General features: G+C 41.0%; 1 protein-coding gene across 2 annotated transcripts; it reads right to left on the bottom strand.

The window, feature by feature from the left end:
* Nucleotides 1–2,500: 2,500 nt before the first annotated feature.
* Nucleotides 2,501–31,598, bottom strand: LOC140200885 (uncharacterized). Of its 2 annotated transcripts, none has more exons than XM_072264524.1 (10): nucleotides 31,344–31,598; nucleotides 30,675–31,013; nucleotides 25,400–25,669; nucleotides 24,133–24,462; nucleotides 21,338–21,610; nucleotides 16,796–16,903; nucleotides 12,047–12,133; nucleotides 3,279–3,383; nucleotides 3,151–3,194; nucleotides 2,501–3,038 (listed from the first exon to the last, which is right to left on the bottom strand). In XM_072264524.1, the coding sequence occupies exons 1-10, from the start codon at nucleotides 31,390–31,392 to the stop codon at nucleotides 3,003–3,005; spliced, it is 1,641 nt and encodes a 546-aa protein (XP_072120625.1). In that variant the 5' UTR covers nucleotides 31,393–31,598; the 3' UTR covers nucleotides 2,501–3,002. The 2 variants fall into 2 exon arrangements, with proteins under 2 accessions (XP_072120625.1, XP_072120626.1); XM_072264525.1 differs by having other exon boundaries at nucleotides 24,391–24,462.
* Between the last annotated feature and the right edge of the window lie 24,577 nt (nucleotides 31,599–56,175).

The following is a 56,175-nucleotide window of genomic DNA, read 5'->3' as shown; positions in this document are numbered from 1 at the left end:
TTGAATGGTGACTGCAAAGATCCTTCTATTCCCCACTCACAAAATGGAGGCAAGAGTCATCACAATGAAACAAAGTATCTCCACGGATTCCAGATGCTCTGGCAGTGGCATCCAAAACCAGGGACATAACTTTACTAATGGATCTAATAAAAGACGGATTAGTCACACAATATTAGTGAAATTGAAATGCCCTCTGCCTTTTTCTCTGAGGATTGTCACCTTGTCGTGGCGAAGAGTTCCTGAGATCTCCAGAATGCTGCTCCCTGAAGTTTAGCCTTCTGGCACTTAGCTCCTGGTAGGGTCACCCATGGCTCTAAAGTGAAGGGGGAGGTTCCATACAAAGCACGATCCAACCAAAACTGCAATGGTGGAGCTAACGGAAAATGAAGATACATCTTCTTATGGAGTATAAGAAATGGAAGACAACGCTTAAGAAAGAAATCAGGAGGGCTAACTGAAGGCATGAATTTGCCTTAACAGACAAGGTGAATGAAAATCCTAAGGGATTCTAAAGATATGTGAAGAGCAAAAGGATTGCGAGGGACAAAGTTGGTCCACTGTAAGATCGGAATGGTGATCTATGCCTGGAGCCAAAAGAGATTTGGGGAGATCTTAAATAGAATTTTTGCAGCTGTATTTACTCAAGAGACAGACATGGAGTCTACAGATGTGAGGCAAAGCAGCAATGAGGTCATGGACCTTACACAGATTACAGGGGAGGAGATGTTTACTGTCTTGAGGCAAATTAAGGTGTATAAATCCCCAGAATCTGACAAGGAGTTCCCTTGGGTCCTGTGGGAGGCAAGTGCAGGGCCCTAAATCATCATTAGCAGCAGGTGAGGTACTGGAAAATTGGCAGAGAGCTAATGTTGTTCCACTGTGTAAGAAAGGCAGTAAACATAAGCCAGGAAATCATAGACTGGTGAGCCTGACATCAGCAGTAGGAAAATTATTGGATGGTATTCTAAGGGACCAGATAAATGAGTATTTGGATAGACATGGACTAATTAGGGATAGTCAGCATGGCTTCATGCATGGTAGGTTGTGGATAAGCAATGTTATAGAGTTTTTTATGGAAGTTACCAGGAGAGTTGATAAAGGCAAGGTAGTGGATGTTGTCTACATTAACTTTAGTAAAGCATTTGATAAGCTGCAGCATGGAAGGTTGGCGAAGAAGGTTCAGTTGCTTGACATTTAAGATGACGTAGTAAACTGGATAAGGCATTGGCTTTGTGGGAGAAGCCAGTGAGTGGTAGTAGATGGCTGCCTCTCTGAATGGAGGCCTGTGAATAGTGAAGTGCCACAGGGACTGCTGCTGGGTCTGTTGTTTGTCAACGATGATTTGAATAATGTGGTTAACTGGATCAGTAAATTTGCAGATGACACCATGATTTGGGTTGTGCTGAAGGAAGACTGTTAGAGCTTGTGGCAGGATCAGGACAGCTAGAAAAAAAGGACTGAAAATGGCAGATAAAATTTGCTGTGAGGAGTTGCACTTTGGTGGGACCACAGGAAGGTAGAGTCTTAAAGAAAGCTTTTGACTCTTTGGCCTTCATAAATAAAATCATTGAGTACAGGAGATGGGATGATTTGTTAAAGTTGTATAAGATGTTAGTGAGGCCTAATTTGGAGTAATGTGTGCAATTTTGGTTTCCTACCTACAGAAAAGATGTAAACAAGGTTGAAAGAGTACAGACAAGATTTACAAGGATGCTACTGGGACTGGAAGATGAGATATAAGGAAAAAATTAATAGGTTAGTACTTTATTCCTTGGAACGTAGAAGAATGAGCAGAGATTTGATAGAGCTATACAAAATTTTGAGGGGTATAGATAAGGTAAATGCAAATAGGCTTTTTTTCATAGAGGTTGGGTGGGACAACTAGAATTCATGGGCTAAAGGGTGAAATGTGAAAATTTTAAGGAGAACATGAGGGAAAACTTCTGAGTGCCATGAGAGTGTGGAATGAGCTGCCAGCACAATTAGTGTATGCAAACTTGATTACAATGTTTAAAAGTAGTTTGGGTAGTTACATGGATGGTAGAGGTATGGAAGGCTATGGCCCAGATGCAGGTATATGGGAGTAGGCAGTTTAAATGGTTCAGCAGAAACTGGATTGGCCGAAGGGGCTTTTTCTGTTCTGTTCTTGTCTATGACTCTCACAACAGCAGTGGAAGTGGAGGAAGGCTGCAGCAATGAAGTCACCTTGCATTCCATGCCACTGTACCCTGATCTGCCATGGACCGAGTCTTGTCTGCTCGTGCACTAGTCTCCCCACCTTAAACAAAGTCAAGCTTCGGCTTCTCCAATAAGGGAATCCACCCTAAAATCACAGATTATGTGTATCCTTGAGTGGCTTTTACAGCCACTTGATGATCCTTCAATAGACAACCTCCTTCCTGTTGGGAGAACACCGTACTCAACTTGAGTGATTGCACACTACTACTCTCTGCCTCATGGAGTTATTGCTGAGAAGGGTGAAGTAATGGTCATATCTGGGACTAATGTAATGTCATGTTAATGATCACTATACCAAGAAGAGCTCATGAAGGTAACATTCAAATGGGGCCATTTATTTGAATAGATATTCAGGCTTGAATGACAGAACAGACCTCCTCGATTCTTATATTCCTTTGCCATTTGTGATATAGATGAAATTTGCCATAACACTTTGATCCTTATTACCTGAAGAATTCATCTTGATTTGGGAGTTATGTTCCCTTGATTGGCTTAGATATTCCATTACTTTCTGAAATGTAACACAAACTCAATTGATAGTAACCGGATTATGTAATAATCCATTCTATAGCAAAAAAAAGTCCTTGTTTCTTCCAACTATATTTTTCCTCAGATTATTCAAACCATAGTGCAATTTTTTTCCCACAGATATGGTCTAGCTTGCCGTGTCTCTCCCACATTTTTTGCTTTTATTTCACATTTTCATCAGCTGCAGGTTTTGCTTTTCCAAACTCAGATGTTCTTTTGAGTTATGGTGCCAAAGATTACAGATGACCCATCTCCATCTGAACATGTTGACTCTGAGGAAGTATGAAGACAAAGTGTTAGATTTTACAGTGATCTCTATTTCCATACCATATAAAGCTAGTTAGGATGTTTAGCCAAGTTTATAAGTAGATCATTTTTACTTACTGTGTTTGGAGATTCCAGTTTGGATTGCTCATTGAGGATAAGATCTTTGAGGGTATTGAAAATTGGAGTTAATGTATTTGAATAAAAGAAGATTATATTTTTCTTATACAATATAACTTGTAAATTACCTGATCTCTCTTGAAACTTGATAGCAGCATAACGAATTTCATTTTGGTATGGTTCTGAGTCTGAGATTGTCTGATGATCTTCAGGTTGCCTTTGATTTTCATTGACTGTGAAGAGGAATAGAAGCATAGAATCATAGAGCACTATAGGGCCTTGACCATTTAGTCAGTGCCAAACTATTATTCTGCCTAGTCCCATTGACCTGCACCTGGAGCAAAGCCCTCCATGTCGTTTCTTCCTTCTGAGGTTAGAGATGGAATCGGATTCACATCAGCTATGGCAAGATTTGCAACCTAACATCATGAATGACTGTGATGCTGCACCTCCAGATGAGCTCAATGCCTTTAATGGACTCTTTGAAATGGAGAATTAAATCATATCTATGTGAATCCCCGCAGCATCTGCTGATCCTGGGTTCTCTGGCTCAGAGAGCAATGCCAGAATATCTTTCAAGAGGATGAAGGCCTTTGGCCCTGACAGTGTACCTAATAGGGCTCTGAAAACCTGTGACAACCAACTGGCAGAAGTGTTCAAGGACTTCTTCAATCTCTCACTGCTGCAGTCGGAGTTTCCCACCTGCTTTAAAAAGGTGACAAACATACCATAGAACCATAGAACACTACAGCACAGAAAATAGTCCATTCAGCCCTTCTAGTCTGTACCAAAGCATTATTCCACTAGTCCCATTGACCTGCATCCAGTCCATAACCCTCCAGACCTCTCCCATCCATGTATCTATCCAATTTATTCTTAAAACTTAAGTGAGCCCGCATTTACCACGTCAGATGGCAGCTCGTTCCACACTCCCACCACTCTCTGAGTGAAGAAGTTCCCCCTAATGTTCCCCCTAAACCTTTCCCCTTTCACCCTAAAGCCATGTCCTCTCGTATTTATCTCTCCTAATCTAAGCGGAAAGAGCCTATTCATATTTACTCTGTCTATACCCCTCATAATTTTGTAAACCTCTATCAAATCTCCCCTCATTCTTCTACGGTCCAAGGAATAAAGTCCTAACCTGTTCAATCTTTCCCTGTAGCTCAACTCCTGAAGACCCGGCAACATCCTAGTAAATCTTCTCTGCACTCTTTCAATATCACTAATATCCTTCCTATAGTTAGGTGACCAGAACTGTACACAATACTCCAAATTTGGCCTCATCAATGTCTTATACAACCTCCCCATAACATCCCAACTCCTATACTCAATACTTTGATTTATGAATGCCAGGATATCAAAAGCCTTCTTTATAACCCTGTCTACCTGTGATGCCACTTTAGGGAATTATGTATCTGAACTCCCAGATCTCTTTGTTCCTCCGCACTCCTCAGTACTCTACCATTTACTGTGTATGTCCTACCTTGATTTGTCCTTCCAAAATGCAACACTTCACACTTGTCTGCATTAAATTCCATCTGCCATTTTCTGGTCCATTTTTCCAGTTGGTCCAGATCCCTCTGCAAGCTTTGAAAGCCTTCCTCATTGTCCACAACACCTCCAATCTTAGTGTCATCAGTAAACTTGATGATCCAATTACCACATTATTATCTAGATCATTGATATAGACAACAAACAACAATGGTCCCAGCACAGATCCTTGAGGCACACCACTAGTCACGGGCCTCCAGTCTGATAAGCAATCATCCACTACCACTCTCTGTCTTCTCCCACACAGCCAATTTTGAATCTAGTTTACAACGTCTCCATGGATACTTAGTGTTTGAACTTTCTGAACTAACCTCCCACGTGAAACCTTGTCAAAGGCCTTACTAAAGTCCATGTAGACAACATCCACAGCCTTTCCAGTGCCCAAGTAGAGCAGGATGAGCTGCCTCAATGCCTATCATCCAGTGGTACTCACATCTACTACAATCAAGCGCTCCATGAAGTTGGTCATGGTTAGATTAAATTCCTGCCTCAGCAGATACACTACCTGGACCTGCGGCAATCTGCCTGTCACAATAGGTCTACGGCAGAAGCAATCTCACTGGCCCTCCACTTGTCCTTGAATCACCTGGACAGTAATAATATTTACCTCTCTCTGCATTTGGATCCTTGACTTCCTCACCAGGAGACCACAGTCTGCGTGGATCAGAAATAACCAGCAGACAATCAACATCAGTGCTCCTCAAGGATGTGTGCTTAGCCTATTGCTCTACTCTCTCTGCACCCATGATTGTGTGGATAGGCACAGCCAAACACCATCTAGTAATTTGCTGATGCCATAACGATTGTTGGCAGGATTTCAGATGGTGATGAAGCAGCGTACATGAGCAAGTTAGATCAGCTGGTTGAGTGGCGTTGCAGCAACAACATTGCACTCAGCATAAGTAAGACTAAAGAATTGATTGTGGACTTCAGGAAAGTTAAGGTGAAGGAACACACACCAGTCCTCATCGAGGGATCAGAAGTGGAAAGGGTGAGCTGCTTCAAGTTCCTGGATGTCAACATCTCTGAGGATCTATCCTGGATCCAACATAACGATGCAATTATAAAGAAGGTAAGACAGGGCTATATTTCATTCGGAGCTTGAGGAGAATTTGTATGTCACCAAAGACACTTGCACATGTCTACAACTGTACTGTGGAGAGCATTCTAACTGGTTGCATCATTGTCTGTATGGGGTCCACTGCACAAGGTCAGAAAAAGCTGCAGAAAGTTGTAAACTCAGTCAACTCCATCATGGGCATTAGCCTCCCCAGCATCTGGGACACCTTCAAAATGTGATGCCTCAAAAAGGCAGCATCCATCAATAAGGATATCCTTCACCCATGACATGCCCTCTTCTCATTGCTTCAATCAAGAAGAAGGTACAAGAACCTGAAGATACACACTCAATGTTCAGGAACAGCTTTTTCTCCTCTGCCATTAGACTTCTGAATGGACTTTGAACCCATGAACACTTCCTTAGTATTTTTCCCCTCTGTTTTTGCATGACTGATTTAATTTATTTTTTATATATACTTACTGTAATTTCTAATATTTATTACTATGTATTGCAATATACTGTTGCTGCAAAGCAACAAATTTCATGACATATGTACGATACATATGCTGGTGATATTAAACCTGATTCCAATTCCAAATTTCCAAATTTGTACTTATCCAAATTTCTCTTCAATGTTGAAACCAAACATGCATCCACCACTTCGGCTAGCACACTCCCACTATCCTCTGAATGAAGACATTCCCCCTCATAGTTCCTTTAAATATTTCAGCTTTCACACTTCACCTGTGAGCTCTAGTTCTAATCTCACTCAACCTCCCTTCGAATAAAGCCTACTTTCATTTACCCTATCTATACCCCTCAGAGTTTTGTATACCTCTGGCATATCTCCCCTCATTTTCCTTTGCTCTAGGGAATAAAATCCTAACCTATTCAAATCTTCCCTATAATAGTTCCTCAAGTCCCAGAAATATCAATGTAAATACTCTCTGAACTCTTTCAATCTTAGTGATATCTTCCTTATAGATTTTTTTCTCTCACCCACTATTGCACATTATGAGTGTTAGGAAGCACGACTTCTGCTTCTGCATTTCCCCTTTGACAAATTTATCTCACCTACACACAGAAGCAATGGCTGAGTGGGGAGTTTAGCCAAGAGTGTGCAGTAGCTTCAGTAGATGAGCAAGAAAACTGGATGAATTGATAAGCATAGGTGCACTCCTGGCAAATTACAGTTATTGAAAAGTTAGATCGATAGAACAAGCAAACCAAAGTACTGCAGACACTGGAAATGTGAAATAGTACTGAAAATTCTCAACTTCCTCATCAGGCAGGTAATAATTGTTAGCACCATATTTCGGATCAATCCCTCTCATCAGAAATGCTGGTGCAGGTTAAACTGGGACGGCAATGTTTTGTCTGATCCATTGTGATAGATGAGAGGAAGAGACAAAGAAACACCCACAAAATGCTGGAGGAACTCAGCAGGTCAGGGAACATCAATGGAAATGAATAAACACTTGATGTCTCAGACCAAAATCCTTCTTCAGGAATGGAAAGAAGGGGTGAAGATGCCAGAATAAAAAGTTGGGAGGAGGAAAAGGAGGACATCTAGAAGATAATAGGTGAAGCCAGGTGGGTGGGAAAGGTAAAGAGCTCGAAGGAATCTGATAGGAGCGAGGAATAGACCATAGGAGAAAGAGAAGGAGAAGGGACCCAGGGGAAGGTGATAGGCAGGTGAGAAGAGTTAAGGGGCCAGAGTGGGGAATAGAAGAAGGTGGGGGGAGGGAAAAAACATTTTTACAGGAAAGAAAAATTAATATTCATGCTATCAGGTTGGAGGCTACCCAGATGGAATATAAGGTGTTACTCCTCCACCCTGAAGGTGGCCTTATCTTGGTATAAGAGGAGGCAATAGATTGGAACGGAAATGGGAATCAGAATTGAAATGTTCGGCCACCAGGAAGTTCTGCTGTTCAAGTCAAGTCAGGTCAAGTCACTTTTTATTGTCATTTCAACCATAACTGCTGGTACAGTCCACAGTAAAAATGAGACAACGTTTTTCAGGACCATGGTGCTACATGAACAATACAAAAACTACACTGAACTACATAAAACAACACAAAACTACACTAGACTACAGACCTACCCAGGACTGCATAAAGTGCACAAAACAGTGCAGGCATTACAATAAATAATAAACAAGACAATAGGCACAGTAGAGGGCAGTAGGTTGGTATCAGTCCAGGCTCTGGGTATTGAGGAGTCTGATGGCTTGGGGGAAGAAACTGTTACATAGTCTGGTCGTGAGAGCCCGAATACTTTGGTGCCTTTTGCCAGATGGCAGGAGGGAGAAGAGTTTGTATGAGGGGTGCGTGGGGTCCTTCGTAATGCTGTTTGCTTTATGGATGCAGCGTGTGGTGTAAATGTCTGTAATAGTGGGAAGAGAGACCCCGATGATCTTCTCAGCTGACCTCACCATCCACTGCAGGGTCTTGCAATCCGAAATGGTGCAATTTCTGAACCAGGCAGTGATGCAGCTGCTCAGGATGCTCTCAATACAACCTATGTAGAATGTGGATGGAGTAAAGGTTCTTGATGAAGCGATCCCCAAACTTATAACCGGTCTCACCAGTGTAGAGGAGGCCCCATCAGGAGCACTGGACACAGGAGTCAACCCCAGCAGATTTGCAGGTGATGTGTTGGTTCACCTGGAAGGACTGTTCAACTGGGAAGAGGTGAAAGGGCAGGTGTAGAACTTTGGGTGCTTGCAGGAATAAGTGCTGAGAGGGAGATTAATGAGATTGAATGGACAAGGGAATCAAAGAGGAGTGATCCATAAAGAAAGAGGAATGGTGGCAGAGGGAGGTAAAGATATGTTTGGTCATAGGACCCCTTTGGAGATGTTGGAAAGCAAAGGAAGAGACATTGCATAGGTTGAGACTGGAGGTTACTAAAGAATGAACACATATTGGACAGCAACCAGTTTGAGAACGCAATACAGACAGGCAATTTTACAAGGTTAGAAATACAGTATGTAAACAAGGAGAGGTTGTTCAGCTTTGGAGGCAACATATACCAATAAATGTGTTGTCCACTTTCCCTGAGAAAAAAAGAGGTTTGTTATCTCCATTGTGAGAGATTGCAGAAGTTCTCAGCTGTAGGGGGATCTGGATGCAGAACTATAAAAGCCAAAATTCATGTATTTCATGGAATTATCTAAGCTAAAAGTTTATTATTTATTGTGAGAGCAATTGTATACCAGTGTAGAGAGGTTGTGCTTCAGTAATGTAGGCTATCAGTTAGACAATATCTGGAGTACTGTGAACAGCACTGGCTCAATAAACTCAAGAGATTCTACAGATGCTAACAATCTGGAGTAACACACACAAAATACTGGAGGAAATCAGCAGGTCTGGCAGCCTCTGTGGAGAGAAACAAAGAGCTAACATTGTGAGCTGAGACCCTTTGACAGATCTCAATAACTATAGACAAGAGAAAATCTGCAGTTACTGGAGGTCCAAAGCAGCACTCACAAAGTGCTGGAAGAACTCAGCAAGCCAGGCAGCATCTATGGAAAAGAGTAAACAGTTGGCTTTTTAGGCCGAGACCTGTCATCGGGACTGGAAAGAAAGAGTTAGGGTGAGGAGAGGAAGAACTACAAGGTGGGAGAGAGGGAGGGGTGAAATAGAGCTGGGAAGTTGAGAGGTGGAAGAGATCAAGGATTGGAGAAGGGGGAATCGGATTGGAGAGGGTAGAAGACCATGGATGAAGGGCCTTGGCCCAAAACTTCGACTGTTTACTCTTTTCCATAGATGCTGCCTGGTCTGCTGAGTTCCTCTGGCATTTTGTGTGTGTTGCCTCAATACCAACAAAAGGACTTTACAGAATGAGTAGCGATTCAGCGAAATGCACCAGAGTAATAGCTGGAATGGGCAAGTTGGCAAATGGATGAAAAATACATAAGCTACATTTATATCTGCAAGGTAATAAAAGATTAAAAGGGGGCAAAATTAAAACATGCAATATCCAGTGAGTTCTTGACTGACTGTATAATTCACCTAGTGCGGTAATCTAGAACTAGGGATTTTTAAATAAGCAGTTACCCATTTAAGACAGAAATAAAGTGGATCTCTTTTTCAGAAGTTCTCAAGTCTTTTACTGTCTCTTTCCTGAAAGGTTAGAGGAAGCAGAGCCTGAGGCGATTTCCAAAGCTGATGTGGATAGATGAATGATAAGCGGAGGTATAATGTTACCTTGTGTAGTCAGGGGTGTGGGATTGCAATTACATTCAGAACAGACACAATTTTATTAAACTACAGAGCAGGTTTAAAATCTGAGTGACAAATTTTTGCACCTTATTCATATGTTCCTGGATGCACAAAAGTCCACATATTCATACAAAGAAGGAGATGTTATCCTGTATGGCTTCACTTAATGTATAAATTACTCAGCAGTGATAGTAGAGATAGAGGGGCATGGTAGTGTCATGGTTAGCACTACGCTTTACAATTTCAGCTGTAAGATCTGGGTTCAATTCCACCCGCTGTCTGTAAGAAGTTTGTACATTCTCCGCGTGACCACATGAGCTTCCTCCGGGTTCTCCAGTTTCCCTCCAGGGTCCAAGGTTGTACGGTCTGTGTTAGTGAGTTGTGGGTATGCTACGTTGGCACTGGAAAAGTGACAGCACTGGAGGACTGCTCAGCGCAATCATTGCTAATTTGATTTGACACAAACACATTTCACTGCATGCTTTGGTCAACGTGTGACAAATAATGCTAATCTTTACATTTAGTTAATGCTAAATGCATTATTAAGTAAACTGACTAATGGTGCATATACAAAAACTTTACCTGCATTTTAGAAGACATATGAGAGCAGACAGGGGTGATAAATCTGTTTGCACTCTTTGAGGAAGTGATGAGTGCAATACATCTGCATTGGCCTTTCAAAATGTTCTTAATAAAGTGCCATTTATTAACCCACGAGACAAAAGAGGGAAGTGATACCAGACATGTGAAATTAAGATATTCATAGCAGAAAAACTGCGTTTTGCATCATTTCCTGAACTGAATGATAATTACAGTGACTATTCTCTTTCTCTGCTCTCAAAATGGTGGGAAGCAATGATTGGACAAAAATCACAACATAAAATAAAGTATCTCTACAAATTCCAGCTGCTCTAGGGATAATAAACTTGATTCTAATTTTGATTATTTTCTTAAACGTAACCCAAAATTAGGCTCAGGAATATCTATTTATCCATCTGATTCTACAATAATACATTCTCTAGCCAAAGATTTCTTTGCTTTTTCTCTACCTTCTTTTCAATAGATCAGGAGTGTTAGTTTTCAGTCTGATTTCCATTTCTTTAAACAGGTGATGTACTGAAGACTATTCACTGAGTTCTTCAATTATTCAGATTCCTTTATTTATTGTAACATATGGTGAGATATGCTATTTTCATAAACAACTAACACAACCTAAGGACACGCTGAAGCAGTCTGAAAATGTTGCCACACATTCCGACATCAACATAGCATGTCCAAAATGTTCAACAGAGAAAACACAAGCAACAGCAGAACAACACCTAAACAAGTCTTGTTCCTTCCTCCCACCCACCCACTCAGACACAAAGGCAGTCCTCCTGCCCCAGGGTAGGGCACCTCCGGGCTTCCAGCCTCCAGTGAACTTACGGATTTACATTATTTTATACATATATTGCTACTCACTGAGTCTGAAGGCTGTTGGTTGGATCTCTCATCAAGGATAATTTGCTGCAATTTAAACCTATTGAGACCGATCCTTCACTATAGGGGACATGCATCTGATTTCTATCAGCATTGTGTTCTGTTTTGTGTGTTCATTATGTGTATTATGGTAACTGGTCCCGTCAGTGGGCGGGCGTGGTAAAAGTGAAGGGAATAAGTTATGTATTCATGCTTTGTTCTGGCCATTTTGGGGCAGGGGAAAGATGGATGTCATATCTTTTGTTGATCACTTTGTTACAGCTTAATTTATGCCTAGTACAGTTAATTGCATCACTTCAGGATTGTACGTTTTGCTTGCTGCTGATAAAGGATTCAATACAATTCTTTGACTTCTAGAACATCGTTATTGGAGTGATTTGAGGCCATGGCATACAAATTTAACAATCTGTGGGGCCGCCAGCAGTGGCACTGGGTTGCTAGAATAGCCACTACATTCACATGTCTAGTCCCACCTTCTCTCTTGTCCCCTTTAACTTTGAGCAAATTGATGTAATTGAATGTTGGGGTTACTGAAGGAAACTGATCAAAACACTATTCAATAGAACTAGCAAATTACCTGGTCGGTTTTGAAAAGTGACAGCAGCATATTCAATTTCTGTAGCGCATGGATTCCTTTGAATCGGTTCCCTTTGAACATCCTCAACTGTGAAGGTGAATTAAAGCAGTTTAGTACTTGAGTAAGTATTGGAGAAATCCATCATGCTTTTCCCTCAGCTATTTCACATTAAGAGCATTAGGAAGCATGAATTTTTGGCACATTCTTTTGCTAAGGTGTGTATCCTGTGAGTTTTCTCAAGTAGCTGAGCAGGGAGTGTAGGTAAGAGTGTGCTGTAGCTTCAGCAGACGAGCTGGAAGTTGAGGTGAGTGCAAAAGGGAGGGTGCTAACTCTGCACACTTGAAGAACAATACTGCACATGCTACAGGTTAGGCAAAAGTTAAACATTGCAAATGCGAAATACTGAAAATATTAGACTTCCTCATTAAGGGGGGTAATAGCTGTGTTGGTTCCAAATTTCACATTGAAGGCTTTGACTGAAAAATGCAGAGGTGTTTGGTAAGGGGAATGATTCATAGTAGATTAACACTGCAGAACTTTGGCTGACTCAGCTTACAGCATGAGACAAGTTGAGTCTGCAGTGCTCAAAAACATGACCACATTTTTAACAGCAGTGAGACTGTGATAGAGGTAGTGGCAAGCTATCTTACAGAGGTGGAATATGTAAATGAGAAGTAGTTGTTCAGCCTTGGAGGTAACATATACCAATACAGGTGAAGTCGTCCATTTTGGCAGAAAATAAATAATAAAAAAGGAGTATGTTATTTCCATGGTGAGAGAACACAGAGGTTTTCAGCTAAAGAAGGATCTGAGTGTTATGGTGCATAATTTGTAAATGCTAATATGCAGATATGCAGAGTCTTAGAGTCATCCATGCCCTTTTGGCCCAACTTGTCCATGTTGACCAAGTTGCCTACCTGAGCTAGTCCCATTGGCCCATATCCCCCCAAATCTTTTATGTATCTACCTCAGTGTCTTTTGAACATTGTATCTGTATCGGCCTCTACCACTTCCTCTAGCAGCTCGTTCGACATATCCACCACCCTTTGCGTGAAAAACTTCTCCCCCAGATCACCTTTGAATTTTTCCCATCTCACCTTGAGTTTATGCCCTCTAGTTTAAAACTCTCCTACCCTAGGACCTTATCTGTGTCCATCCTGATTTTATATTCCTCTGTAAGGTCAGATATAGCATTAATTAAGAAAACTAAAATTTGTTATCAATTATTTTGAAGGGAATCGATATAAACATAGGAGCACTGTGATTAAGTACATTTTTATAGAACATTTTTAGTATTATGTAAAGTATTGCCCCCATTATTTATCAAAAGATATAGTATTACTATGTGGAAAGCAGTTCCAAATGGCTGGAATATCTTACACATAAAGACTGGAAAGGTGAGGCTTATATCTGCAAGAGAGTGAAAAAATAAAAGGGGCATCATTAAAACATACAACACCCAGTCAGGTCTCAACACCTTGGGATAGTGGTTCACCTTGTGGGGTAACCAAGAAATATAGGTCACTGTTAAAGCATACGGGTCAGTCATTTAAGATGAGATAAGATGAAATTCATTTGATTCACATTGTTTTGAGTGTTTGGTTGCAGGTTTGAAGCTGCAATCAGAGCACACACAATTTTATTAAACTGCAGAGCAGGCTTCAGGGGCTGAATTGTCAACTCTTGCTCCTAGTTGTTATGTTTCCAAATTCATAAGTCAATAAACATATATTGATGAAGACGTAGAGATGCGGAAGTAGTGCGTTCAGGTTTGATTCCAACATTTAGGAGAAATTTGTATAAGTACATGGATGGGATGGATATAGACTATTTGACCCGATTCCAACATTTAGGAGAAATTTGGATAAGTACGTGGATGGGATGGATATAGAGTATTTGGCTGATCTGGTCTGTTCAGCGCAGACTAGATAAGGTGGAAGGCTTGTTTCCGTGCTGTAGTGCTCTTTGACTCTATGTGGCTTTGTAAGGTTTAACTTAAAGAACTGGATGCTGTAACTATGCTTAGTGATAATTGATCATTGATAGATAATATGTACACAAAATGACTAATGGAAACCCCACAAGAAATTCCTTTCTCACATAATAGCAGAAACAGGTATATACAGCTGATTAATGTACAAAAAAAAAGAGATCAACACACGGTTTGAGTACCCCTTCTCTGAAATGCTTGGGGCTGGAGGTATATCGGATTTCAGATTTTTCATATTTTGGGATATATAACAAGATAGCTTGGGATCGCCATCACTTCCGACTCTGAATTTATGTGCTAGCAGTATGCAGTCCTTTGTCATGTACTGATGAAGCAGTTCAACATTTTAGATCTTAGCAAACTCACTGTATTTCCCTACTACTTTTGATCAGCAGAGGCTTTTCACCACCCATCTTTAAAAATTGAATGCCGTGCCTTGTCTTAAATTCTGCAACCAGCCTGCTGAATATTCACAATTACCTTCACTTTTCAGAGGGTTGTGATAGACCTTTGTTTCATAATCAGCATACTGCTGAGCAGCATACTGTATGTCCATTCCAACGCTGGCAAATCCACTCTTTCAACACACAATTGAGATACTCATTTTTCAGTTTATGTAGTGGTTTTCTGTTTTTTGTTAACTCTGTTTATTACAAACGTGAAGTCACTTCTCAGAATTGTTTGTGGTGTGCAGGGGCCTGTGTGACACCAGGGAACCTTCCCAGAATTTTGTGGAATTTTCCATTTGTGACAATTTGTCAGTGCTCTAAAAAATTTCAGATTTAGAATATTTTCAGATTTTGGAATTTTGAATAAGGGGCCCTCAATCTGTATTGCTTGTACAATAGAACTTGCAAATTGCCTGGTTGCTTTTGAAACCTGACAGCAGTATAATGAATTTATTCAGAGAACTGTGCAGGCGAATTGATAATGATAAAGTATTTGAGATATTCATCAAGTTTTTTCTCTCAGTAACTGTTTCTCATTGTCAGCATTAGCATCCTTCATTGATATTGAGAAAAGAGATAAGAAACAAATTTAAATGGTTTCCCATTTGTCTGAAGCAAATTCCACTCTGAAGGGTAATAGAACCTCAGAGAGATAGATGCTAGTCCCTTCAATTCCTGCAAATAACACTTCTTGCAGGGTAGACCAAAAACAAAATATTTTAGCTACTGTAAATGCAAAATAGACAATGGTAGAATTGCCTGCTTGTTCTGGAAAGAACTGTGGAAAGAGAAACAGAGCTAGTACTTCAAATTGACAATTTTTTATCAGAAACTATTCCAAAAAAATGGTCCTTGGCCTGAAAAGTTAACTGTTTGTTTTCCATTGACGCTATCTTGATGTCAGAAATGATGAACAATTCTAGCCTTTTCTGTCTTATTCATCAGGATAAGCTTCAGACTCATGCCAAGTAAAGCCTTCAAAGGATCTTAGAAACATAGGACATCTACCGTGCATGAGCAGAGCTGGCCAGTCATGTCTATGCTGTTGAAGAACAAGCTATCCAACCTTTATTACCACCTCCTGGCAACAGACTCATAGCTCTGAAAGTCAGACCTCTTCCATCCACATAGAAATAGGGTTTCTACCTCTGTCATCACCTCAGGCAATGATGTTCCAATCCATCACAAGAAAATAAATAAATTTCCTTGTGTCCCTTCTAACCTGCCTATCAACTATTTTATGCCTCAGCCCCCTTGGTTTTGCTAAGAGAAATAGATCAGTTCTATTTACTCTCTATAACCTTTCAAAATTATACCTTAATTTAAATCCCTCTTTTGTCTTCACTGTTACAAGCAACTGATGTTTTCCAATTTCTTCTCATTATTAAAGTTTTCCAGCCTTTCATAAATCCTTTCAATTTTTTCTGTAATGTAGAGACCAGAACTCACTGTGGTATTCACTGGCAATCTATAGAGTCATTGAGTCGTAGAGCACTACAGAATAGAAAAAGGCCTTTTGGCCCATCTAGTCCATGCCAGCCTGGTTTCCTACCTAGTCCCATCCCCCTGCACCCAAACCATAGCCCTCCATAGACTCCTATCCATATACCAACCCAAACTTCCCTTAAGTGTTATAATTGAACTTGCGTCCACCATTCTGCTGGCTACTTGTACCACACTCACAGCATCACCTCAGTGAAGTAATTCCCCCTGACATTCCCCTTAAATATTTCCACTTTCATCCTAAACATATGTCCGCTAGTTCTCATCTTACCCAACCTCAGGGGTAAAAAAAATCCCTGCATCTATTCACCCCATCCGTACCCCTTAACTCAGTATCCATCTTTAAGATTCCCCAGCTCATTGTACTGTACTCCAGGAAATAAAGTCCCAACCTATTCAACCTATCCCTGTAAGTCAGAGCCTCAAGAAATAGCAACATCCTTGTAAATTTTCTCTTCACTCTTTCAATCTTATTGATGTTTTTTCCTGGAGGTGTGTATTTTTTATCGATGTATTATTTTCAGGATCTGGTTATTGGTACCATGGCCAGCATTTATTGCCTCTCCAAAATTGCTTGGAGAAGGCTGTGGTGAGCTCTACACCTTTTTCCTCTTCAGACTGGCCTTTAGCTCACTATTCCCTGTGCATCATTTGTACTTAACTTTTAATTCCTGCTCATTGTGTTTCCCAGCATAAAACTCTCCAGTGAGCTCTGAGCTTTGTGCATAAGGGGGCAATAAATGTTGTCTTATCCTCAGTTTTGTCTGGGACTTAATGAATTGTCTGGCAGACAGTGTTTTCTCTTACCTGGTTTATGCACCCTCGTGTGGTAGGTTATCATTACTGCAATGAAGCACAGTAGTGCCAGGACTACAGGTATGAGAATCAGCTTCAAATAAGCAACTTCAGTTTTCTCTAGAGAAAAAAAAAATGATGAAAATAAGAGTTGTATAAAATGGGACAGACTTAGGAATAGTGTCAATAGGTGATTGATAAACTTGGTAGTTAGTCTTTCTGTGCTGTATGTCTTTCTGGCATCATTGAATATTTGAGTGACAAGGTGGACATAGGTCTCTACCAAAGGAGGTATAAGGTGCTCCTTTCCTCTGCTAGACTTCAGGAGGCACTTAGCACCCGCTTAACTGCCCCCCATGCCATGGGAGCAAGTGGTGGATGGTCACTGAGCAGCTCATGCATATCACAAGTCCTGGTTATGCAACCACTGACACCAGGAGGTTAATCTCTGAAGAGTTTTTGATAATGGCTAGAGTCACCCATCACGTAAGGACACTGCCCAGAAGGCGGCTATTGCAAACCAATTTTGCAGAAAAAATTGCCGAGAACAATCATGGTCATAGAAAGGTCATGATTGTTCACGTCATAGACACAGCACATAATGGACAAACAAATATTTAGATTGGAAATATTAACAACTTGGCAAGAATAAGTGTTATGATTAACAATGCATGTGGACATTAGCAGTCTCTTTACACTCTGTCCAGAACAGCTTAGAGGAAAAGGCCCAAAACTTGCTCCATAGCATTGATACAACTGATGTCAGAACACTTTGGCCATCCTAACCCTGCCAATTTAGCCTTCAAACAATAATTTTCAATCATGAGCATCACTGCCTTTAGCTGTCAGATATTACTAAAAGATACTGCACAGAAACTCACATGCTTCATAGTCACAGACACAAAATGCTGGAGAAACTCAGCAAGTCAGGGAGCATTATGGAGGGGAATAAACAGTCAACATTGTGGGCCAAGAACTTTCATCAGAACTATATCCCCCTCCATAGATGTTTACAGACTTGCTGAGTTCCTCTGGCATTTTCGAAGGCTCAAAATGTTCAAAGGTTCATTTATTATCAAAGTATGTATGCAGTAGACAACTCTGAAATTATTCTTCTCCAGAAACAAAGATCTGGAGATGCAACAATCCATCAATTATACAGTAAACATTTAGCTTACATGAAATGTGCATTTCTGAGAATGATTACAATTGTTCAGGTTCAATAAAGGACCATAGTTCCCAACACAACTCAGTAACCAGATGCATGCATCTGGGCTTCAAGAAAGGCATAGCTGGACTCAGTTTTAGTGTCTGGTGTTTGTCTCTGCATATGAGCAGAGGCCACGTGACCTGACATTAGAAGCTCTCAACAAGCAGTCAAGCATTTTCAAAAGAAAATCAGTCGAGGGAAAACTGTTGTTATAGTACTGATATAGAATCATAGAAAAGTACAGCACAGAAACAGGCCATTTGGCCCATCTAGTCCATGCCAAACCATTTAAACTACCTAGCCCCATCCATATCCCTACTATCAATGTAGCTATTCAAACTTCTATTAAACATTGAAATCGAGCTTGCATGCACCACTTGCACTGGCAGCTCATCCACATTCTACCACCCTCTGAGTGAAGAAGCTCCCCCTCATGTTCCCCTTAATCATTTCATCTTTCACCCTTAACCCATGACCCCAAGTTGCGGTCTCACTCAACCTCAGTGGAAAAAACCTGCTTGCATTTACCCTATCTATACCCCTCATAATTTTGTGTTCCTCTATCAAATCTCCCCTCAATCTTCTAAATTCGAAGGAATAACAGTTAAGAGCAATTGGCTAAGTACATGGATAGGATGGATTTAGTGGAAATGGACCAAATGGGACTTGTTTGGTGGGCATAATGGTTACCATGAAGACGTCGGGCCTGTTTCCTTGCTGCAGTACTCTCTGACTTGACAACAGGTTCACTCTTATCCATTCTCATAATAATGTTGATATAAAAGTAAATGTTTTACACGGGGGGAGGTAATTATAATTTTAATGGCAGAAATGTGGAAGATAACTTATGTTCTGATACTGTACAACCAGAATTCAGAGTACAAAAAGTAAAGGGTCAGATTTAGACTTCATATTAGTCATAGTTTTAGATGCTCTGCCGAGCTTTTCTTTCCAGATGAATCCTTGGCAAGTGTCCAGCTTGAGCTGTTGCCAAATTTCTAACCACATTGACAGTTGGCTGTGGTGCAGGAACAGAGCCAAAGGTTTCTGAAACCTCTTTCTCTAAATGCCACGGCTGCAAAGTCGATGCCCTCCTTGTGTGACTAAACTTCTCCTTTCAACTCCTGCCTTTAATCCTTACACTTACTGAAAAAGGATAGCACGGTAGCAAACCAGTTAGCTCAACACTGTTACTGTGCTCGTGACCGAGGTTCAATTCTGCCACTGTTTGTAAGGAGTATATACATTCTCTCTGTGACCGTAACTGATAAACACGACTGTGCAAAAGTCTTAGGCTAATGTCAAAAAAAATCTGTGAATCGAAGATACTTTCAAAAATAATGAAATAAAAATTTCTAAATATCAAAAAAATTACTATAAAGAGCAGTAAACAGTAAAAAAATCAAATTAATATTTACTGTGACCATCCTTTGCCTTTAAAGCTGTATCAATTCTCTTACGTACATTGTCAGTGCAATTTTTTAAGAAAATTGGTTGGTAGGTTGTTCCAAACATTTTGGATAATTTGCCACAGTTCTTTTGCAGAATTTTGTTGTCTCGCTTGCTTCTGTCTCTGTCCAGGTAATCCCAGAGAGTCTTAATGATGTTGAAATCAGGGATCTGTGGAGGCTGTAACATCCGAAACCCTATAAAAAAATCTAGAGTGCCTAAGGCTTTTACACAGCTCCGTACAAAGCCTCTGCACAGAGGACAGGAGAACAATGGGTACCCAAGCGAGGCGTGTGGTGCAGATAACTGTCATTTGCACAGAAACTGGCAACTTTACAGAGAATGGTGTGAAAAACAAGTAAAAAAACATCTCATGAGTGGACGTTCTGTGGGCAAAAAATGGCTTGTTATTGAGAGAGGTGAGAAGAGAGGTGAGGCTACTTAACAAGATAAGAGCCCATGGAATTACGGGAAAGTTACATACGTGGATAGAGCATTGGCTGATTCACAGGAAACAGAGAGTGGGAATAAAGGGACCCTATTCTGGTTGGCTGCCGGTTACCAGTGGTGTTCCGCAGGGATCAGTGTTGGGGCCACTTCTTTTTACATTGTACATCAACGATTTAGATTATGGAATAGATAGCTTTGTGGCTAAGTTTGCTGACGATACGAAGATAGGTGGAGGGGCCGGTAGTGCTGAGGAAACGAAGAGTCTGCAGAGAGACTTGGATAGATTGGAAGAATGGGCAGAGAAGTGGCAAATGAAGTACAATGTTGGAAAGTGTATGGTTATGCACTTTGGCAGAAAAAATAAACGGGCAGACTTATTTAAATGGGGAAAGAATTCAAAGTTCTGAGATGCAACGGGACTTGGGAGTCCTCGTACCGGATACCCTTAAAGTTAACCTCCAGGTTGAGTCAGTAGTGAAGAAGGCGAATGCAATGTTGGCATTCATTTCTAGAGGAATAGAGTATAGGAGCAGAGATGTGATGTTGAGGCTCTATAAGGCGCTGGTGTGACCTCACTTGGAGTACTGTAGGCAGTTTTGGTCTCCTTATTTAAGAAAGGATGTGCTGATGTTGGAGAGGGTACAGAGAAGATTCACTAGAATGATTCCGGGAATGAGAGGGTTAACATATGAGGAACGTTCGTCTGCTCTTGGACTGTATTCCTTGGAGTTTAGAAGAATGAGGGGAGACCTCATAGAAACATTTCGAATGTTAAAAGGCATGGACAGAGTGGATGTGGCAAAGTTGTTTCCCATGATGGGGGAGTCTAGTACGAGAGGGCATGACTTAAGGATTGAAGGGTGCCCTTTCAGAACAGAAATGCGAAGAAATTTTTTTAGTCAGAGGGTTGTGAATCTATGGAATTTGTTGCCACGGGCAGCAGTGGAGACCAAGTCATTGGGTGTATTTAAGGCAGAGATTGATAGGTATCTGAGTAGCCGGGGCATCAAAGGTTATGGTGAGAAGGTAGGGGAGTGGGACTAAATAGGAGAAAATGGGTCAGCTCATGATGAAATGGTGGAGCAGACTCGATGGGCCAAATGGCCTACTTCTGCTCCTTTGTCTTATGGTCTTATGGAGAATGGCCAGATTGGTTTAAGCTGACAGGAAGGTGACAGGAACTTAAACAAACATGTGCTACTGCAGTGGTGTGCAGAAAGACATATCTGAACTCACAACACATCAAACCTTGAAGCACAGTAGTAGACAGGTCACAGCAGCAGATGGCCACAAACATACACTCACTGGTCACTTTATATGTACAGGAATTTACTAATAAAATAGCCACTGAGTGGAAAATGTGTAATTGTAAAGAATCCCAATGCTGGTTACATTAATATGAAACACTTCCATTACACATATTATAAAATTACTGTGACTCTTACCATTAACCTCAAGCTGGATTGTGATAAAAATTCTCGGCACTTTTCGATTAAACACAAGACAGGTCCATTTTCTGTTATGTGGTCCAACCTTCTGAATGAACACCGACAGACTGATGTTTCCTTCTTCTCGGGGGTTAAGTGTCTTTTCTTTAACAAAACTTTTCCTGCCAGTTTCCATCCAAATGAGCCGTGTTGCTTCTCTGGTGTGTGAAATGGAGCAGGTAAGGGTAACATCGTCTCCTTCAGCCAGACGGTGAGGTGGAATCGCTGTCACTACAATTAGAGAAAGTCTGTGTTTTGGTAATGTGTGACATGAGGGTATTTCATCCTCAAGGTGTGCCATACTTAGGGTATTTACTGTAAATAATATTGTAAAGGGAATTTATAATTTTTCCACCCTGGACACCTCGGTATTTCTGAAGTAGAATCAGAATCAGGTTTAATTCTCACTGACATATGTGGTGAAATTTGTTGTTTTGTGGCAGCAGAATAGAGTAAGACATAAAAATATAAGTTCCAACAACTAATGTAATAGTGCAAAAGAGGAAAAGACAGGTAATATTAATGGGACATTCAGAAATCTAATGGCAGTTACTGTTCATGCAATTAGTTCAAACCCAATAATATAAGGATGGACTGTCTCCATTGAATGGCTATGGTCATCAACAACCCTTCTCAATGCAGAACTTCAACCCATAGTCATTTGACTTTGCAGCACAGCTCAGCCCTAAGGGATTGTCCATTTTCCAGTCCAAATGGATCACAAAGATCATTAGGGAAGGGAAAGAAAATCTGTTCATCTTAGTTCATGTAACTGAAAAGCTCATCAACCTAAAAGAGCAAGTTGGTTCCTCTACGACAGCTACTGCCCGTTGCTGACTAGTCCCAGGATTTTCTCTTCCTTTTTCTGATATACAGCATCTGCGTATATTTGGTTTTAAGGACTTGAAGTTTTCTTATTCTGTAGTCAAATGTACGTTTAAACTTATTCTAACACCTTTATTATGGATATCTGGGTGTACACACAAACACAGATTCTTCAGATGCTGGGAATCCAGAGCAACGCACACAAAATACTGGAGGAACTCAACAGGTCAGGCAGCATCTATGGAGAGGAAATAGCACTGATGTTTTCAGCTCAGAGACTTCCTTGGGACTGGAAAGGAAGGGAGAAGAAGCCAGCCTAGGAAGGTGGGACAGAGGAAGGAGTAGGATGACAGGTGAAGTCAGATGAAGGGGAATGCAAGTGGGTGGAGTAGGGAGGATGAAGTGAAAAGCTGGGAGGTGATAGGTGGAAACAAGTGAAGGGCTAAAAAAGAAGGAATCTGATAGGAGAGGAGAGTAGGGCATGGGAGATAGAGGCACCAGAGCAAGTTGATAGGCAGGTAAGGAGAAAAGAAGGGCTAAGAGGAGAGCCATGATGGAGAATGGAAAAAAAGAGGAGGAAAGGGGAGAAATTACTGGAAGTTAGAGAAATCAATGTTCTTGCCCTCAAGTTGGATGCTACCCACACGGAATATGAGGTGTTATTCTTCCAACCTGAGAGTGACCTCATCATGAGGAGGCCATGAACTGAGGTCATGTGTGTTACTCCAAGAGGACATTTGTCTGTAGTCTTCCTAACGCCTTCTGGGAGCATACACTATGTGCTGGGTGCAAGTTGTTTGACACACACTCAAAACTGAATCTAATCAGAATCAGAATCAGATAAAACAAACGGGCAGACTATTATTTAAATGGGGAAAGAATTCAAAGTTCTGAGATGCAACGGGACTTGGGAGTCCTCGTACAGGATACCCTTAAAGTTAACCTCCAGGTTGAGTCAGTAGTGAAGAAGGCGAATGCAATGTTGGCATTCATTACTAGAGGAATAGAGTATAGGAGCAGAGATGTGATGTTGAGGCTCTATAAGGGGCTGGTGAGACCTCACTTGGAGTACTGTGGGCAGTTTTGGTCTCCTTATTTAAGAAAGGATGTGCTGACGTTGGAGAGGGTACAGAGAAGATTCACTAGAATGATTCTGGGAATGAGAGGGTTAACACATGAGGGACGTTTGTCCGCTCTTGGACTGTATTCCTTGGAGTTTAGAAGAATGAGGGGAGACCTCATAGAAACATTTCAAATGTTAAAAGGAATGGACAGAGTGGATGTGGCAAAGTTGTTTCCCATGATGGGGGAGTCTAGTACGAGAGGGCATGACTTAAGGACTGAAGGGCGCCCTTTCAGAACAGAAATGCGAAGAAATTTTTTTAGTCAGAGGGTGGTGAATCTATGGAATTTGTTGCCACGGGCAGCAGTGGAGGCCAAGTCATTGGGTGTATTTAAGGCAGAGATTGATAGGTATCTGAGTAGCCAGGGCATCAAAGGTTATGGTGAGAAGGCAGGGGACTGGGACTTAGATTCACTTGGATTCAGCTGAAGTGCTGCCTTATGCTCCTGATTCTCCCCATTACAAATGGATGTTGAATCTGTGACCCTTCATATTTTCACCAGTAAAGGGATATAGTGAAAGGAATAAGGGAGATGTGAAACCAGAAGGGAATATGGAAGCATGTCTGTCCAGATGAATAAGTAGACATTTCATGCATTCTTGAACTCAGCAGGTTTGCAGACAGTCTGTGGCTGAAATTCCACAGAATCCCATTAACTTCCTACCATAGCTCAACCAGGAATCTTGGAAAATGACAGAAATTGCTATTTGTTTCCCATTATTTTTCCAATGTCTCCCGAAGCCCACAATAAGTTGGAACTCATAGGGAATTTCAGTGCCACTGCCAATATGTTTTAAGCCTTACTTTTTGTGGTTATCAGTTCCACTTTTACAAATTCCACCGTTTCCATGGTACATATATAAGTGCCTGCATCTTCAAATTCTGCAGGAGAAATCTGCAGGGGAAAGCTCGTCCCATCAAACTCTTGCAGCTTGATTCGATTCCAAAGTTCTGGGGTAAGTGTGGTCTCCCTTCGTCCCTTGACATCAGAAGACATCACCCTCCTCCTCTTTTCATGATTGTATTTTTTCCAGTACCATGTTGATTGATTACGGTTCTCACCTTTACAGTTCAGGTAGAGTGGATTGTTACCAAAAATTGGCCAGAAATTTGTGTACTCTTTCCCATAGTTTGCTGAAATAGAAAAACAGACAATGAATTAAGAAAGATGGAGGGAGGGAGAGAGAGAGAGAGAAGGAAAGTGAGAGAGGAAAGGGAGAGAAGGAATAAGAGAGAAGTGTAATGTTCAATCAAGTTCATGGTTCTGGCAAGTGAGAGAGGAAAGACTCTGACTTTGAATAGGTATATTAATAGGTATATCCCTAAGTTACAGACAATACAAAGCTAAATATTCAACAATCATACTTAGTTAAAATTTCACATAGAGTATACCTTCTCAATCGTCTTGTGCATCCTTGCCTTAAACAAAGGAAGAAGGGAGCAAACCCCTTCCATGTGCTATTTTATATACCCAGGATTTTTGAATCTGGACATCAGGCAGCAATCCAGTGGGAAAAGCAGCTGCAGTTTCTAAACTAGCCAATGGCAACAGAAGTGGCTTTTGACAATTGGAATAAGTCATGCCACCACAGGACAAGGAGAAGGAGAGAGAGAGGAAGAGGAGAGCAAGAGAGGAAGGAGAAGGAGAGAAAGGAAAGAGAGGAAGAAGAGGAAAGAGAGGAAAGATATAGAGGTGCAGCAGAGGGAGCACTCATTTGTCATTCAAATTACTCATTTGACATCAGTTGTCATTCTCAGCTGATCAGTTATTCATGAACCAGTATCAACACCAACTGAAGCAGCCAACACAAAATTTGAGTATTGGTGTCATAAGAGGAGAGGCAGCTTTTCTCATCCTGAAAGAGAGGGGTTTGAAGCTACTCAGAGAAATTTTCACATGACAGAAACACAAGGAAGGAAATGTACACATGGTTCAATCAGTTTGGGACTGGTTTAACCTGGAGATCACAAGTTGGGCACAGGTCAACAAAGGTTTCTTTTAGAAGCTTTATTTACAGTCATTTTGTTTTTCAATACCTGATATTTACTCCAAAGGAGATTTTGCACTTACATAAGACAATGTGCAACTCAATATCGACTGTGAGAACTGTTCTTCCATATTCTTGTACTTCACAAGCATATTGCTCCTTATCCTGTTTCTTGACATCGCGGACCATTAGGTAGACTGTGTTATTCAGGTGGATCTGGTCCATGTTGTTTATTCTGTTCTGGGATGAATTTTTCTCAGTCCACTGAAGACTGACAGTGTCAGGGAGCCTGGATATGATACAGCTGAGGGTGACGTCACTGCCCAGATATTGATACCGGGGATCCCGCTTGACTGTATGTTAAAAGGAGTGGAATAAAGAAATGAGAGAATCTGAAATTATTCGGAAATGTTACACTGGAAAATCTCTATTTAAAATACTCATTCATAATTTAATCCCACGAGTCTTTAGCAAATGATAAATACTGTACAGTGACACATGAATAAAAGACAAGGAAGGAAAAGTGCATTTCATTTGATCTGACTGAGTGAGAAAGGACGTAGCTTATTGAGATTATAGGAAAGACTCAGGAAGGTGAACAAGAATACTTGTCACAATGTACACTGGCAATGTCGGACTCCAAGCACAAAGGAAAGACAGACTCCAATGAAGAGACAGCAACCAGAGTGTAGTTACAAGAAGTCTAATGAGAGCATCAGTGGCTCAGCCGAGCTACACCATGAGTCAAAACATTCTCCAAACTAGGACCCCGTTATTAGTGCTAATCAGGAGTCCTCTTTAATAATACAAGTAACACAGAATCACTGAGCCTACCTAAATAAATCTGAGGAGTGACCAATCAATAAGAGGCAGTGCATAAAAGAAGAGTTACTTTTTAATCAGGTCTGTGATCAAGATTTAAAAAGGAGAGTTTTGCCGCAGTTTCTCAGAGTTGTGGAGCAAGCAATCAACGAGGGGGATTCACTAGAAAGAGCCAATAAAAATAACACAAGTGCAAGTGGAGAGGCCATTCTTTTGAGTGTGATGACAGAGTATTTGGTTTATCAGGCTTGAGCAAGGTAAAGTACCTGGTAAGTTCCTCTCTTTCTGTTCTTATCTGTTCATTTGTCCGACAGGGCAGAGTAGTGTAGTGAGAATGGCTTTGTACTGTGTGTGGGTTGTAGTAAGTCTAGAAGATCTCCAGTCTCCAAGATAAGCACATCTGCACCAGATACACCAAGGTTTAGCTTCTGAGAGAACATATTAAGGAAATGGAGCTGAAGCTCAATGACCTTCTACTCAGACTGAAGAATGAGGAGCTGATAGATAGGAGCTACAGGGAGGCAGTCACCTTAAGACTGCAGGAAACAGGTAACCGGGTGACTGTCAGGAAAAGGAGGGGAAGTGCACAGCCAATGCAGAGTACATCTACGGCCATTCCTCTCAATAATAAGTATATAACTTTATATACTGCTGAGGGAGATGACCTACTGGGGGTTGGGAGGGGTGGGGGTAGACAGTGACCAGGTCCAAGAACAGAGTCTGGTGCTGTGGCTCAGAAGCAGACTGCAGTGCTGATAGGAGATTCCATAGTCAGAAGAGTGGAGACGAGATTCTGTGGGAGCAGTAGAGACCCAGATGGTATGTTGCCTCCTGGTGCCAGTATCAGGGATGTGTCAGATTGGAATTCTTAAGGTTGACAGTCAACAGCCAGAAGTCTTGGTGCACATTGGCATCAATGACATAGTTAGACAAGAGAAGGAGGTCCTGAAGGGAGATTTTAGGGAGCCAGATAGAAAGCTGAAAACCAGGACCTCCAGGGTAGTAATCTTTGATTGTCTGCCTGTGCCGCAGGCTAGTGAGAGTAAGCAACACATACAAAATGCTGGAGGAACTCAGCAGGCTCGGCAGCATCTAGGAAAAGCATACAGTCGACCCTTTGGCAGTTTTCGGCCCGAAACGGCGACTGTATTCTTTTCCTAGATGCTGTCTGGCCTGCAGAGTTCCTCTAGCATTTTGTGTGTGTTGCTAACTCTCACTGGCATGTGGCACAAGCAGGCACCCAGAGATTACTCCCCTGGAGGTCCTGTTCTTCAGCTTTGTGTGTTGCTTGGATCTCCAGCATCTGCAGATTTTTCTCTTGCTAGTGAGTATAAGAATAGGATGATTTGGAAGGTGAAAGTGTGGCTGAGAAACTGGCGCAGAGGGCAGTGCTTCAGATTTATGGATCCTTGGGATCTCTTCAGGGGAAGGTATGACCTGCACAAAATGGATGGGTTACACCTGAAGCAGAGGACGTCCAATATCCTTGCAGGCAGGTTGGCTAAAATTGTTCGGGAGGATTTAATCTCATTTTTCAGGGGGATTTGAATTGGGGTGCTGAAGGTGAGGTAGTCAGTTTACAAACAAAGGCAATATGTAGTGAGACTCCTAGCAAGGAGAAGCTGATGATAGGGAAAAATTGCTGTCAACAGAATGAGTGCAATAAAAAAGGCAGACAAAATCAAAAAGGGTGAATACCAGATTGAAGGCGTTACATTTGAATGCATGCAATATATGATAGAGTTGCAGATTGACATGTATGATATTGTAGGCATCACTGAATTACGTCTGAAGAAAGATGAAGGCACAGGGTACATCCCAAAGTGGAAAGAGCATTCAAAGGCAAGATGACACAACCACGACTAACAAGAAAAGTCAAAGCCAACATAAAAGCCAAAGAGATGGCATATAATAAAGCAAAATATACTGGGAAGTTAGAGGATTGGAAAGTTTTTACAACCAACAGAAGGCAACTAAAGAATTATTAAGAAGGAACAGATGAAATACAAAAGTTGGCTAGCCAATGACATTAAAGAGAATACCAGAAGTTTCTTCAGATAAATGAAGTTTAAGAGAGAGGTGAGAGTGGATACTGGACCACTGGAAAACAATGCTGGAGTGATAGTAATGGGGGACAAGGAAATGGCAGATGAACTGAATAAGTACTGTGCACTAGTCTTCACTGTGGTAGACATTAGCAATATAGTGGAAGTTCCAGGTCTTAGGCGTTATGAAGTGTGTGAAATTACCATTATTAGGGAGAATATTCTTGGGAAATTGGAAGGTCTGAAGGTAGATAAGTGACCTGGACCAGATGGTGTACACCCCACGTTTCTGAAAGGGCTGGCTGAAGAGGGACTGGTAGCTTTAAGGAAGTAGAGACATTATGGAAGAATTTGGGCAGATTAGAAGAGTGGCTAAAGAAGTGCCAGATGAATACAGTGTCAAAAAGTGTATGGCTGTGTACTTTGGTTGAAGAAATAAAAGGCTAGACTTTTTTCTAAAAGGAGAGAAAATTCAAAAATCTGAGGGACAAAGGGACTTAGGAGCCCTTGTGCAGGATTCCGTAAAGGTTAATTTGCAGGTTGAGTCTGCAGTGAGGAAGGTAAATTCAATGTAGTATTCATTTCAAGGGGACTAGAATATGTAACGTTGAGGCTTTATAAAGCACTGTTGAGGCCTCATTTGGAGTATTGTGAGCAGTTTTAGGTACCTCCTTTTAGAATGCATGTGCAGACATTGGAGCAGGTTCAAAGGATTTTCATGAAAATGATTCCAGGATTGAATGGCTTGTCATATGAAGAGCATTTGATGGCTCTGGGCCTGTATTCACTAGAATTCAGAAGAATAAGGGGTTACCTAATTGCAACCTATCAAATGGTAGAAGGGCTTGATAGAGTGGACATGGAGAGAATATTTCCTTTGGTGGGAGAGCCTAGGACCAAAGGACATAGTCTCACAATACAGGGACGTCCTTTTAGAATGGAGATGGGGAAGAATTTATTTTGCCAGAGAGTGGTAAATCTGTGGAATTCATTGCCACAGACAGCTATGAAGGCCAAGTATTTATGTATATTTAAGGCAGAAGTTGATAAATTCTTGAATGGTCAGGGCATTAAGGAATGTGGGGAGAAAGCAGGAGATTGGTGCTGAGAGGAAAATTGGATCAGCCGTGATGAAATGGTGGAGCAGACTTGATATGCAAAATAGCCAAATTCTGCTCCTATATCTTATGATCTTATGGTCTAAACCTAACAAATTTAAACAGAAAGCATCAGGAGACCACATTAAAAAGAGCAAGTCACTCAAGAAAAGACACAAGTAATTCTAGACTTAATAATTCTTACTAAACAACAATTAGCCAATTCAGGGGCTCAAAAATGCTTGGAGCCCCATGCTGTCCAGCTGCGCACACAAGGCTAGAGAACCTAATAATATTATAAACAAGAGAAAATCTGCAGATGCTGGAAATCCAAGTAACACACACAAAATGCTGGATGAACTCAACAGGCCAGGTGGAATCTGTGGTAAAGAATAAACAGTTGACGTTTCAGGCCTAGACTAACAGTTGACGTTTCAGGCCTAGACTACTCCTGATAAAAGGTCTCAGCCTGAAACTTTGACCGAGTACTTTTGGGCTTATGAAGGTTATTTCGGAAGGCACATGAAGAGAGAATGAACCTGGGGGTGATGATGGTAGAGAACAGGAGGTGATTGTGATGAAGCAGTCAGTGTGTGTAGAATCAAGGAGGAGGTACATTAGCATGAGACACACGCCAACATTCTGGGAACTGCTTCATCCTCTCCTTTATCAGATTTCTGAATGGACTATGAACCCAAGTACACTACTCCACTGTTTAATTATTTATTTTTGTTCTTTTTTTTTGCATGACCTATTGAATGTAATTATATACATATATATGTCTCATTGCAATTTATCGTTTTTATTATTATGTATTGCAATGTACTGCTGCCGCTAAACAACAAAAAGCCACGACTTTGCCAGTGATATTAAACCTGATTCTGACTCTGAGCCCTAAGACAGAGCAAGGTGAGGTGACGAAAGGAGATGGAAATAGCGAGGCCGGTCATTTGCCGACACGGACACGGAGCAGGCTAAAGAGTGACAGAAGCTATAGCAGAAAAGTATGCTGGTTAAAGTTGTGGGCGAATTTGTCAGATGTTCCAGAGTCACAGACAGCAGATCTGGCCACATTCATGAAAGAGGAACAGTCATCTGCTATGTGTGGACTGAGAGAGGAAGGGAACAAAACCAAGACGGCAGAATGAAGAAGTGGCTGGAATGCAGAATTCACAACGTTCACATCATTAAGCTCCCTGGAGGTCACGGACAGTCTGGTCCACAGTCAACGGACAAACGTAAGGAAAATGCAAGACAAAAATAATTTTACTCCCACTATCATCATATTTCGAGGGAATATTTGCAATCATTGTAGGATTCCCCTAAAGAAACTGTGGATTATTTATTATTAAATCCCAATGTCTGTTCGAATTCACTATTCTTAGCTTACCTACCTTCGGTGATAAATATTTCATATTGTTTCAGTATTTTCCCCTCGGGTTCCATCTGTTTGAATGTGAACATCCCGGCAGCTTCAAAAGCAACGTTTTTAATGGTTAGATGATGGGAGTCGTTGATCCGGTGAAACGGGAATACATCGGTCTTCGGATCTTCACGGAACCACTCTGCTGTCCAGCCGTCCACTTCAGCCTTCACTTTGACCAGTGTTTTCGAGCTGAGATTGTCCCGGTGTGGTCTCCATTCCCAGACACCAACGCCCCCAACGGGAATATCCGATCCATTCAGCACAATGTGTTTTTCCCGCGTCCCGATATAAATAGAAGTGGGTTCTTCTACGAGAAAGTAGAAGGCATCATCAACTTTAGAATGTATTGCAACTCGGTCAGGAAATTTACAGTTCACTTACAAATACCATGCCGGAAAAGTCTCGATTCATTAGAGGGGGGTGTCTATCCGTGTGATTTTACAACTTCGGCTTCATTAGACTGGGTGTCTCTATTTTATCCCCTTATTTCAGTTTTAATTCAGCAGCAGTCATTCCTGGTGTGAATAATTCTGGACACTGGCTCCAGTGTCTAAAAGATGTTCCTCTGCCCGAGGAAGAGCGCGAGTGCCTGTCGACATTCGCTAAGTGGTTTGTTCGAAAACCATTGGCCACTTACCCTGTGTGAAAACGGACCCAGTCAGCAGGAAGAAGAAAGGCATCATCATCGCTCTCGGTACTCTACCCCAACAATCCCGTCTCTTTGTATGTCGCTGCCTTTCTGCGCAACAGCCGGGTATCAGCCGCTGATAAATTCTGTAACAGCCGATCTCCCTTGCGAAGAGACGAGTTCAGCACAAGGCTCTCTTCTTGGTCTCTCTCTGACCTCAACCGTCAGTGGCTTCCTGAGCAATGAAGAGAGGCTGGGGCTGTTCTTTTTCTCCCTCTGAAATATAGGAAGACGACCAAAAGAGGTGCAGTATATAAAATTGTTAAGTATAGAAAGGGTGAATTGTCACAGTCTTTTTCTCAGGGCAATGAAATCTAAAAATAGAAGTCTTGGGTTTAAGACGAGCAATGTAAAGACAGAGTTTGGTATAAGGAAGGACCCATCAGGGAAAGTGATAGAGTTTTGTTTAACTACAATGTTTAAAATACATTTTGACAGGTACTTGAATTGAAATAGTTTAGAAATATACAGGTTAAATAAAGACAAATGGGACCAGCTCAGGGAGGCACTTTTGTTAGCACAGAGTAGATGGGCTGAAGGGCCTGATTCCACATAATGGCTCTCTGTTTGTGCTATTGTTTTTCTTACAACTGAAGACATGATAGGCTCTTCAAAAATGAGCTCAACCAGAGTCCTTTATTGTATGAACATGCTACTTACAGCTTGGAAGAATCAGATCAGTAGTCAGCATGGAAGGCTGAGATTCCACAGTAGATGCAATAAATGGCTTGTGATATTCTTATTTACAGGATAAAAAGAAATAGGGACAGCAGTGAGCAATCCAGTGTGTCTGTTCCAGCATTCATAACAACATAAGAAATACAGTGGGAGCAGGATTAGGCCATCTGGTCATCATGGCTGATCTGGCTGTGGACTCAGCTCCAGTTACCAGACTTTCCCCATAATGCTTAATTCTTCTGCAGTGCAAACATTTTTATATGTCTAATTTTATATGTTCTTTAAGTTCTCTCCCCCCATTCTTCTGAATCCCATCAAGTACATAGACACAGGTGACTTAATCTCTCCTCATATGCTATCACCCTCAGCTCCAGATTCAACCAGGTGAACCTCCTCTACTCTGCCTCCAAAGCCACGATATCCCTTTCTTTAAGTAATGAAACTGAACTACACAATTTACTTAGATCATGTCTGATCCTCTACTCATCCCCATTTTCCATTATGATTAATATCTCTGGATTCCTTTGATGTCCAGAATTTACCTATTTCTGTTTTGAATAAAAGATGAAGAATTCCAAGGGTTGAGAAATCAAGAAGTAGGGGGCTTAGGTTTCAGGTGAGAGGAAAGATTTAGTAGGAACTTGAGAAGCAACTTTCTTACTCAAAGGGTGATATGTATGTGGAAGGAACTGCCAGAGGAAATAGCAGGTACAATAAAATTTTTTAAAGACCGTTGGACTGGTACATGGATAAGACAGGTTGAGAAGAATATGAGCCCACCATATTCTTCTAAACTTAGAAAGGCACTTGAACAGGTAGGGATTGAAGGGATATGGATCCAGGCAGTTAGATGGGATTAATTTAATGACATCTTGGTTGGCACAAACATTGTAGATCACAGAGGCTGCTCCTGTGTTATATTCTTAAAAGAAAGGCCTGTTATAATTTGTAGAGATACTCTAGAAATAGGGAAAATAGTAAATCAGCTGTAAATTGTGAGCAATTATAATATCCCAGATTCTCTCATAAGACCATAAATCATGAGTGCAGAATTAGATCAGTGAACCCATTGAGTCTGTTCTGCCATCCGATCATGGCTTTTTTCCCCTCTTGTCATATGCTTTACAACTCTGAGCAAACTGCATTACCAGCAGATTAAATTCAGAAACTACACACTTGTAAATCAAAATGTACATGTGGTATAGGGAATTGTTTATCACTACAATGGTTATGCTTCTTTCATATCTGTATTAATTAAAACTATAGGAAAATCTGCAAGTTGGCTGGTAGTCAGCTGTAATCGACAAACATGTCTGCAAATCCTATTTCAAGTTTCTCCAAACTTATCACTGCCATGTTGTCTCAATACTCCTCTATAATAGTGAACACAATCCTGAAATTGAGCAGCAGATTCATGAATCTGTTTGAAAGTTTGCACCTTTACAATTCTGCTCCCTTAATGCCTTAACGCATTTTGAAAATTTCTGATCAATTTTTTTTCTTTTTATTAATACTTGAGAAGTTATGCACTGAACTACAGAATGTCTTGGATAATGTTTGCAGGTTCCAAACCCAACGATGTTACTGATGATTAGAATTCATATCTCCTTTTTGAACTTTGAACCATTGCAGTGAAGGATAATAGCAAACTCAGTGAAATAATTTTTGTATGCAAACAGTGACAGTAGGCCTCCTTCACTTGATAGCCCACAGAATCCTTCATAGAAATGGTATCTGTAAAAATTATCACTTACCTGAAGAAAAAAACAGGGTGTTTCACAATTACTGTTGGCCATATGCCTCATGTTACCTTAAACTGACATTCAATGGAAAAAATAGTGATTATTCATCCTACACAATACATGCATTAGGACGGAATTGAGATGGAGGTGAACTAAATTGCCCTTCCATGAGGTACTCTTATGTCCCATATCCAATGAAGAAGGCAAAACCAGTGACAAAGGTTGAATGTTTGTAAACTATGGACTACAAGTCTACTCTAGAAGATGGTGCCAGTGAATAACGTGACCAAAGGCGACATCCTTCAGATGGTTCACAGAATTACTTCTTTTACTTCCTTTGCTTTTTCTTCTGCTTTCAAGTATGGTTCAACCACCACTGGAGCCTGTAGTCTACAGTTTGATTCTGTGTTTTCAGGCTGACTGAGTGGTTTGGTGGTTTGCTCTCTCCAAGGGAGATCGGTGAGCTTCCAAGCAAAGTGTGTGGCCCAGAGGCCAAGATGCTTGGAGACAGGACATGAGCCCATGACCAACTCAATTTCTCACCTCTCTTGCCGATTAGAGTCGAGAAAGATTGAAATCATCGTGGATGAGTGTTCAAAGCTAGCAGACTTTCAGTGCCATCAGCCTGCGACTGACAGGTCTCTGTCTCCCTCTTGCTCGATGCTGCCAAAGCTTCGGGTCTTGGGAGACATTTTAATCAACACGGTTTGTTGATTGAACTCTCTGTAGTTCATGTTATGATGTGCTTCTGGATCTGATTGCTCCTTATTTTGTGCAATTTTGATTGGGGCGGACTGCCTCTGTGGCCTGCCGTCAGTGAACAGCATAGATCCGAACTGAGCTGAAACTGAACTTTCCTGGACTGTTTCATTGACTTCGGGTTTGGTGTTACATATTTAGTGTTTTATTCTCATTTTCTTTTGCTGTTTGCATGATTTTTTTTGCGCGTTGGTTCGATGTTTTTCTTTGAATGGGTTCCATTCGTGGTTCCATTCTTTGTTTCGTGGCTGTCTGTGGGAAGAGGAATCTCAGGGTTGTACACCGTATATATACTTCAATAATAAATGTACTTTGAATCTTGATTTAAAGAGTGATGGTGCAATATTAAGTGAATGAATTAAATACTGGTGGCTTTTAGAATGCAATTCAATGGTATGACATTTGTTGAATACTGCACTTCTGAGATTTTACTTCAGTGTCAGCAAAATTAAACGAGACACCAATTTGCTTTTGACGATAAATAAGCTTTTTTTTTAAATGCATATTGCAGCTGTAGAAGCTCTGAAGGAGATTTTGAAGCAATGTTAGGCAGACCGATGTTTGTTTCCATTGCAAATTGTCATTTATGATTGCTGTTCATATTCACAATGACTGTGTTATATGAGAGATACTATAGATAGATACAGGATTAAAATGTAAATTTCTGGAGAGCTCATCAAGTTAGGCTGCATCTGTGAAGGCAAAGAGATCATCGATGCATCAGGTCATGCAGGGTCTCAACCTGAAATATCAATGACCTCTAGATGCTGACTTCCTCTGGAAATCTATTTTAGTTGAAGGTTGTAGCATCTACAGAATCTTGCTCCTCCAAAGAAACTGAGATAAAGATATTAGTCCTTAAATGTGTAATGTTCCATGCATCCAATTCCAAACTCAATCTCTTATTTTCCATAGCTTATTCTTATTTCGCTTGTGCTGCTTGTATGTAGAGAGCAGATGAATCATCTCCCTTTGAAGCAGACAGGATCTGCAAAGAAAAATTACCCACTGTGAGATGTTACTTTAACTCTGCATGAGATATCAAGTGTGCAAATTTAGTGTTCACAAAGAAGGACAGTTGATTTCAATGATAAGAATCAATTTAGAGACCACAGAAACCATAGAAGCTACAGCACAGAAACAAGCCTTTTGGCCCTTCTTGGCTGTGCCAAACCATTTTCTGCCATGTCCCACTGATCTGCACACGAACCATATCCCTCCATACACCTCCCATCCATGTATCTGTCCAATTTATTCTTAAATGTTAAAAAAAACCCGCATTTACCACCTCGTCTGGCAGCTCATTCCATACTCCCACCACTCTCTGTGTGAAGAAGCCTCCCCTAATGTTCTCTTTCAATTTTTCCCCCCTCACCCTTAACTCATGTCCTTTGTTTTTTTTCTCCCCTTGCCTCAGTGGAAAAAGCCTGCTTGCATTCACTCTATCTATACCCATCATAATTTTATATACCTCCATCAAATCTCCCCTCATTCTTCTACGCTCCAGGGAATAAAGTCCTAACCTATTCAACCTTTCTCTGTAACTGAGTTTCTCAAATCCCGGCAACATCCTTGTAAACCTTCTCTGCACTCTTTCAACCTTATTTATATCCTTCCTGTAATTTGGTGACCGAAGCTGAACACAATACTCCAGATTCAGCCTCACCAATGCCTTATACAACCTCATCATAACATTCCAGCTCTTATACTCAATACTTTGATTAATAAAGGCCAATGTACCAAAAGCTCTCTTTACGACCCTATCTACCTGTGACGCCACTTTTAGGGAATTTTGTATCTGTATTCCCAGATCCCTCTGTTCCACTGCACTCCTCAGTGCCTTACCATTAACCCTGTATGTTACTTACTTACTTACAATATTTTCTGTGGTAATTTTAAACAACACAATTAAAGTATAATATTGATAAAAAAATAAGCTTACCAGTGGAATATATATGCTTCAACTAATTGCATTCAATCCATCCAGGGAATTAATCAGTAAGATTCTGTTATTATCAAGAGCTGATGGTTATCTGTGTGAATCCAAACCAGGCAATGATGCACATTTATACTATGAGCCACATCATCAGTCACGCATACTACCTCAGCTCAGACTGTAGCAAGCAAAACCTGATTCAAGGACTTCTCCGCAACTCCTCTCAAAGAGTGCTATCGTTCATAGGTATTATCATATGAGTCAAGATGGCACTCAGTTACTTTTTGAAGACATATACAATATCTGAGATGATATCATTCAAGAATTGTCAGATAATTTCTTAATACTGTCTTCATTTAGCTGATAGCTTTCACCCTTATTTCAAACACAACTACTCATAGGTCCTTGTCCGTAACATTTAATTTTTGTAAGGTCAGACAGAAACAAGATTCTATCAGTGAAAAGTGCTAACAGTGAACCATTGCTTGCATTGATTATTCTGCTATTGCTGTTTGTCCTCAAGATGCAGAAGATAATGGTCAGTCCCACATATTATTACTTATTTTTAGTTGCCTCAGGAAGTAGTGTACACGTCAGTGAGAGCAAGAGTTAACCACATAAGATTATCAGCAACTCACATGCCCTACAGCTTCCTGGTGTTAGTGTATTGTTGCAAGAATAATTTCTCAATTATAATCATTTGACAGACATAGAGAGGATCTGTATTTACTGACAAGTATCTTTATTGTCTCTACGAACAAGCACATGAATTTACAAACTAACTAGATGTGTGGACACCCACTAGGTTTCGCTTCCTGTCCATGAACAGTCAAAAAATAGAAAAGGTAATCCCTGGAAAGGGAGTCTTTGCTGGCTAGGTGTTCCTCATGGTTTCTATCCTTCATAATCAGATCATTCTATGATGTTGCAATTTTGTTGGCTCAAAGTCATCTGACTGACCTGGGCTGGCTGCTGATTGGAAATGGCCCAAGCCAACAATTAGTATTGTTTTATGGCTCTCCCTTCAGCCATCGATTTCTTTTGCTCTGTCCAAATCAGACTGCTTCAAACCAGTTCAAGTCAACTCATTTTTTTATTGTCCTTTCGACCATAAACAGCTGGTACAGTACACAGTAAAAATGAAACAATGTTCCTCCAGGACCATGGTGCTACACAAAACAACACAAAACTACACTAGACTTAGTGAGACAACACAAGGCTACGCTATACTCCGCAAGACAACACAAAAACTACACTAGACTACAGACCTACACAGGACTACATAAAGTGCAGAAAACAGTGCAGGGCAGTACAATAAATAATAAACAAGACAATAGGCACAGTTCAACCAAGTCAGCTAAATCCTGGGCCCAGATGACCAGATAATAGGCTGTTCCTTCTGCAGACTTGCTTTTCAGATAATAAAGAGCTTTTTATCTAAAAATAGTCTCAGCAGAAAACTCATTACCCATTTTCAGTTGGTCTGATTAAGATAAGCCTAAGGAAGAATCAGTTCAACAAACAGATCCCAAAATAGCAGCTGCAAGGACCATAAAATCATAAGACATAGAAGCAGAATTAGGCCATTCAGCCCATCGAGTCTACTCTTTCATTTCATCGTGGCTGATCCTGGATCCCACTCAACTCCATACACCTATGTTCTTGCCATATCCTTTGATGCCCTAGCCAATCAGGAAACTATCAATTTTCACTGTAAATATACCCACAGTCTTGTACTCCATAGCTGTTTGTGGTAGAGCATTCCACAGATTCACAACTCTCGAAAAACATTCCTCCTTAACTCTGTTCTAAAGGGCCACCCCTTAATTTTGAAGCTGTGCCCCCTAGTTCTGGATGCCCCCACCACAGGAAACATCCTCTCCACATCCACCTTATCGAGTCCTTTCAACAAGTCCTCTCAATGAGATACCCAACATGCTTCTAAATCCTATTGACAACAGAACCAAAGCTGCCAAATGCTCTTCTTATGTTAACCCCTTCATTCCGCGAAACATCCTCGTAATCCGCTTCTGAACTCTCCCCAATGACAACACATCCTTTCTGAGAAATGGGTCCCAAAGTTGTTGACCATACTCTAAGTGTGGTCTTATAAAGCCTCTGCATTATCTCCTTGCTTTCATGTTCTATTCCCCTTTCAATAAATGCCAACATTGCATTTGCCTTCTTTACGATAGACTCAACCTGTAAATCAACCTTCTGGGAGTCTTGCTTGAGGATTCCTAAGTCCCCTTGCACCTCTGATGTTTGAATGTTCTCCCTGTTTAGATAATAGATAATGCACTTCTGTTCTTTATACCAAAATGAATTGTAATACATTACGCTGTATTCGATCTGCCTTATTTTTGCCCATTCCTCCAATTTGTCTAACTCCTTCTGCAGTCAAATTGCTTCCTCAGCACTACCTACCGCTCCAGGTATCTTTGTATCATCTGCAAACTTTACCACAAAGCCATCAATTCTATTATCTAAATCACTGACAAATAATGTGAAAAGTAGTGGTCCCAAAACTGACCCCTGAGAAACACCACTAGTCACTGGCAGTCAACCAGAAAAGGCCACTTTATTCCCGCTCACTGCTTCCTGCCTGTCAGCCATTCCTCTATCCATGCCAGTATCTTTCCTGTAACGTAGTTTGATTTTATCTTGTTAAGCAGCTTTGTGTGCAGCACCTTATCAAATGCCTTCTGAAAACACAAGTAAATGACATCCACTGTCTCTCCTTTATCCACCCTGCTTGTTACTTCCTTGAAGATCTCTAATAGACTTGTCAGGCAAGATTTCCCTTCACAGAACCATGCTGAATTTGACTTATTTTATCATTAGTCTCCAAGTACTCCAAAACCTCATCCTTAATAATAGATTCCAACACCTTCCCAACATCCAAGGTTAGGTTAAATGGCCTATAATTTTCCACCCTTCTTAGAGAATGGAGTGCCATTTGCTACTTTCCAGTCCTCTGGAACCATGCCAGAATTCTTGAAAGATCATAACCAACACATTTGCTGTCTCTTCAGCATCCTCTTTCAGGGCTCTGGGCTGTAGTCCATCTGGTCCAGGCAAATTATCCAACTTAACACCTTTCAGTTTGCCTTGCACTTTTTCCTTTGAATTAGCATTTGCACTCACTCCTGTTCTCTGATACTCATAGACCACTGGTGCACTGCTAGTGTCTTCCACAGTGAAGACTGATGCAAAATGCTTATTAAGTTCATCCACCTTTTCTTTGTCCCCCATTACTACCTCACCAGCATCATTTTCCAATGGTCAAATATCAACTCTCACCTCCCTTTTACTCTTTGAAAACATTTTAGTATTCTTCATAATATTATTGGCTAGTTTGCCCTCATATTTCACTTTTTTCCCTTATGGCTTTTTTAGTTGCCTTTTGTTGGATTTTAAAAACGTTCCAATCATCCAATTTCCCACTCACTTTTGCTACATTATATGCTCTTTCCTTGGCTTTTATGCAGTCCTTAACTTCCCTTGTCAGCTACGGTTGCTGACCCCTGACATTTGAGAACAACTTCTTCTCTGGAGCATATCTATCCTGTGCCTTGTGAAAAATTCACAGAAAAATCTGCCACCTCTGGTCTACCATCATCCCTGCCAATATCTCCCTCCAATTCACCTGGACAAACTCCTTCCTCATGCCTCTGTAATTCCCTTTATTCCATTGCAAAACTAATACATCTGACTTATGCTTCTCCCTCTCAAATTGTAGTATGAATTCAATCATACTATGATCACTGTCTCTTCAGGTTCCTTTACCTGAAGCTCCCCAATAAAATCTGGATTTTTACACAACACCCATCTAAGTTAGCCTTTCGCCAAGTAGGCTCAAGTACAAGCTACTCTAAAAAACCATCTCATAGGCATTCAACAAATTCACTCTCTTGCGATCCGACACAAGTTGATTTTCCCAATTCCCTTGCATATTGAAGCCCCCCTCCCATTACAATAGTGTCATTACCCTTATTACATGCCCTTTCCAGCTCCTTTTGCAATATCAACCCCACATCTTGGCTTCTATTTGAAGGCCTAAATATGATTCCCATAATGTTTTTTTCACTCTTGCAGTTTCTTAATTCCACCTACAGATTCAACATTCTCTGCCCCTGTGTCAGCTCTTTCTAAAAATGTATTTCCATCTCTTACCAGCAGAGCCACACCACCGCCTATGCCTTCCTGCCTGTCCTTTTGAAATAAAGTATATCTTTTGATGTTAATCTCCCAACTATGGTCTTCTTTCAGCCACGAATCTGTGACGCCCACAATATCATACCGACCAATCTCTTCCTGCACCACAAGTTCATCCACCTTATCCTGATCACTACATACATTTAAACATAGCACCTTCAGTCTTGCATTCTTTGCTCTTTTGAAATTTGCCTCTGTGGTACAATTTAATTCTTTGCACTGTCTTCATTTGTACCAAATCATTGGCTTGTCCTTCCTTACATTCATATTACACCCATCGTTTACTCGTAAACCTGCTGGCTCATCCTCAGCTCTATCGTACTGGTTCCTAACCCCCTGCCATATTTGTTTAAACCACTCCAACAGCTTTAGTAATCCGACCCGCAAGGATATTGGTCCCCCTTGGATTCAAGTGCAACCCTTCCCTTTTGTTCTGGTCATACCTGCCCCAGAAGAGATCACAATGATCCAGGAATCTGAATCCCTGCTCCCTGTTCCAATTCTTCAGCCACACGTTTATCCACAACCTCATTTTATTCCTATCCTCACTCATGTGGCACAGGCAGTAATCCTGAGATTCGTACCCTTGAGGTCCTGTTTCTGAACTTCCGTCTTAACTCCCTGTACTTTGTCATCCGGAGCTCCTCCCTTTTTCTACCTATGTTGTTGGGACAATCCCACAAAGTAGCCACCTCCATTCCTGCAACCACATTGCAACAACCAAGACTCTTGCTTTGTCTGTTTCCATTATTCTTGCCTCATTCCTGTTTACTGATTTGTAGATTTCAGTTCTTTCTGGCCAACAATATCAGATAAGAGATGTGAGATATAGTAAGATTGAAACTGCTGATTTGCAGGCTGTCAGTCCTGTATCACAAACAAATTACTGCCACTAATTTAACTCTAGTTCTGTAGTTTAATTATACCACTTCTCAACTCCATCACTGCCTAAGCTCATTTTTAAATGAAACTCAACTTCATTTGCCCCATCACTGAACTGGTCCCACAACTTATGGACTCACTTTCAAGAATTCTTCATTTCATGTTCTTGATATTTATTGATTATTATTATCATCTGTTCTTTTTCTTTTTTATTGGCACAGTTTGTTGTCTTATGCACATTAGTTGTTTGTCCATCCTGTCAGGTGCGGTCTTTTATTAATTTTATCATGGTTCTTGGATTTAGTGACTATGCCCACGAGAAAACAAGTCTCTGTTCTGTTATTCAAGATGCCACCTAACAGTAGTAGTGAGGTCGGAGATGGTATTAAACAGGAAATTAGAAATGTGTGCAATAAAGGAACAGCAGTTATAATGGGTGACTTCAATCTACATGTAGATTGGGTGAACCAAATTGGTAAAGGTGCTGAGGAAGAGAATTTCTTGGAATGTATGCGGGATGGTTTTTTGAACCAACATGTCGAGGAACCAACTAGAGAGCAGGCTATTCTGGACTGGGTTTTGAGCAATGAGGAAGGGTTAATTAGCGATCTTGTTGTGAGAGGCCCCTTGGGTAAGAGTGACCATAATATGGTGGAATTCTTCATTAAGATGGAGAGTGACATAGTTAATTCAGAAACAAAGGTTCTGAACTTAAAGAGGGGTAACTTTGAAGGTATGAGACGTGAATTAGCTAAGATAGACTGGCAAATGACACTTAAAGGATTGACGGTGGATATGCAATGGCAAGCATTTAAAGATTGCATGGATGAACTACAACAATTGTTCATCCCAGTTTGGCAAAAGAATAAATCAAGGAAGGTAGTGCACCCGTGGCTGACAAGAGAAATTAGGGATAGTATCAATTCCAAAGAAGAAGCACACAAATTAGCCAGAGAAAGTGGATCACCTGAGGACTGGGAGAAATTCAGAGTTCAGCAGAGGAGGACAAAGGGCTTAATTAGGAAGGGGAAAAAAGATTATGAGAGAAAACTGGCAGGCACCATAAAAACGGACTGTAAAAGTTTTTATAGATGTGTGAAAAGGAAAAGACTGGTAAAGACAAATGTAGGTCCCCTGCAGACAGAAACAGGTGAATTGATTATGGGGAGCAAGGACATGGCAGACCAATTGAATAATTACTTTGGTTCTGTCTTCACTAAGGAGGACATAAATAATCTTCCAGAAATAATAGGGGACAGAGGGTCCAGTAAGATGGAGGAACTGAGCGAAATACATGTTAGTAGGGAAGTGGTGTTAGGTAAATTGAAGGGATTGAAGGCAGATAAATCCCCAGGGCCAGATGGTCTGCATCCCAGGGTGCTTAAGGAAGTAGCCCAAGAAATAGTGGATGCATTAGTGATAATTTTTCAAAACTCGTTAGATTCTGGACTAGTTCCTGAGGATTGGAGGGTGGCTAATGTAACTCCACTTTTTAAAAAAGGAGGGAGAGAGAAACCGAAGAATTATAGACCGGTTAGCCTAACGTCGGTGGTGGGGAAACTGCTGGAGTCAGTTATCAAGGATGTGATAACAGCACATTTGGAAAGCGGTGAAATGATCGGACAAAGTCAGCATGGATTTGTGAAAGGAAAATCATGTCTGACGAATCTCATAGAATTTTTTGAGGATGTAACTAGTAGAGTGGATAGGGGAGAACCAGTGGATGTGGTATATTTGGATTTTCAGAAGGCTTTTGACAAGGTCTCACACAGGAGATTAGTGTGCAAACTTAAAGCACACGGTATTGGGGGTAAGGTATTGGTGTGGGTGGAGAGCTGGTTAGCAGACAGGAAGCAAAGAGTGGGAATAAACGGGACCTTTTCAGAATGGCAGGCGGTGACTAGTGGGGTACCGCAAGGCTCAGTGCTGGGACCTCAGTTGTTTACAATATATATTAATGACTTGGATGAGGGAATTAAATGCAGCATCTCCAAGTTTGCGGATGACACGAAGCTGGGTGGCAGTGTTAGCTGTGAGGAGGATGCTAAGAGGATGCAGGGTGACTTGGATAGGTTGGGTGAGTGGGCAAGTTCATGGCAGATGCAATTTAATGTGGATAAATGTGAAGTTATCCACTTTGGTGGCAAAAACCAGGAAAACAGATTATTATCTGAATGGTGGCCGATTAGGAAAAGGGGAGGTGCAACGAGACCTGGGTGTCATTATACACCAGTCATTGAAAGTGGGCATGCAGGTACAGCAGGCGGTGAAAAAGGCGAATGGTATGCTGGCATTTATAGCGAGAGGATTCGAGTACAGGAGCAGGGAGGTACTACTGCAGTTGTACGAGGCCTTGGTGAGACCACACCTGGAGTATTGTGTGCAGTTTTGGTCCCCTAATCTGAGGAAAGACATCCTTGCCATAGAGGGAGTACAAAGAAGGTTCACCAGATTGATTCCTGGGATGGCAGGACTTTCATATGAAGAAAGACTGGATGAACTGGGCTTGTACTCATTGGAATTTAGAAGATTGAGGGGGGATCTGATTGAAACGTATAAGATCCTAAAGGGATTGGACAGGCTAGATGCAGGAAGATTGCTCGCGATGTTGGGGAAGTCCAGAACGAGGGGCCACAGTTTGAGGATAGAGGGGAAGCCTTTTAGGACCGAGATTAGGAAAAACTTCTTCACACAGAGAGTGGTGAATCTGTGGAATTCTCTGCCACAGGAAACAGTTGAGGCCAGTTCATTGGCTATATTTAAGAGGGAGTTAGATATGGCCCTTGTGGCTACGGGGGTCGGGAGTATGGAGGGAAGGCTGGGGCGGGGTTCTGAGTTGGATGATCAGCCATGATCATAATAAATGGTGGTGCAGGCTTGAAGGGCCGAATGGCCTACTCCTGCACCTATTTTCTATGTATGTTTCTATGTATGATTGTCATTGTGCTGATCGTAACTAGGCATAAAAATCTGTTAGATCTACCCAGTTGCTGCTTGGGTTGGAGGAAATGTGTATTGGTCTGGCTGTTGAGTTGCTTGATTTGTTCAGGCTAGGATTTAAAATGTATCAGTGCAAACTTAGCATTCTATTTACCTCAACTAAGATGTTGAGGACAATCAGATGGGTCCCTGTCCTTCTCTGAGGAACTAATGGAAAGGGGCTCCCAGCTCTAATTGCCTGGTTGCTACCCCAACACATGACCATTACCTTAGGAGTTGTATAGGCTGGTAATAGTGGGTGTGGTCATAATATTAAACATAAACCCAGCCTTTAAGACAGCTCTGTATCATAGCATCCAGTGTAAAAAATGCTATTTGTCCATTTAAATAACATGATTTAACTGTGAATTATAAACTCTGGATGTTCTTAACATTTCTAAGAACTAGTTTTGCAGCTTTAATGCCAATGCACATGAATATCCAATGCTGATTATTTACCCCTAAATGTAGGATAAAGATTGTGCTTTTTAAATCATAGCTTTGTGAGATTAAAAACTGCCTAAAATCCTGTTAAATTTTATCGTCCCCCTGAATTCTTCTTTTCTTTAGTTCAACCATTCTGGGCGATTGTTGAAACTGGGTCAGTGTTTCCTTACTTCAACAGAGAAAAATTTTATTTTTTCATCAAAAATAAATGTGTTTTATTCGATGAGATTTATTAGAGAAGTTATCTATTCTATGACCGAATAGGAGAAGGTTCAAGGCTGAAGAATATCTACCAGACACAGGTACTTACTCTGAGGAACCCCAGCAAAATTTTTGCTGCGGCTAACATGATTTGACCAGACATTTTGAAAGCTAAGGATTTAAAAAGCATTCTGCATTTCCGTACCATGTATTTCTGCCCGTACCATGTATTTCTGCACGTACCAAAGAGAAATAATTTGTAACGTGGTGAGTGGGGAGGATGTAGTGGTTTGTAGTGGCTTGTACTTCATATTTTTAGAGGTACAACACACCACCCAACCACATCTGTGTGAGCAATTAACCTACTGACCTGATCGTCATTGGAAAGTGTGAGGAGGCTAAAGGCGACCCGTACCGTCATGGAAAGAGCATAGACCTACAGTCAAAGGTAGAAAGTACAAGCAACGCACAAACAGTGCCTGAGGTCATCGGAGCTTGCACCATCTGAGTTGAAAGAATGGAAGTTTGTTCAAGAGCATCACTGGGAAATTACATGGTCCACCTGAAACCACAGTGCAGAAAGGTTTAATTATGTTTGAGAAAGTTGCATTTTGAAAGCTGAGGAAATAGCAAAATAAAGCTACATGATTCTGAGTAATAAAGTTAGTTTTAAAGTCAACTGGCCCTCCACATCGGGTCATTGCAGTAGCATAGCAGTTAGTGTGATGCTATTACAGTGTCAGCAACCTGGGTTCAATTCTTATTGCAACTGTGACACCCCGATATGGAAGACATTTGACTGAAAACTAATTTTATTACACAAAATCATGTAGCTCATGGTCTTTAATACAATTCTTAAAGTCCTATCCTTATTGCTATTTCCTCAGCTTTCAAAATGCATCTTTTGCAAACATAATAAAACCTTTCTGCACTGTTGTTTCAGGTCAACCATATAATTTTCTGGTAATACTCTTGAACAAACCTCCATTCTATCAGCTCAGATGGTGCAAGCTGCTTCAGAGTTCCCGTGACTTCAGGCACTGTCAGTGTGGAGTTTGCACTTTCTCCCTGTAACTGTAGCCTTTCCTCAGGTGCTCTGGTTCCTTCCACAAGCCAAAGAGTTGTTGGTTGGAAGTCTCATAAGAGAAACTACGAAAAGATGTGCTGACATTTGAGAGGGTCCAGAGGAGTTCACGAGAATGATTCTGGGAACGAAAGGGTTAACGTATGAGGGGCCTTTGACGACTGAGCCTGTAATCAGTGGAGATTAACAGAATGAGGGGAGATCAGAATCAGGTTTATTTTCACCGGCATGTGACGTGAAATTTGTTAACTTAGCAGCAGCAGTTCAATGCAATACATAATCTAGCAGAGAGAGAAAAAAATAATAAATAAAGTAAAACTTAATAATAAATAAACAAGTAAATCAATTATGCATATTGAATAGATTTTTAAATCTGCAAAAACAGAACTGTATATTAAAAAATTGAGGTGGTGTCCAAAGCTTCAACGTCCATTTAGGAATCGGATGGCAGAGAGGAAGGAGCTGTTCCTGAATCGCTGAGTGTGTGTCTTCAGGCTTCTGTATCTCCTACCTGATGATAACAGTGAGAAAAGAGCATGCCCTGGGCGCTGGAGGTCCTTAATAATGGACGCTGCCTTTCTGAGACACCGCTCCCTAAAGATGTCCTGGATACTTTGTAGGCTAGTGCCCAAGATGGAGCTGACTAGATTTACAACCTTCTGCAGCTTCTCTCGGTCCTGTGCAGTAGCCCCTCCATACCAGACAGTGATACAGCTTGTCAGAATGTCTTCAAATTCCTAATAAAGTATAGCCACTGTCTTGCCTTCTTTATAACTGCATCAATATGCTGAGACCAGGTTAGATCCTCAGAGATCTTGACACCCAGGAACCTGAAGCTGCTCACTCTCTCTACTTCTGATCCCTCTATGAGGATTGGTATGTATTCCTTCATCTTACCCTTCAGCTCTTTCGTCTTACTGACGTTGAGTGCCAGGTTGTTGCTGCGGCACCACTCCACTAGTTGGCATATCTCATTGCCACCTGAATTTCTACCAACAATGGTTGTATCATCAGCAACTTTATAAATGCTATTTGAGCTATGCCTAGCCACACAGCCATGTGTATACAGAGAGTAGAGCAGTGGGCTAAGTACACACCCCTGAAGTGTGTTCCTGTGGATCGTCAGCGAGAAGAATATGTTATCACCAATCTCCACAGACTGTGATCTTCTGGTTAGGAAGCTGAGGATCCAATTGAGGAGGGAAGTAGAGAGGCCCAGGTTCTGAAACTTCTCAATCAGGATTGTGAGAATTAGGATATTAAATGTTGAGCTCTAATCGATTAACAGCATCCTGACATAGGTGTTTGTGTTGTCTACGTGGTCTAAAGACATGTGGAGAGCCATTGAGACTGCATCTGCTGTTGACCTATTGTGGTGATAGGCAAATTAGAATGGGTCCAGGTCCTTGCTGGATCACATTGAAACCTATCGAATATTGAAAGACCTAGATAGAGTGAATGTGGACAGGATGTTTTCTACGGTTGATTTGTTTAGGACCAGAAAGCACAACCTCAGAAAAGAGGGATGTCCATTTGGAACATAGATAAGGAGAAGTTTCCTTAGCCTGAGTGTAGTGAATCTGTGGAATGCATTGCCACAGACAGCTGTAGCGGCCAAGTCATTGAGAATATTTAAAACAGATGTTGATAGATTCTTGTTTAGTCAAAGGTTAAAGGGAGAAGGCAGGAGAATGGGTCTGAGAGTATTAATAAATCAGCTCTGATGGAATGGCAGAGCAGGCTCAATGGGCTGAATGGCCTAATTCTGCTCCTATGTCTTATGGTGTTATGGTCTTATCCCTGGTGGACTATCAAGTTCATCCACCCTTACTTACATCAATGTTGTCCAAAAGGTTTCTCTGATAGTGAGCGAAGAAAGCAGAGCCCACTGGGGCCCAGTTGCTTTATTCCTCCTGAAGATCATTTCTATACCAAACATGAAATTAGCAACGTCTAAGGCAATTTAATAAACATAGTTCTATATTATGGTTGAAGCCTTTTTGTGGATTAGGAGCAAAGATATATTTCACTAAATATTAATAAAGAGATGTGGCAGCTGGGAGAACTTTATATTCATGAGGCGATAGACAACTGGGCCACTTCCAAGGATGCAGGATACAGGACAGACGGACCGCGACTTCCACAGCTCGGATCAGTGACCTAATGGGAAGATCTGCTTGATGCGTAGGAAGCTTTAAAGTAATATGCCAGAGGATATTGTCATTAAAAGTAGCATTAAATGAAAAAAGTACCTTTAATACCCACTGTAAGAAAATATGACACAGCTGGTCTAAAGGAGAAACAACATCATCCCTTTCAACTAGCAGACAGCAGTAGCGGGTGGGATCATCAGATGAGCAAATCCAGTGGCTGAGGAGTTGTATATTGCAATGTATAATAATAAAAACTATAAATTATAATAAGAATATATTAAAAATAAATTAAATAAGTAATACAAAAAGGAGGGGAAAATATGGAGGTCGTGTACATGGGTTCATTGTCCATTCAGAATTCTGATGGCAGAGGAAAAAACTGTTCCTGAAACATTGAGGTACAATTCAGGCTCCTGTACCTCCTCCTTGATGGGAAGAATGAGAAGAAGGCATCCTTAATGATAGATGCCTCACCTTCTGAAGGTTTCCTGGATGCTAGGAGGGCTTCAAAAGGGTGACAGTCATACCACTACCCAAGAAGAGCAGGGTGAGCTGCCTCAACGACTATCACACGCTGGCACTCACATTTACTACGATGAAGTGCTTTGAGAAGTTGGTCATGGCTAAAATCAACTTCTGCCTAGCAAGAACATGGACCCACTGAAATGTCCCTGTTGCCACAATAAGTCTACAGTGGATACATTCTCACTGGTTCTCCACTTGACCTTGGATCACCCTGACAGAAGTAATACTTATGTCAGGCTGCTGCTTATTGATTACAGTTCAGGGTTCAATACCATCATATCCTCAGCTGTAATCAAAAAGCTCCAGAACCTGGGCCTCTGCAGCTGGAACCTTGACTTCCACACCGGGAGACCACTGTCTGTGCGGATCAGAAATAACATCTCCACCTCGCTGACAATCAACACTGGGGCACCTTAGGGATGAGTGCTTAGCCCACTGCTCTACTCTCTCTGCACCCTCAACTGTGTGGCTAGGCACAGCTCAAATGGTACCTATAAATTTGCTGACAACACAGCTAGTATTGGCAGAATATCAGATGGTAATGAGGAGGTGTACAGGAGCGAGATAGATCAGCTGGTTGTGTGGTGTTGTGGTAAGAGCAAAGAATTGATTGTGGACTTCAGGAAGCACAGGTTGAAAGAACACACATCAGTCTTCATCAAGAGAACAGAAGTGGAAAGGATTAGCAGCTTCAAGTTTCTGGTTGTCCACATCTCTGAGGATCTATCCTGGGTGCAACATATCGATGCTATTACAAAGAGGGCTTGACTGCAGCTGTATTTCATTAGGAGCTCGAGGAGAATTGATATGTCACCAAGGCTACTCGCAAATTTCTACAGGTGTGCCGTGGAGAGCATTCTGACTGATTGCATCACCATCTCGAATGGAGGGACCACTGCAGAGACTTGGAAGGAGCTGCAGAAAGTTGTCAGCTGAGCCAACTCCATCATGAGCACAGTTGGACGTGAATATAAAAATCAAACTCAATATTCTGCCCAATACAGTTTGTCTTGCATGGATTACAAGACCAACGAGTATGGGAACTGTTTCTACCTTTACCTCAAAGCTTGCTTTCTTGCCCGAGCATTTGATCAAACATTCCAATTTATGTCTCACTCCTGTATGCCTTGGAACATTCTATGACTTAAAAGATTCAAGTACATTTGCTATTTTTCATCTGTCGCCACCTGCAGCCCAGTATAAAGCTCCAACACATAGATTTTCTGGTACGTGGCATTTCTGTCAGATGATAATATCAATTGCATGAAGCTGAGTCTCAGAATTGTACACATGAAGATGTCCTATCCAATCCCCTGTGCAGTTTAAGGACAAATATTTCTGAAGCTTAAACACAGAAAGTACTTCTAGAAATGAAATATGTGTCTGTATAATAAATATAAAATATTTTAATATTCAATGTCAAACAAGTTATTTTCTCTCCCTATCATTTTAAATTTCATAATAACCCCTGATTTTGTGAATTAAATCATAGTCCTTTTCTATCCAGCCAGCCTATCATCCTTGAGCCAACCAATCCCATCCGTTATACACCAGCCAGTTACTTCCCATCCAAATATCCACAGCCAACTATTTATGGCTAATAATTACCTCATGATTATTCTCTTACTAATGATGTGCCTTACAATTATTTGTAACCAGCTCTTCTACCAGAAGTGTTATCAATGGCAAAGCATATTCTTATAAATGATTAATATGACAGAAATATAGAACAGTACAGCACAGGAACATGTCCTTTGGCCCACAATGTTGTGCCGAACCAGCTAAAAAGTAAATTAAAAACACACAAACACTAATCCCTGCTACCTACATAATGTCCATATCCCTCCATCTTCCTCATATTCATGTGCCTATGTAAGTGTATCTTAAAAGCCTCTAATGTATTTGCCTCTACCAACAATCCTGGCAGCGAATTCCAGGTATCTGGGAAAACGTACTCCTCACATCCCCTTTGAACCTACCCCAGCTCTCCTTCAATGCATGCTGTCTGGTATTAGATATTTCTACCCTAGGAAAAAGATGTTCCCTGTCCACTCAATCTGCACTTTTCATAATCTTATAATCCTCTATCAGATCTCCCCTCAACCTCTGCCACTCCAAAGAAAACAACCCGAGTTTGTCTGACCTCTCGTGATAGTACATGCCCTCTAATCCAGGCAGCAACATGGAAAAGCTCTTCTGCACCCTCTCCAAAGCCTCAACATCCCTCCTTTAGTGGAGCGACCAGAACTGTACGCAATACCCCAGGTGTGGTCTAACCAGAGTTTTATAAAGTTGCAACATAATCACTCGACTTTTGAACTCTATGCCTCGACAAATAAAGACAAGCATTCCATAAGCCTTCTTAGCCACCCTGTTGAGCAGTGCAGCCACTTGTATGGACCTATGAACTTGAGCTCCAGGATCTCTCTGCTCAGCGACACCGTTAAGGGTCTTGACACAGCAGTACTTTCTAGTATTGTCCTTGGATAATAGATTAACATATTAGGCTGAGTTTTATGAGATAATAAGAGAAAACTGTCATTGTATGCTTTGATGTCTACATGATAAATAAGCTTGAATTTTGAATCATGGAAAACCTCAATAATGAAGAATGCAATTGGACATGAAAAATAGGTGGCAGATGATAAAAATCAGCAGGTATCAAGGACGCTCTGTGGAAGTCATAAAGCACAAGAACTGAGTCACTTAATGTAAACTCTCTGAAACAGAATTAAGTGTTTCAGAATGCTTTGAAGAAACAAACCACATATCCAGATTGTTCTATCTTGATTGGTTTCCAGAATAGTCAATTGTAAAAATTTCTCCTCTGGCTTGTCATCCTTAAAATTTTTCTCTTCAACAGTTTTCGTTTGCTATTGATTCAAACAAGTCCCAATGACTCAGTGACCTCAGGCACAGAGCAGGGTGGAGTAACATTATCTCCTTTTGTCATTGCACCCGATGCTTCAGCCGTGTCTTAGAGAACAAAACACATCATTTAGATTTTAAACAGTTTTTTCATCACTGAAAGGTTTTGCATTCTGTCTCTTACCTTTAACAGTGATTCATTCAATGGTCACATATTTATTTGTGGCCAAAGAACGTGAGTATACCCCTGCACCTTCAAACAGTACAGGGACAATTCTCATACTGAAGTGCATCCCGTTGAGTTTGCTGCTGTAAATCAAGCTAATTGGCATTGACTTAGGTGCCATTATACATCTGTACTTACACTTTTAGGAACTAATTATACAAGAAACTTGAAAAGAACAAGTAAAATAGAAAAGATGTTTAGTAAATCAAAGGACTGACAGAATTTTAGAAATCAGAAAATAATAACTAAAATTTGTATAAACAAGAAGATAGAATGAAAGTAAACTAGAAAGAAATGTACAACTGACCACCTATTTCACATGAAATTTAAGAAGCAACTAAACCAATCAAATGATTGGATCAAGTAAGATTTGTGTTGACAGGCAGGTCCTCACCAAGCACTCTCCAACATTACAGCACCCTTGTAATGTAGTCTCCAGCCTATCATATTTGTGTAGTTCTAACTGCAGCCACTGGAGGGCATTCTTCCCTGATCCCACACTGACCAGTTTTAAATAAGCTCTTTGCTCTCTCAAGACTAATAGTGCTTTGATGTCAACTGCAATATTTAAGAATTGCTTCCTAAGGACTTACAGAAATATCATACAGTAATGATATTTGGATCTGTTCAGTAGAAGGTGTGATGAATAAGCAAGTCCCATCAGCCTGGAGGAAGGCAAGACTCAATTCTCTCCCCAAACCATAACAAGTCCAACTATCACCAAAAGAGTAAAGACCCTCTCCCTTCATCAACATTTACAAATTCTTATCATGCAGCAAATATTACCCTTACTTCAGAGGATGGATTAGTCTGAGTTATTTTCAATTGCAACATTAATTAGCTTTCTTCCATTGTGGCATCAGAAGTAGAGAGATGCACTGAAAATTTACAATTTCATTTCTAAGACTGGAGGAATGAATCAGTCCATGCTAACAGCTTTTTGGTAATTGATAAATAATGGCATGTCACAACAATGCCAAGCAATGAGTGTCTAGCTACCACCTTTGGCAACACCATGAACACCACCATCAACATCCTAATTGTCACCGTTGACTAAATGCTCAACCATATCAATACTGTAACTACAAGGAAAGGTTTGGGTGTGATATCCTGTGGCAAGTTACTACCCTCTTGACTCCCAAAGCACATCTGGCATTCAGAAGGCGTAGTTAAGGAATATGATAGATGTGTAGAGTTCCAATAGTACTTAAGGAGGTTCCACAACAGGTAGTCAAACTGCTCAACACATCACCAGCACCAGCTTACTCGCCATTAAAGTCATGTACACAGAACAGTGCCAGTATTATCATGAAGGCTCCCACCCTTCCTTCACTCTTATCAGACTACGTCCATGGTTGAATGGTTCCACTTAATATCAGAGAATGTATACAATATACAACCTGAAATTCTTACACCCCGCGGACATCCACAAAGCAGAAGAAAAAGCCCAGAGAATGAGTAACAGGAAAACATTAGAACCCCAAAACTATGTAGCATCATTGCCAGGACCACCAGACTCAAAAAATAGTTACTTTCCCCTAACAGTAAAGCTGATTGACAACTTCACTCATTAACTGATACCTCCCCACCCCGCACCACCACTCCTTTATCATTTCCTATCAATTGCCTTACGTACAGACATTCTTGTGCCTAGGTCTCTTTATGGACGTACGATCAAGCCATGTACGGTATATAAACTATCTTATGAATTTATATATGTTCTGTTTTTTAAATAATTGTGTTCATTATCTTATTGTGCAATTTTTTTGTGGTGGAGTAACAATTAATTTGTTCTCTTTTACACTTGTGTACTGACAATTACATCAAACAATCTTGAAGGAGATCAACAACATTCAGACTAAAGCAGCCCACATCATTATCCCTCATCCACTATCCTAAACATCTTCCCAGCTCCAGCAGAGCTTGTGGATACCACCTGCAAAATACATTCCTATTGCAACTTGATTATTTTGACTGCACCTTTCAAACCTGCAAACTTAATCACCAAGAAGGGCAAGGATTGCTAGTACAGAGTAGCACAATGTCTACAGATTGTCCCCTTGGTCAAACATCATTTTGACCTGGAAGGATATCACTTCCTCTTCACTGGTTACAAACCTTGGAATTCTTTAATCCAGCATTAGGAGAGCACCTTCTACAGAAGACCTGCAGCAGTTCAAGGCAGAGCTCCACAATCAGAGATGGGCAATTAATGGTTCCTTGTCCAATGCTGCTCACATTACAACAAAAAAAGTTTTAAACATTTAATTTCTTTCAGGATAATAAGGTGGTTTTCATAAGAATATAAGAAGCAGGAACTGTATTAGGCCGTATGTCCCTTTAAACAGCTCTGTCATTCATCAAAATCATAGCTAATTTTCCACCAAATGCTTTACAACACTTGATTTATCTCATGGTTCCTTTAATGAGGGAGGAGAAGATGGTGGCAGACGCAGCGCACGCGGCCGTTCCAAATGAATATCGATATGTGTAACTAGGGGTGCCGTGCATCAATCCGGATTTGATGGGACAGCCATGAGGAAGCGCAAAGGAGTGTCTGGTGAAACTTCTGAAATGCCTGCTTCGCTGCCACTGCTACTGTGCGATCGAGTATCTCTGGAGACGAAGGCCCCAAATCCTCGGCTTTGCGTACCGCCTGTTGCTGGGGCTGGGGCCGAAACGTTCAGCAGAGATGGTGCTCGGTGCAGAATTGGTGGTCGGACGCTCGGAGTTTTTCAGAGAGACTCGGAATCGAACTGTGGTCAGATGCTTTTGGGATGCTGCATCAGCAAGTTGGCGGCGCTGGAGGTTTACTGTCTGCGTGAGGTGATGGGACTTTCAAGAGACTTTGAGATTTTTACTGTGTCATGGTCTGTTCTTATCAAATTACGGTATTGCTTTGCACTGTTGTAACTATATGTTATAATTATGTGGTTTTTGTTAATTTTTAATGTCATGTGTTTTCGTGATATCATTCTGGAAAAATATTTTTATCATTTCTTAATGCATGCATTACTAAATGACAATAAAAGGGGACTGCGTGTCCTCGTAATCATAATAATCATAATCATGTCCAGAAATAACTTGATCTCTCTTTTGTATAAATTCAGTTACTGAGTGTGTTCAACCTCCAGAGTCGATTATTCCAAAGATTCACCAATAGCCTAATCCTTTATTTTGAGGTAGTAACCCAGGATATTAACCTCTTCATCCATGAGAAATATTCTTCCTGCATCCAGCTTACTTAGTCCTGTAATAATTTTTAAAAATTCACTGAAATCCTTTCACATTTTTCTGAACATGGAAAAGTAATAATAAGGTGTGTTTAACGTAACATCACTGGAGTCATGTAGCAAATCCTTACTGAACACCTTTTAAAGCTTGCACATTCGTTGAGGTTATGTGAACCAAAATTGTCCATAATATTCCAGATGTGGTCTCTCAATTGTCCTATGCAATTGCAGCAAGCCATATCTGCTCCTATACTCAATATATCTTGAACTGAAGACCAACATAACAATTGGTTATGGAAGCTGCATGTGAAATGTGTCATTTGAGTCCAAGCATGTGGATGAAATCGCTAGTGTTGTCATGCTTCTGGCACCAACAAAGCTTGCCCACAACTTACTAACCCTAACTAGCATATCGTTGGAATTTGGAGGAAATTGGAGCAGTGGAAGGAAATGCATGTAGACACTGGGAGAACATACAAGCTCCTTACAGAGAGCAATGGGAATTGAAATATGATTTTACATCTGGCTCTGTCAAGCATAATGCTTACCACCTCACTGCCATACCACTCAGCTTTTCCATTTTCTCTTGAAGCCTGTTTACATCCTGCTGCATCGGTATAATCCTAGCCAGTTATGTAAATCAACAAATTTAGAAATATAGCATTTTGGGTCACTTCAGCCAAATTGCTAATATTGTTTTGAGAGTAGCTGACTCTGAAGTACTAATCTCTGCAGAACCTCAGTAGTTTCAACCTGCCAAACAGAGAAATATGTAATTACTCTTCTAATCTGCCTTCTGTCCAATAACCATGTCTCTTTGAGGAGTATAGGAAAAGCAAGATATCACTTA

This window comes from Mobula birostris, chromosome 7 (genome assembly GCF_030028105.1).
Source record: "Mobula birostris isolate sMobBir1 chromosome 7, sMobBir1.hap1, whole genome shotgun sequence".
Lineage (NCBI taxonomy): Eukaryota > Metazoa > Chordata > Chondrichthyes > Myliobatiformes > Myliobatidae > Mobula > Mobula birostris.
This window is presented reverse-complemented; position numbering and strand designations above follow the sequence as displayed.

What these genes read in the sequence shown, in the direction of transcription:
- LOC140200885 (XM_072264524.1), bottom strand. Translation starts at nt 31,392, where the DNA reads ATGATGATGCCTTTCTTCTTCCTGCTGACTGGGTCCGTTTTCACACAG. An exon ending in TGAGTTGCACATTGTCTTAT is followed by an intron (nt 24,463 to 25,399) that starts GTAAGTGCAAAA and finishes TTTCTATTTCAG; the next exon opens with CAAACTATGGGAAAGAGTAC. An exon ending in CAAGTTTCAAGAGAGATCAG is followed by an intron (nt 3,195 to 3,278) that starts GTAATTTACAAG and finishes ATACCCTCAAAG; the next exon opens with ATCTTATCCTCAATGAGCAA.